The sequence below is a fragment of the Cryptotermes secundus genome, unplaced genomic scaffold (genome assembly GCF_002891405.2).
Source record: "Cryptotermes secundus unplaced genomic scaffold, Csec_1.0 scaffold162, whole genome shotgun sequence".
In the NCBI taxonomy this organism is placed as follows: domain Eukaryota; kingdom Metazoa; phylum Arthropoda; class Insecta; order Blattodea; family Kalotermitidae; genus Cryptotermes; species Cryptotermes secundus.
The window spans coordinates 1,477,454-1,541,545 of record NW_019739943.1 but is presented as its reverse complement, the minus strand read 5'-3'; the positions used below and the strand labels follow the sequence as shown (position 1 = coordinate 1,541,545).

The 64,092-nt window shown below is 37.6% G+C and overlaps 4 protein-coding genes across 12 annotated transcripts in view; 2 read left to right on the top strand and 2 right to left on the bottom strand.

Annotated features, from left to right (window-relative positions):
- The window catches only part of LOC111872070 (zinc finger protein 11), a 9,419-nt gene extending 6,031 nt beyond the window's left edge, over positions 1–3,388 (top strand). For both annotated transcript variants that reach the window (XM_023865601.2, XM_023865600.2), the window contains exon 5: positions 585–3,388. In XM_023865601.2, coding sequence (XP_023721369.1) covers positions 585–2,915 — 2,331 coding nt within the window. In that variant the 3' untranslated portion in view covers positions 2,916–3,388. The remainder of the gene's footprint in view (positions 1–584) is intronic.
- A 7,089-nt stretch (positions 3,389–10,477) lies between these two features.
- Positions 10,478–23,303, bottom strand: LOC111872075 (zinc finger protein 2 homolog). 4 transcript variants are annotated; one of them, XM_023865611.2, is made up of 5 exons: positions 23,136–23,303; positions 17,412–17,542; positions 17,039–17,300; positions 13,885–14,204; positions 10,478–12,575 (listed from the first exon to the last, which is right to left on the bottom strand). In XM_023865611.2, exons 3-5 carry the CDS (start codon positions 17,264–17,266, stop codon positions 10,880–10,882), a joined length of 2,244 nt encoding a protein of 747 aa, XP_023721379.1. In that variant the 5' UTR covers positions 17,267–17,300; positions 17,412–17,542; positions 23,136–23,303; the 3' UTR covers positions 10,478–10,879. The 4 variants fall into 4 exon arrangements, with proteins under 4 accessions (XP_023721379.1, XP_023721380.1, XP_023721381.1 ...); XM_023865612.2 differs by lacking the exon at positions 23,136–23,303 and adding an exon at positions 22,808–22,981; XM_023865613.2 differs by lacking the exon at positions 17,412–17,542.
- Positions 23,304–25,864: 2,561 nt separating this feature from the next.
- On the top strand, positions 25,865–30,720 carry LOC111872059 (histone chaperone asf1). Of its 4 annotated transcripts, none has more exons than XM_023865569.2 (5): positions 25,865–25,889; positions 26,125–26,244; positions 27,037–27,152; positions 28,607–28,783; positions 29,830–30,720. In XM_023865569.2, the coding sequence occupies exons 2-5, from the start codon at positions 26,136–26,138 to the stop codon at positions 30,013–30,015; spliced, it is 588 nt and encodes a 195-aa protein (XP_023721337.1). In that variant the 5' UTR covers positions 25,865–25,889; positions 26,125–26,135; the 3' UTR covers positions 30,016–30,720. The 4 variants fall into 4 exon arrangements, with proteins under 4 accessions (XP_023721337.1, XP_023721336.1, XP_023721339.1 ...); XM_023865568.2 differs by having other exon boundaries at positions 25,883–25,955; XM_023865571.2 differs by lacking the exon at positions 25,865–25,889 and adding an exon at positions 25,907–26,036.
- A 15,873-nt stretch (positions 30,721–46,593) lies between these two features.
- LOC111872047 (mucin-5AC) lies at positions 46,594–63,697 on the bottom strand. Of its 2 annotated transcripts, none has more exons than XM_023865545.2 (3): positions 63,421–63,697; positions 57,060–57,134; positions 46,594–49,390 (listed from the first exon to the last, which is right to left on the bottom strand). In XM_023865545.2, the coding sequence occupies exons 1-3, from the start codon at positions 63,481–63,483 to the stop codon at positions 47,453–47,455; spliced, it is 2,076 nt and encodes a 691-aa protein (XP_023721313.1). In that variant the 5' UTR covers positions 63,484–63,697; the 3' UTR covers positions 46,594–47,452. The 2 variants fall into 2 exon arrangements, with proteins under 2 accessions (XP_023721313.1, XP_033610387.1); XM_033754496.1 differs by lacking the exon at positions 63,421–63,697 and adding an exon at positions 60,243–60,336.
- Positions 63,698–64,092: the final 395 nt, after the last annotated feature.

Genomic DNA, 64,092 nt, shown 5'->3' with positions numbered 1-64,092 from the left:
TCCATATGATAGCAGGGATTGAAAATACGCATAGTATAAAGCAAGAACAGTCTCTAATCCTGATACTTTTTTGACTATTCGCAAGCCAAAACATATTTTACATAACTTACTTGCTAGTGTTTGAGTATGTGTGGACCAGCTTAATTTTTTGTCTAACGACATTCCCAAAAATTTGGTATGTTCTGTATAATTGATGACTTTATCATATAGTTTTATTGGTGGGCATTCTGGCTGTATTTTTTGTGGTTGGTGAAAGGATATTGCTATCGTTTTTTCTTTATTAATAATTAATCTGTTACTTTCAAACCATTCTGTGAGTTTATTTATTAATGCGTTTATTTTCCTTTGGACAACATTAACACTATTTCCTGATATAAAAATACTTATATCATCGGCAAAAAACGTTAGTTTTCCTTGTTCAATACCTGCTTCTAGATCATTAATATATAGCAAAAATAAAATTGGTCCAAGAACAGAACCTTGTGGGACTCCATGTCTTACGGGTCTACTCTGAGATAGATAGTTAATGCACTTACACTTAGACCCTGGTAAGCACATGACACAACATTACATTTTGTTTTCAGCCTCTTGGCAGTGATACAGAGGGTGCGGCTGCTCTTGAAGATGATGATTCAGACTCAAGGGGTGCAAGCTTCAACGATGGTTCTGTGAGCCCTGATGAAGATGTGATAGAGCCAGACAGTGAAGTCAATACTTGTTCTTGGCGCAAAACTAAAACAAGTGATGAATCATTATGTAAGAAGTCATCACGGGACTTGAAGAATGCAGGCATCAGTGTGCCGTGTCCAGACAGGAGAAATACACCACCACCCAGAACTTCTGTACACAGCTTGGAACATAAAGACATCGGTGCTCCAGATCACTGCAATAACAAGTCAACGAACTGCACACCATCACCAGGCACTTCCCTACAGGACATGAAGCATGAAGACATTGTTGGCACAGCACATCCATGTATTAACAAAGGCAGAAGCACTGCATCTCTGAACTCTTTCCTTGGAGTGGATGGTGGTGAGGAAATTGAACAGTACATATGTCATGTATGCAACAAGGAATTTAGCAACAAGCAAGAGTTGGAAAAGCATTTTGTGGTGCACCCAAAGTACAATTGCTCTGACTGTGGGAGTTCTTTTAAGCACAAATCAAGCTTAACAAGTCATACGGCATTACATTCCCAGGTTTCGTTCTCATGTACAGAATGTGAGAAAATATTCCATTCCAAATCAAACCTCACCCAGCACCTTGCATCCCATTCTGAGGCTAGGCCACACCTCTGTTCTCTCTGTGGTAAATCTTTCAAATATAAATCAAATCTTATCCAACATACAACTCTACATGTTAGAGAGATGCCAGTACAGTGTAATGTTTGTGACAAGAAGTTTGACTCTAAGACTGACCTCATGATTCACATAATTTCTCACTTAGAGGAAATGCCACACCAATGTCCAGAATGTGGCAAATGCTTCAGTTGTCAATCTCAACTCTCTGAACATCAGGCTATTCATGAAGAAACAAAACAACACTGTTGCTCCATGTGTGGTAAATCATTCAAAACAAAGTACAATCTCACTACCCACCAAGCACTGCATACTAAGGATAGGTCACACCTTTGTACTGTGTGTGGTAAGGGTTTTAAATATAAATCTAACCTGTTAGAGCACAGTGCTTTACATGCAGACGACAAACCTTTCCTTTGTACTCAGTGTGGTAAAGCCTTTGGTGGCAAATCCAAGTATACTAGCCACCTTGCCACACACTCAGAAGACAGGCCCTATCAGTGCTCTACATGCGGCAAGTGTTTCAAACATAAATCAAATCTCTGTAATCATAAAGCATTACATGTGGAGAATGGACCCCATCTGTGTAATGTATGTGGTAAGTCTTTCAGTTGTAAGTCAAAATTCACTAGCCACGTTGCTTCGCATTCCGAAGAAAGGCCACATCAGTGCCCTGTGTGTGGGAAAAGTTTCAAATACAAATCCAATCTTTGTAACCACAAAGCATTACATGTAGAAAATGGCCCACATGCGTGTACCTTATGCAGTAAATCCTTTGGTACTAAGTCAAATCTGATCAAACACACTGCAATACATTCTGAAGAGAGACCATTTCAGTGCTCTGTATGTGGCAAAGGATTTAAATACATGTCCAATCTTTGTAATCACAAAGCTTTACATATAGAGAATGGTCCCCATCTCTGCACAGTATGTGGTAAGTCTTTTAGTTGTAAATCAAATCTAATGAAGCATGTGGCAGTGCATTCAGAAGAAAGACCATACCAATGTCCAATGTGTGGCAAGGGATTTAAGTACATGTCTAATCTATGTAATCACAAAACATTACACACACAGAAAAGTCCATATCTGTGTGCAGTATGTGGGAAATCATTTAGCAGTAAGTCCAATCTGATGACTCACTCTGCCTCTCATTCCGATGATAGGCGTCATCAGTGTTCCATATGTGGGAAGTCATTCAAGTTTAAATCCAGTCTTACATCTCACCAAGCTCTCCATTCACAAGACAAGCCCCACCACTGTAGTGTGTGTGGTAAAGCTTTCAAATGCAGAAGCACGTTCATAAACCATATGAGAATGCATACTGGAGATCGGCCACACCAGTGCCCTGTCTGCGGCAAGCAGTTCACCACACTGGGCAATCTTATTGTGCATAGGAGAACACACAGTGGAGAAAAACCATACAGATGTGAGACATGCTTGAAAGCATTTAGTGACAAAGGTAATCTCACAGCACATCAAGCTGTTCACTCAGGAGAGAAACCACACATCTGCCCCACATGTGCTCAACCTTTTAAGTATCCTAGCAGTTTGAAACGACATATTAGAAAACGTCATGGAGGTGAAGGGCTACCTCTCCCTAAAGTAAATGTGTACTAAAATGTGAGCACTCCATCACACCTATTTAAAATCTGTATTAGTTGTACTATCTGTAACAAATCAAATGACTGGATCAAGAAGTGAATTAAGAATACTGCCCTAACAGAACATTTATTTATCATATTGATAAAGTACAGAAACAGTGTAGGAAACATGAATTGAATGAATATACCTCATTATTTATTGTCAGTGTATGATAGATATCCATTATGTCAGAACTCATTTGGAACGAGAAAATGGCCATATGCAGTCTGGCAGTGATAGTTTCTGCTGGCAATAATCAGAAGTTACATTCTAAACCTTTTTTCAGAACATACAAAATCAGATGATCTTCGCATAAACTTATTTCTTAGCCCTAAATAGGTTTAAATGATGGTAAATGAAAAATGTGATCGTCTGTTTTAACGTTAGTTGAAGAAATGTTTGTGTTAGTTTTAACCTTTCTGTAAATAAAATCAGATATCTTAAGCATAGCTCTTACCTTGTGTAAAAATGTGACAGCCTCTCATTCTTTTCATTCACAGCCGAATATGTCATGAAATGGTATTGATGCCCTCACAATTACAGACTGTCAGTTCACAACACACCTTGCATATTACTACAACAGTCACTGAGCATACACCTGACATTCCATAAATGAGCATCTAGAATACTCTACATACCAACATTGGAAAAGGAAACATCAATTCCACATTACACAACTAGAATTTTAAACCATTTAAATGATATTAATATATTAATTTATAAACACACTTGAGCCCACTATATAATATCTAAATCTAATCTTAATTATTTATGGTAAAAATCCCTACACAGACACACATTTCACTATAGTGTTGGGGAACTTTCTGATGATAACCAGTGCTGGCCAAAACATGGAGTGTGTGTCCATATATATATATGATGGCCAATGATGACCAAAACATGTAAATTGTATTTATATATTTTTATATTAAAGCTGATTACACTTGATGGAATTGCTGTTCACTTAAGTATCAAGTAATGTCATGGATCAAGTTATTTTTATTATGGTAAGTACTGACAGGAATCTTCCTGGGGGTAAAGGGCAGCTGGCATGTAAGTATGACAACCTCAGTGCCATCTATGAGCTGACTGTCTTAGAAAATGTGGAGCCTCAAAGTTTTACAACCCTATGGGCCTCCAGAGTCTGTTACAGGGATAGTTTTACCTTTTTACTGATACATATTCAGCACGTGGCAAACACAGCATCTGTTATTCCATGACTGTTGCCCCATACACTTAATATTAAAATACATAAATTGCAGAAATCACTGTCATGGAAGCCCTGATAGATAATGTATACTGGAAATGCTTAATGCCAGGAATCCAGAGGGATAAGGGTTAATATGTATGATCCCTATATTATTGCCTTCAAGTTACTGAAAAATAATCTCTTTAATGATGAAAGTCTACTGTGTTGTTGGTCTGTAGGCATTAAAGACACCAAACTGTATGCAATAAAAATTAAACCTGATGCACATTCCTGACTATCAAACTTTGCATGTTTCCAGAAGTGCTTCATACTGAACATAATTAAAACTATTTGAGTATAAGCTGTTGTACAGAATAAATGGTAACAATTTCATTAATAATTACTGAAAATTGCAGGGAATGAAAAAGGACCCAAAAACAAGTGAGAAAGGAATGTTAACACAGTGTGACCTTAAGCATTAATTTTCCCTACAGCCTGAGGAGATGGAATGAGAAAATTTATTTCAAGCTTAATCAAATAACAAATCAGCATACCTTGATTATTTTAATCATGATGTGTATAGGGTCAGTAATGTTTTATGAGTTGCACCTAAAAAAACTCCTCAGTGAACTGACACTTCACACATACTTTATTTTATTCATCTTAAAACATTTCATGTTGTCTTATTGAGAACTGCATCGAAAGTAGTGAAATTACACTCTTAGTTCATGTGTCCTTTTGTCTTGTTTATAATAAATCTGGGGACCTGAAGGTGTAGGGCTGTGATGATGAACTTCTCTGCTGAAAGTCTGTGGTTTGAGATCAGTTGGATTCCAGTGTGGATTACTCCCTTCTTCCCCCTACTGATACCGAAAATTTTCAGAATCACTATCATGATTAAAAATAAGATGAAAATATTATGTGATAAAATGGCACCCAAAGCTTCCAAAATTCAGCAATGTGGGAGTGACACGCCATTGAAACTTGACACTGAAAATTTGCATTTATGAGCAATATTCCTAGCAGTGTTCACATACACTACTTTCTTTTGTAAAGACTCATGTTCAGTCCCATTGAGTACCGCTTTATTTTCATTTTGTAGTTTTAATAAAGGTTTTAGCGTTTGATTTTAAATACTGTAAACCTGTAGGTAATTCATTATGCAAAGATAAAATTCAGTAACAAAATGCTTGTTCATCCATCACTGTGAATGCTGTTCTTTGGTGGCAGGATGACTTGTTATTAGGTCCTTTCAAATAAACCTTCAGATTAGCCCACACATTAAATAAGTGTGTGACATTTATAAAGCCATGACTATGCAGGGTGTATAGTGAAAGAATCACAGAGCTGTGGATGAGTTTTTATTGCATTAAGTATTTGGCAAATATATGCCACAGTTTATTCCACCTCTCATATTGTGGGAATACAATCACTTCTGTAAATAGTGTAGCTTGGCAAACTATGATAATTTTGTCTCATTAAAAACCCACACTGAAAGTCAGAGCTGATTTTGCTTGATGTAATATACTGTTCTCCAGGGACAAGCTCCATTTTGCTTTATGTGTAACACACGTTTCCAGGAAGATGTTTTAAAATGTTTTGATGCCACGATTATGACTAATGTTGAACGTTCCAATTGCAATTGTTAATTAAAATGACAAATCCTTAATTTTCCATTTGCCACCAGAAACTGTGCAGTCTTGTGGGGTTTCATGCAACTCAGGTTACAATAATTCTGAACCTCTGTAAAGCAGCTGTCATGAATGTGACTATTTATTAACTATAAAGAATTTAGAATTATCCTGTTTATCAGAGTAACCAGTGCCTGTGGTTGGGTGATAGTGCCGCAGGATAACATAACGAAATTCTTAAATTGTAAAATGTATCTCTGGACTAAAACTATGTGACAACAGCGTCTGGTGTTCAAGAAAGTCAGGAAAGGTGAGTTCATAAAGAAGGTAACACAGAAACAGTACTGACATGGGAGGAGGACAGCCTCTAGTCACCCCACACAGAGATTACTTCTGCATCCATTGTGTGCCCTTCAAAAGAATCCTGTCCTCAGTGTTACAGCCATCACCTTTTTGATTAAGTCCCTGATTATATAAACTGGCTCCAACCTTACAAAGCCAGAGATCTTCATTCTATGCCCACACTTCCTGCATATACAATTATCTGAGAGATCCATAACATGTACGTGCCATCTCAGTATACAGTGGCCATTCAATAGTACTGTCAACCCACGCAGGTAGCTTCTGAAACAAATGGCAATTTTTTAAAAAGATTTAGTGTTAAATGACATCACACTTTATCCTTAAGGAACTCAGTTTTCTGCAGTTTTGTAACACATTCCCGATGAATTGGTTTTGAAGTGATTCATAAGAATACAACTGAGAATGCAAAGGCCAGGATGTGCCACCATGTAGTTTCATAGAACTTCACAATCATTTCAGACAAATGCATTGCTTTCATCTTCAGGGTTGAAGAATATGTCAGATATTCAGAAATCAGAGACTGCTTACTCTCCAATCCTGAATGATGGAGGCAATACATTCCTGCTGAATATGAGTAAACTTCTATGTCATCCCAAAAGGTAGTCTATTCATAGTCCCTGCCATGAGAACCTCATATCTCACAAATGAGAAACAGTTGTCATGTTCTGGTCATTCAACACCTTAGGTAAGGAGAAAGAGCCACTTCTTTGAAAAATGGGCAAAGCAATGACATAAAAGAAGCCAATGATACAGCAAGAGATTCAAAAGATAATACTACATAATTCCTATAAAGGAGTGGTATCAACATGAAGCAAAGTGCTAGAAAACATTAATGAAGTGATGACATGGTTAGGACATCAGACCGCTACAGAACACATTTGTTTATTTCATCTGACAATTACTGAGCCCTGTGCATCAAAAAAATGCTGTGATTAATACAAACTAAATTATTTGATTATTTCAATGAGGAAGAATAAATTGTAGTGTAATATGCATCTCAGGAGCAGGGACAACTCAGTCATTATAGCAGCTAGGATATAGGCTCAAAGACCAAGAAATCAAGATCAGATTTCTACTAGGGGAGGGTGATTGATATCTTCTCCATAGCATCCAGAGTGTCTCTGGGGCCCACCCAGCCTCCTATCCAACAGGAACCAAAGGCTGTTTTCCTGAGGGTCAAGTGGCATGGGCATGAAGCTGACTGCTCACCTCCATCAAGTGCCAAGGTTATGAATGGAGCTACACTCCTGGTCTTTCATGTCTTCATGGCAGGGTGCTTACTTAATTAAGCACAAGCATTATATGCATCTTTTGGTTAATGTGTACAAAAGAAAAAAGAAATAGGGATTTGAAAAGTAGAAAAGTATCAGGTTCTCTTGTAATATGGATAACCTACAAGTGCTTAAGCTGTTCCTCATCACCACATAGGGTTGCAGATTAGGTAATAAAATAAATAAATAAAAAAGTAAAGCTATCCCTGTTAACAGGCCGTGAAGCCCCATTGTGTTTTGATATGTCAAGAATCCCACATTTTCTAAACAATCGGCTCACACATGGTGGTGAGGCTGTCAGCCTTATGTGCCAGCCATCCTTTACACCCAGGAAGATCCCTGGTACTCATTTCTGTTAGAGGCTGGGTCAACCTCAGGTCCTATGGCTCCTGTGGCTGGAAGGATTAGGTCAAATGAAAAATCCTATGACCTCATCAGGAATCTAACTCACTACCTTCCAGTTTGTAGCACAGTAACCCCCAGCCCCTGCCCCACTGCAGAGTATGCATACAAAATAAAGCAGAGGTTGCTTAAAAAAGGGTTCATCGTTTATCCATCAGATGTAAGAAACTTACATTTTTAATATTACAGTTTATCAGCTGTTTTCAAGCTGCCTTAAAAAGAGCAGTTTATGTTACAACCAATTTAACCCTTTTCTCATTGCATTTAAGTAAATCACAGATGCCCAGTGTCAGAAAGACCTATTTATGGATACCTTAATGTTAAATGCTAAACACACAGAGTTAACAATATTTCCTAACTTCCCATTTATATTATTCTCAAAGTCCTTTGGCACATTGCTAAGATATTATTATCCTACTTTCCTTATTTTTAAAAAATAAAAGCAAGCTTATGAGATCACCTTGTATCACCTTGTTGTCTGTGTTTGTGTGTCCCCCCCCCCCACAATTTTTTAATGCCTGAACCAATCTTTATGAACTTCATATGTATATGTTGGTGTAGGAGCCAGGATAGCATAGTCTGTATAGTGACTGGCTGTAGGCTGGATGACCAAGAGGTTGAAGTTAAAGTCCCGGTAAGGTCAAGAATTTTCTCTTCTCGTCATCCAGACTGGCTCTGGGGTCCACCCAGCCTCCTATCCAATGGGTACCAGGGGTACTGTGGCAGGAGTATGAAGCTGACCACACTTCCAACTAGTGCTAAGGTGAAGAAAATGTGAATCTATACATCCACTTCCCCATATTCCTTCATAGCATAATGCTTAATTAATTAAGCACAGGGATGTCAATTATCAGTTTAATTAATTTTTAATGTATATCTTGGTACCTGAGCCCATCTGAACTGCTTCATTCACAAATCTCTCCCATCAGTAATACCAACATTGAAGCCTCTCAAATTTCTGAGACAACCTTACATTGCTTGAATGCCTGTTCCACCTTCATGAAAATTGGTATACATACGATGCCAAATGTGGCCATCTCAATGGGGCACTTCAAAATTCCCTTTGATTAGTAATACCAACTTTACAACCTCTCAAATTGTTGTTATAATAACAATAATGTTACTTAAATGCCTGAATTGATCATCATGGAACTTTGTATATATATCATGCCACCTGAGTCCATCTCAACAGCATACATCACAAATCCCTCCCATCAGTAACACAAACATTACAGCTTTTCAAATTGCTGAGGCAAAACCTTAACATTGCTTCAATACCTGTACCAATCTTCATGAAACTTTCTTTGTGTGCATATCATGACATCTGACCCTATCTCAACAGCACATTTCATAGGCTGTGTTTGCTGTTTGTTTCATGCCGAGAAGAATCTTGAAGACAACTGGCATTAGAGTTGAGTTGAGGGTTCAGCTGTGGAGTGCTAATCAGCTGGCTACAGAAGCTGAAGAATCTCCATTGCTAAGATTCGTTACCAGGAAACATCTAGTGAAAACATTGCAGAGGAATAGCCACTGTTGAGAGATGTTATCAAGTAAAGACTAGTTAAACGAGACTGAGAAGACTTAGCATGGAGTGATCTGTAATGTGGACATAAGCAACAGTGTTACAGTTGTTGTAGTTATGACCTGTAAGTGGTCAGTAAATCTATTCACTAATCCTAACCCCATCTATAGTCACTCTGAAATGTGACAGTATGAATAAGAATACAAACCTGATACCTTATGTAAACAGATATACTTGTAAATATTATATGCATTTTAAAACATTTTTAATTCAATTAGTAAGCATAATAAGCATACAGGCGAATATGTGTGTGTGTGTGTGTGTGTGCATGCGCGCGGGTGTGCACACATACATATATGTAAAGTAAAAAAGTAAAGGTATCCCTGTAACCGGCCGTGGAGGCCCATAGGGATGTTAGATGTCGAGGTTCCCACATTTTCTTGACAAATGGCTCATAGATGGCGGTAAGGTTCTCAGCGTTACGTGCCAGCAGCCCTTTACCACCAAGAACATTCCAAGAATATTCCTGGTACTCATTTCTGTTAGAGGCTGAGTCAACCCCAGGGCCACACTGCAGCTGGAAGGATTAGGTATATTGAAAAAATCCAATGACCTCATTGGGATTCGATCCCGCAACCATCTGGCTTGTAGCCTAGTGCCTCAACCAACAACACTACAGCATGCCCCCACATACATATATGGTAAGTGTAAAAAAGAATCTGGTTGAAAACATAAACAAATATATTATATTGCCAGGAGATGACCTTCTAAAGGTCAACATATGTGGCCGAGTAAATGACTTGTGAAGTTATATATATATGTATTCATTCTACGAAAACGGTTAAAGTATATAAAATAATATCTCTTCCTTACTGAGGATTTTTGTTACGGGATTATGACAAGCTCATTTCTCTTACACATACACTACCACATCTACACAACAATTCCTACAAGCAGGATTATTATAAGGCAAATTCTACAAATTTTTCCAAATTTAAATTAATTCATAAAAGCCTATCTTACAAAATGGGGCACAGGATCATAAACATTGTGTCATAAACAAAAATAATGACAATGTGACTCATACTAACAAAGTAACACAACAGGTATACACAATTTCTTCAAACTTCTGTTGAACAGGAAGATGATAAACATGGACATAACCTTCAACATTAATTGTTTAATAAAACCAATTTATAATACAGATATGGCATACATTTTCTCTGCACACGTGTGTAAGCCACAAATTCAATGCGACTGGTGTCAGTTGTGTATTCACACATTCTAACTTACTCTGAAGTAAATTATAATATGAAAGTAAGAAAAATGCATGATAATTATTAATCATACACACATCTTCAGATATTGATACATTCTACTTCGCTGTTAAACAACATAAACACATTAGTACTTCTCCGAGATTACAACCTTTAGAAGAAATCGTTTGCTATTCAGTTCTTAACACAGAGGAACGTCAACATCTTGCCTACAGAACAAACTGTATCAGTCGCTAATCATGTTTTCTACTAAGCGATGCACCCTAACACACAAATTTAAATAATTCACACCATGTACACATATGTAGGTGTGCCAGGTATGTGACTCTGTTTATGCCTCGCCAATGACGTATCAAATGGGAAGCCCTTACCACAGATATCACAAGTATGTCTATTCTCACCTGTATGGAGACGCTCATGACGGCGGAAACTTGATCCATCTGCAAATGCTCTGTTACACACCTGGCAGCTGAACGGTTTTTCACCCGTGTGTGTTCGTCGGTGAGTCAAGAGATGAGACTTGGTGATGAACATTTTGTCACAGTTTTCACACTTGTATGGTCTTTCTCCACTATGAATCCTCTTGTGGGCAACAAAGGTTGAACTTGTTGAAAAAGTTTTCTGACATACAGAACAACAATATGGTCTCTCTCCAGTATGAATCCGAACATGTTTTTTCAATCCACAAGAATCTACAAATGAATTACCACACTCATCACATTTGTATCTCTTGATTATCGTTCCATTAGGACCATGAGTACGTTCATGCTTGACATATGCCGAGCGGTCTGCAAAGCTGCGTCTGCACAGCCTGCACTGAAAAGGCCGTTCACCCGTATGAACTCTGCGGTGAGTAACGAGATGAGAATTTGTTGCAAAAGCCTTGTTACACACTTCACACTGATACGGCCGCTGTCCACGATGGTACCTCATATGGTTCATTAATGCAGTGCTTGTAGGATAGTTCTTGAAGCATATCTCACAAGTAAATGGCCTATCAATATCAACATAATGCAATCTACGATTGTCCTTAATGCACATATTACCACAATCATTCATACACTTGCAATCTGAAACAATTTCACGGCCTAATTGCATGTTGCCAAATTTGCCAATATTGTCGGCGTCTGTAAAGCTATGAGCTGACAAACCTTCAGTTTTTATAGTATGACCTACAACATTAGTATTTTCCACTGAACAAGAACAAGGTCCATGGCTGCACTGCTGCTCCTGATGAGGGTTTAAGTCACCATTTCCATCTGTACTGACAATGACGAAGTTGGTGTGTAACTTCCCATTTTCAGCTTTAGCGTCTGGAACATGATTAGTACAGCCAGCAGTAGAGCAATTCCTCATGTTCATAACTTTGTGACATGCAGCACCTACAGTAAAGCTAGCAGTTAAGTTCTGGCCTGTGCTTTCATCCTGTGCTTGCAATGATTTCTCTTCATGACACATGTAAGTAATTTTTGACATAATACATTTAGTACAATGATGTAAGTGGCATGCTTTGGACTGCGTCCGAGTTACAAGTATATCCCTATCGTCTGAGTGGTCACCAGTATTGGTCTTCGCATCAGCATGGATGGGCAGCAAAGGTATTGTTTGTAAGTATTTTGAGACAGTATTGGTAGCAGCATCACGACGTGCAGGATTACCCTCAACTGGAGGAATAACAGATGGTGGGGAATTATGTTTGACTGAGGAATCGATGGCATGTTTCTGGCTGAGATTCTGATGCCTACTAGAATCTGTATTTGTACTACTTTCATGTGCAGATGCTGTTGATGTTGTTTCTGTGTTTGAGTCATTAGGATGAAGGGAACGGATGGGGTCAAATAAGAAAATTCCACTTGACCTCTGCTGGTTCAAAACATAATTGAGGAAAGTGTTAGAATCACACACATCACCATTTGAAAGGCCACCAATCCCAGCAGGAGTACCATCTAGACGACAAACACCCCCTCCAGGTTTCAAAGATCTGTAATAAGAACACTGCATCAGCTTCATGCTATTCATAACATAACACAGTTATGTAGTTACTATAGGATTCTGACGATGGTGTATAACACATATAGATATTGGGTTTTGGGACTTTATCCATCATCCTGGTTTTAAGATAACTAAGAAAAAAACGACATTTCAGAAACTGGATCTGTTTCCGTCCTCAGGTGAGGGAAAACACCTATTCTGTTGGGTCCCTTAGAAAGAGCTAGCCTCAATCACTGAACCTTTTTTTTTTATTTTTTTTAGAACCTAATAGAAATTAATAAAAACATATATCACGTCATACAGTATGTGAATTGGTGACTTCATTGCTGATAATGGGGATCCAAATGGGAGAAACACAGTTATCACTGTGCATAACCATATAATATACATATCACTTTTGAGTCTAACTCAATAAATCCATACAGCAAAGTTCTTGAGAAGCTAATTGTCACTCATGTAGTCAACAAAATTTCCACCTTTCATAGAATTAAAAGATTCATTAATTATCTCTATTGTGTGCCAGATAAATCCAGTCCGCCATCCTGGTTGATCAAGATCCATTCAAAATTATCTTTAGATCTAAACCTAGGTCTTCCAAACAGTCTCCTTCCCTCCTTGTTTTCTGATCAAAATATAATAATTGACTTTCTGGACATTATTTATTGTCCTATTTTTATTTAGAGCAACAAAACGTTGCAGATTCAGTCCCCATCATTAGGTAAAAAGCCTACTCAGTTGGGCTCAATTAACAGAGCTAGTCCCTATCTCCAGACATTATCTTTCATTTTAATTTTAATTAAAGCAACATTTGAGAGACTGGACCCCGTCTCTGTCCTCAGATAAAAGGCTTACTCATTGTACATACATGATGTTAAACAGTTAATTTTAATTACAGTCGATACTCTTAACAAGAAGAAAGTTCATTAATCCATTCACTGGTTCATAACAAGATCCAAAAGCATGCTTGTGTTAGCAGTACTAAGCCTTCAGTTTTGAACATAGAAGTGACGAAGAAAATCAAGGAATAATCAGAAAAGAGAACCTGACATGTAATATGGCATGAGCCAAGCCCATAAATGTAAAGATAAAAAAAAAGAAGCTAAAGCTGTCCTTGTAACGGGCTGTGCAGGACCATAGAGTTGTGAGATGTCGAGGTTTCCATATTTTCCAAATAACTGGCTCCCAGATGGCGGTGAGGCTGTAAGCCTATGTGCCAGCCACCCTTTAACCCCCCTCCCGCCCAAGAACAATTCCTGGTACTCATTTCTGTTAGACCAAACAACACAAGCATGTTATACCTGTCTCCTTGAATGATGGGGCCTTCATGACCCAGATATGTTGCAGATTGGTGGAAGTGCTGAGATCCTTGTTGAACACTCTCACCACTTGATATCTGTCCTGCGGTGTAACAATGCTGAAGCCAGGGAGGTAATTCTGGTATCGCAGAGCACCCAGTCATCCCCCTGTGGTGAAAACAGGGAGCAATGCGACTTCCAGTTGCGGATGTGTGCTGAGAGTTCTGCATGTTCACTGCTAACCTTGATGGTGCTGGCTCACTTGAAACTTCAGAACACCCTGATGGAGTTTCTTGTGGTATAGTGTCTTGTGTAAGTGAAACCTAAACAATACAAAATAACCACATATTTTTGCTTATGTTCACACTGTTTTATTTAAAATTACATTGCTATGTCAGCGACCGCCTCTGTGATCTAATGGTCTGAGTTCCTGACTACTGATACAGAGGTCCAAATTCGATTCCTGGCGCTACCAGATTTTCTGAGATATAGTGGGTCTGGAGCGGGATCCACGCAGCCTTGTGAGGATAACACAGGAGCTATTTCAAAGAAACAGCGGCTCTAGTATAGAAAACCGAAATTAATGGCTGTGGGGATTCGTTGCACTGACCACGCAACACCCTCTATCCACTAAAGTTGGCACTAACTTCTCTCACAAGCAGCGGTCACTCAGTCAGTATAGTTTGCTTGCAGACTGAAACCACAGAGTTTTTTGTTTTGTTGCTATGTCAGCTGCAAATGCTGTGTAATAGCAGTGAAAAAAAAACACTATCAATGCTTCTGAAGAGTCAGATGAAAGGCGAATAACAAGCCCAAGTTTCATTGAAATCCATCAATTATTAGAGATGTTATCCCTTGCTAAGTATAACCAAACACAATAAACATGAAATTTAAATGCCCACATAATAAATTCTCCCGCAGCATATTTCTGACATGGTAATTAAATGCTTCCTCTCTCAGAGTTAAAGTACTGCATTTCATTCAACAACTAAATAACAGGAGAGAGAAACAGAAGATCAAACACAGCCACAGTGTAAGGACAAGAGCACACCAAGGAAACTGGTAACTGCAATGCAACCGCAATTTCCGAGAAATGTCGTCAATGTCAAGCAGACAACTGGTTTCCAGATTAGTAAGCACACACTGAGGAAATTTATGTCCGAGTGGTGCTCACATCAGCTTCAGTGAGTATGTTCGTCTGACATAATGAATGATGGTATTTTTTAAATGCATGAACATACCTTCTGCAATGAAAGATAATAATAATATCGGTTCTGTCAAACTACGGTGGTAGCTGAGACTGGCTGAGATGGCGTGAGAAGACAGGAGGACAACCATAAGGAAAATATTTGGAAGTTAATTAATTTATTTTAATTAAGGTCAATTTACATACCGTATTTACGCATGTATAGGCTGCACATTTTTTGCCAAAAATTCAAGAGGAAAACTGGGGTGCGGCTTATATTCGAAATCACACTTCATTTAAAAAAAATTATATTCATAATTAGTAATACAGGGTGTTCTACTCCTGAAATAATATTCCAACAAAATTATTTTTTCTATAATTTCTGTCTGAAAATTGTGCTGCGGCCTATACACGCATGCGGCCTATACATGCGTAAATACGGTATTTTAATCAGGAAATATCGCGTTCATATGTGATGCAAAATTCTGACATATAGTGCAACTATTTTAGTAAGACAGAAGACACCTGATGATGGCTGTATGCAGATGAATTCTGTAATGTGGAAGAAGGGTGACTGTATAATAAGCTGCATTTAAGATGGAAATATATGTGAACTAAATCATATATTGATGCAACAAGATGCTGAAACACAGTGTTAGGGAAAGAAAACATTGCATGCATGTGTTCTTCTGTGACAATTTAAACTGAAGTGATAATAATGTTTCGAAAGAAATTAACCAGGATCCAGACTCCTTCATCTCATTAGAAATTTTTTCCCAAGCCAAATCTATTTTGTCCTGCCTAGCACAGTCTGGGTGGCATTTTTCAGATATATAAGGCTTTTGCTCAATTAACTGCACAAAAACAAAATTAGCAGCTTCGTCAACATTTCGTGCTATCTTAAGAAACAAATGAATCACTGAAGCGAGTTGTAGAACGGCTGACACTAGGAAACCATGCAGCAACGCAAGACTGGCATGCTCCATTGCTTCAAAGTTGAGTTTCTCAGTCTTTCTGTGAGTTGCATTGCCGTTTCCTCAATTTGCACTGCTCCATTAAGTAACATGTATTCCATTCATGCTGATAACAATTCTCGGAAATTGAGATTGCATTGCAGTTGCCAGTTTCCTTGGTGTGCCCTCACCCTAAGGATTGGTACGGCACACTCCCTTAATCCAATCTAATCAACTCTCACTCACTCACTCATGGAGCTGAATCCTTCTTGAGAAGCTGCCAATTGTGCAGCTACTCAAGGATTTCCCCGCATTTTATGGAACCCGAAGGTTTATTACCATCTTCACAAGAGCCCTCCAGCATCCCTACCCTGAACTAGATCAATCCAATCCACACCATCCCATCCTATCTCTCTGAGATCCATTATAATATTGTCCACCCACCTATGCCTTGGTCTTCCCAGTGGTCTCTTTTCTTCTGGCTTTCCCTCCAATATCCTATATGCATTCGTTTTCTCTCCCATTCGTGCTACATGCCCTGCCCACCTCAGCCTCCTTGACTTGATCACTGTAATTATACTCAGTGAGGAGTACAAGTTACGAAGCTTCTCATTATGCAGTATTCTCCAACCTCCTGTCACTTCGTCTCTCTTTGGTCCAAATATTCTCCTCAACACCCTGTTCTCAAACACCCCCAGTCTATGTTCCTCCCTTAATGTCAGAGACCAAGTTTCACACCCATACAGAACCACAGGCAAAACTATAGTTTTGTATATTCTAATTTTTGTTTTTAGACAGCAGACGAGAAGACAAAAGGATCTGGACTGGAAGCTACAACACGGTCCACAGCCTATTGTCTTCTGTCTGTCATCTAAAAACATAAAAATTAGACTATATAGAACTATAATTTTGCCTCTTGTCCTGTATGGGTGTGAAACTTGGTGTCCGACATTAAGGGAGGAACACAGACTGATGGAATCTAATCTACTTAAACTGCAAATTACAGTACAATACTTACTGTGTTAGCAGATGTCTCTGTGGCACAGGTGTCCTCGTTATTTTCAAGCTTGACACTGACAAAACATTCTGGCAATATCTGAGTCAGACGATCAAAGTTGGAGTCTTCATCTTCCCCCACATGGGCACCTCCACTGCTCACTGAGATGGTGGCGGTGGTTGTGGTGGTGGCTGTGATGGTGGTAGCAGCACCACTTTCTGATGTCAGTGTGCCATTGCAAGATTCCATGTTCTTGCATCATTGCATTGTCTCTGATCCCACCCTGCAGAAGTACAGATGTTCATAAGTATTAAATACAAATTATGCATCAACACATGTTAGCTATTAACATGTGATTTACAAGGGGCGTTCAAAATGTAATGAGACTACTCACATTACTCATTATCTGAGGATTCCTGAGGTCTGGGCACTTTCCTTCTGGAAGTAACACCCTTCCTGTGCTATACATTTTTGCAGCTCCCCACCCACTTCTTAACCACATGCAGTAGGCCATTTCCAGACATCCTGCATAGAACAATGAAAGTGGTTTCTTTCACATCAGTATTAGTGCTTCATTGGGGCACGCGGTAGTATAGTTGGTTGAGGCACTATGCTACAAGCTGGAAGGTCGCAAGATTGAATCCCAATGAGGTCATTGGATTTTTTCAATTTACCCGATCCTTGTAGCTGCACTATGGCCCTAGGGTCGACTCAGCCTCTAACAGAAATGAGTACCAGGAATATTCTTGGAATATTCTTGGGGGTAAAGGGTGGCCGGCACGTAGGGCTGATAACCTTGCCACCACGTATGAGCCGACTGTCTTGAAAATGTGGGAACCTCAACATCTCACAACCCAATGGGCCTCCACGGCCTGTTACAGGGATACCTTTACTTTCATTTTATTAGTGCTTAATTTGTCCTTGCAGCTCATGCTTAAGCACTGCAAACGCCAAAAATCACATGGGGCAAGGTCTACAGTACAGGGAGGGTGTTCTGCAGGTGATTCACCAATGTCTGCAAGCATCTTCATTGTCACAAGAGCAATATCTGGCCACACACTGTCTTGAAGCAGAGACCACCATTCCATCTAGAACTCCATCTTCTTTTTCCTACCAGTGTTCCTTAAATGAGTTTTAAATGCATTTGCAGAGGAAACACCATTCACAGGTTGCTTCCAATGTAGGCAGTATTGAAGAATAATGACTTTTGAGTAAAAAAAAAACAATATCAGCATACCTGTCTTGACAGTGATCATCATCACTAATCTGTCAGACAACAGACAGGGCCACAGTCTCTTCCAAAACAGTTCCTCCACTTAATGCGATCTCGAGCTTTCTCCTTCAAATAAAAATATCCTCTTCTGTCCCCAAAGTCATCCAGCATCTTCTTACGTCTTCTTTGTCTTCTGGTCATTTCTATCTGCCCCTCTGGTTTGTTTTGTCTCCAAAGAAAACATCTCCCATACATGGTATCTCTGTTTTTGGAAAGAGACTATCCAGGAAGTGATAATGTGGTAGTTTTTCCATTTGCTTTCCACATTGCAGTACAACAGCCATTCAAACCACTCTGGTCACGCCTGTTGCTATACGAACTTGAACCATCTCTAGCATCATTTACTCTGTGCTTCAAGTTGCCGCCGATGACACTGCTTCCAGCATTAGTTTCTGGTTTTTGGTGTCTCTCTTTGTCTGATGCCTACCCTTTAACCTGTCCAGCAAGGGAGGCCCTGCCAGTAGCTACTCTACCACTGGTATAGTTCTCAGGGTCCCTGGCATACTCAAACCCCCTCACCATGATATTGACAGTGATACTGTGCAAAATTTCTTTCATGATAGAGAATTTCTGTGTTTCCATACATATGACCACTGTTTCAATTCCAAGTCAAAATGTCTTATGCATGACACACCACAGTCCATTAATGATGACAAAAAGTCAGAGTTCTGTTCAATAAAAGTAATATTTTGTTGGGAGACTTCCACACAACTTCTATTCTGCTCTTCACCAAGGTCACAAAGAACCCACCTTCCACACAATTGAATTACGCCTAATTCCACTGTACTAAGATGAACCCTCTACAATTACATGTTTAAATTGCCAAACAATTCCCTTAATGATAATCTCCTGTCCTTCAGCAGTTGTTCAGCTTTAGCTATACACAGATCTGTGATAACAGTGCTTCATCTCCCACTTAGAACACCATCAATCACCCTTTTGCTTCCAACTTTAGCATGCTTACCCCATCAAAATCACTGTAGCTGGGTTCAATTAATCTGTTCCACACACACTGTAACATATTTAACGTCTCTTCACTGCTTTTCCCAAGCTTCACACAAAACTGTATCACACATCTCTGCCTTATATCACTGTTTCACAACTGAAAAGCAGATTTCATACAAGAAACTGCATGTGCCTATGTGAGCATGCACATGAGCACACACACACATAAAACAGAAGGCAATCTTTGAACCAGTAGTCAAACATACTTGATGAAGCAACACAGTGCATCCATCATCTCAATCAAGGCCACCACAAATAAACAGTGGTGCCAATATCATTACTTTCCAAACTCCCTCACAGTTAAATAAATAAGTGACATACATACTACACAACTAGGGGAACGCAGTAGTGTAGCTCGTTGAGCCACTGTGCTACAAGTCAAAAGGTCGTGGGTTCGAATCCTGATAAGGTCAGTGGATTTTTCAATTGACCTTATCCTGTTATATTTTAGCATCCTGTTGCACTGATTTATGTCCATGATCTATTCTGATCGTCTTACAGTGCATACATTTACATTTAAATGTATGCACTGTAAGATGGTCAGAATAAATCATGGACCTTATCCTTCCAGCCGCACTACGGCCCTCAAGTCAACTCAGCCTCCAACAGGAATGTGTACCAGGAATCTTCCTGGGAGTAGAGTGCGCCCAGCGCATAAGGCTCACAACCTCACCACCATATGTGAGGCAGATGTCTAGAAAATGTGGGAGCCTAGACGTCTCATAACCCTATTCACCTCTGTGACCTGTTACAGGGATAGCTTTATTTTTATACCACACAAGTACAGGGAACCCACCTTTTCATCAATATTTCATTCATATGACTTGGCTATACATATATAACAAACATTAATGTTACAATACTCTAATATTTACGAATTCTGAGGTTCTCTCAGCAGTGGCTAGATCATATTCTGGTATGTGATATGATGTAGTTTAGTAGATGGGCACAAATGTTCCAGTGGAATCTGCAGGACAGAATATTCCACATTCTAGTTGGAAGATGGAGGGAGCAGGCTCCTCTAAAACTATGGTACCCCATATACAATCTACATTTATAATGAGCTTCTACCCTGCCAAATGACCAATCAAGGCACATTTCTTATTGCATATCATTCACACATACATTAAGACAAAGCAAAACCATGTAAAATACGTTATCAGCAATCTCTGTCTATGTTGTTCATGGAGCTCCCTATTGTATTTATTATTCAGTGTTTACAAAATACTCAGTCAGCAGCTAACAACAATTCACTAGCCATGGAACTCCACATCTCTTATGGAATGTAAAAGTTCATATTTGGCTTCATAAAAGCAAGCCACTGGCCCTTATCCTGTGCCAGGCAAATCTTGTTTACACCCTTGCACCCTAATCCTTAAATATCCATTTTAATATGATGGAGAGTCAGTAAATATGTCACAAATGGATATAAAATGTAAAATATGTGATATTCAAGCACGGCAAAAACATTTATTTCACAACATATCTCTTGTCCCATCGCTTTATCAATGTATTGAAATCCACAGTACAGAAGTATTTTGACTGTCTGCACTTCCTAATCTCCATTTCAACTTCTTCGTCATCACTGAAACATTTGCCTCCAAGATGTCTTTTTAGCAGACCAAACAGACAGAAGTCACTAGAGGCCAAGTCGGGCCGTAAAGCAGATGTTCAAGAGGTTCCCACCATAGTTTTTTAATTCTCTCCTGGGTTGCTTGTGTTGTATGGGGTCTGGCACTGTCATGATGAAGCAGCACCCCTCTTGGTACTTGGCCTGGATGTTTATTGAATCCTGAAGCTTCAACAGAACTTCACAGTACAATGCAGAATTCACATTTTCACCACACTTCTGAAAACTGGCTAACAGTACTCCCTCAGAAACACAAAACACAGAAAGCAGAACCTTCCCAGCTGATGGCATAACCTTAAACTTTCTGGTTGAACAAGAGGGTGAAGTGGGATCTTTCCACTGCAACAATCATGCACGATGCTGTATGCTAAACCATGGAAACACCCTAGTGCAGTAGTTACACTGTCTATCATTATCCTCCTGTCAGCTAGAATCAACTCTTCCACCTGCTGCACAGTTGATCCACTCATAATCTCAAGAGGGTGACCTGGCCAGGCATCACCTGTGACTTTCGAACATCCCTCACAGAATTTTTTTAACCCAGTTTTCAACCACTTTATGCAACAAACACTTCTGACCATAAACAAAAAACATTTATCAATATTGTTTGCATTGTGTCCACAATAAATGCATACCAGAATTCTGCTCTTCGGTAGGATGCTCCTCAAGCAGTCACCATTTTGACTACTGAAACCAGCCTTTGAACATGTACATGTGCGTCTGCTACCTACAACATGAAGCTGGACAGTGCTGCTACCTAGTGATGCACATAGAAAACCTATTACATCCATTACAGCTGTTTTACTTCCACCTGGACCCATCTACTGACTCCACCCTGTATCATCCTACCATTTGTGCCTATGTGTTTTCAGGCTAAGTCTAGAATGAATAAGATGGAAATTCTAAACACCATATTACATTTCAATCCAAAGGTATGCCATGGAGGTAATGATATGAACAGAAGAGTAACAAAAAATTTAACAATGCTATATGCAAATAACACAGTTTTTAAAGTTATTCCACTGCATTCAATTACAATTATCAATATCACAAAATATTTATTCTGAAAACAGCATACCAAATAACGGATTTCCATTACGAGGAATAAGATTCGGCTCTATGCTACAAGTCGGAAGGTCGCGGGTTCAAATACCGATGAGGTCATTGGATTTTTTCAGTTGACCTAATCCTTCTGACCGCACTATGGCCCTGAGGTTCACTCAGCCTCTAACAGAAACAAGTACCAGGAATTAAATAAATAATTTTCCTGGGGAGTAAAGCGCGGCCGGCGTGTAAGGCTGACAACCTTATCGCCATCTTTGAGCCGATTGTCTAGATAATGTGGGACCCTTAACGTCTCACAACCCTATGGGCCTTCATGGCCTGTTACAGGGATAGCTTTACTTTACTTTTTACTTCATGCAAAATAAATGTCACATTTTGAAATAAAACTCTCATTACATTTCATAACAATGACATGTTCCATTAATACTAAATGAATGTAAATGGCACAATTCCATTAAACTTTTCATAGTTGAAAAGATTACACTGCGTTTCTATATTATATTTGCCTCCACATGTGAACGGCGTGTATCTGTCTTACCCAACCTAACCTCATTTCTATTAAATACTTCAAATTTTACATTAATCCTTTCATGACATAGATGACACTGCTAGTATTCACAATAGCACATACAAGTACATACAGCAATTGTTATATTTTATTTATTTTTCTTAATATAAAACATAATATACAGCGAATGTGAGGTACTAAGGGCAAATGTGATCGATAAAGTTTTTCGCTAGGCATACCATTATTACCGTAAGCAATATACAATCACAGCTGAACTACAACATTCTGCCTACAGTCATTTATACCCACCGTGAATCTTTTGGCACGCCCCCAAACCATACAACATGCAATCTTTAACGAACACTTTCAATTCCACCAATATCCACATTACATCACAACGTCTATTGATCCAAGCTAAACATAGCAAGTCAATTGCGTGACCGATGTAGTCGTACTTATATTGAAGTTCACGCACTATATTCGTATGAACATATTACATAGAATATGAACACATTCAATACTAAATACTGATCAAGAAGTGCTTATAATGTTACTTTCCATGAAAAATTAATTTCTTCGTCAAATAGTCTTAAGCTGTCAATCAGCAAGAATGACGGATACATATGATCATACTTACACAACTGGGATATTATATTCATATATGTAAAATATACAATTAGCAGCAATAGCCGACACCTCGTCCTTTATGCGTAATAAAAACTATCAGTGCAATAATAACAATTTAATTACACAAGAAACGTTCATACATTCCCCGATCACCAACATTTCTTTCCCACCTCCTTGGTCATAGATAACACATTGCTTTCAGTGGCACCAACAACTTTACTGCCATCTCTATGCCTTACTCCGTGTCAACCGCCAATTGCAAACGCGATCGGTAACATTGATAACCTTGAAGAAAGCAGTCTTCTGGGATTTGGCACCGTGTATAACCACATATACACGGTGCCAAATCCCAGAAGACTGCTTTCTTCATAGTCACCGCCGTGAAAGCCTCAAATCTTACATTGATAACCTTTCTTTTCAGCCTCCATTTGCAACTAGATTGTCTCGATCGGTTTTGATATAATCAGTTTTGGAATCAGTCTCGGTCGGTCTCGATGATTGTCCACAGATTGACAAAGGGCAAAAATAGTCAGTATAGAAAGGAAATGTGATGGGAAGTTAGAAAAAGATGGTTATGTTGTTCCACATTCATTCATTCATTCATTCATTCATGTTTATTCATCCTGTAGATCAGATTACATTGATATAGGACATGTCACATAATATAAATTATAAAATTAACAAAATACAGTAGATTCTAAACCAGTAAACACTCAAGATATGTAATGACTACTTACATCTAGCATGTATCACAATCTAATATATCACAGTCCATCCATACATTCATACATTCAACATTCACTATCCATAGATCGGACCACACAGGTGTAGAACATGACACAAGTAATAAATTATAAAATTAGCAAGGTGCGAGAATTCATAACAAATAAAATCACAAAATATGTAATGACTATCATATCTAGCATATATCAATATGCAGCATAACAAAATTTATCCAAACATTCATTCACTCAAATAAATTATAAAATCAGCAAGATACAATAAGATCAAAACCAATAAACTCGCAAATATGCAATGAGTATTCACATCAAACACGCAACAATTCCAACAATTCAGAATTATCTATACATTAATCAATTCATATTTACCCATATCACAGATCAGACTACATTAAAATAGGACATATCTCATGAAACGAGTTGTAAAACCAACAAAATTACAACAAATTATAAACCAACAAATTCACAAAATATGTAATGCAATATCACATGCAACATATATAACTATCCAGCATTACAGAATTTATCATTCATATAGTCATCAATTGAGTAGTAGCATCTATTTATGAGCAAATTCTTAAGTTCCCTTATAAACTGGTTTTTATTGTCAAGCTGTTTAATACTATTGGGTAATTTATTATAAAAGATACAGCCAGCAACAGAAGGTTTGCTGTTATAAAGTTCTAAGTTATGCACCCATTTATGGTAGTCATTTTTGTTTCTAGTATTGTGAGTGTGTACTTGTTTATTTACCGTACAGTTACACTTATTAGTTGCATATAAAATGGTTTGAAATATGTACATTGAATATAATGTTAAAATCTTTAGTTGTACAAAACTGTCTCTACAAGATTCTAAGGGTTTTAGCCCAGCAGTGTACCGTACGGCTCTTTTTTGAAGAATAAAAATTCTTTTAGTAAGTGCCTTAGCACTGTTTCCCCATACTACAATTCCATATGATAAAAAGGGGAAGATCAAGCCATAATACAACATTCTTCTGCCCTTTAGGTCTAATAATTTAGCAAGTCTATTTAATAAAAACAAGTTACGACTAATTCGACTACAGGTTCTATCAATATAAACATCCCAACTCAAGGTGCTGTCTATTTCCACACCCAGAAAGTTTATACTATTCATATTTTCTATTTCCATATTCTTAACTAAAATTTTATATTTATAGTCCTGCCTACATTGCTTTGTTTGAAAAAAAATGCAGTGCGTTTTGGTTGGTTTCCTACTTCCTGCAGAACCGTGTTTATTTCTTATAGGTTATTAACATTCCGCAAGGTTTACAGTTTTCTGTCGTGATCCCTTATAATATGACAATGTAAACATTTCTGATGAACGTGCTGTCTTCTTCCCCAAGAATGGAGCCAGCAGGTCCCCCCCCCCCAAAAAAAAACTTTAATACGTATAAATAAATAAATAAATATTTAACTGCTTATGACGCTTATGACGGATCTACTTCCTTACCCTAGTCCTATAAACAAACTGAAATATAAAACTATTTGAAAGGGAAGAAGGGGGGTGAATTACGAGAAACACAAAATTCTAGAGAATGAAGAATATACAAAATATTAACAATAGAAATTATTAGTCTTTCTTTTGTAATTGTGTAAGTAATCTTAGACGGCTTAGACGTACGTTTGTAAGTTTACCGAACTGCAATGACCATAGTGTGACAAGGTAACTTTCATCATTCCGGTCCCACAGTCAGGGCTATTGAACAGCACAGTCGAACCAAACACCTGCCTCCTGGGTCGGCACATTGTTCAGAAAATTGAAATTATGAGATGAGTACAACTGTTATAAAAAGATTTATTTAACTGTGGGGGGAAGGATTTGCGTCTGCTGGGGCGGAATTTAGAAAGACTTGTCATATATCATTGTATCATGATCTACAGGATTAATAAAAGAATGAATGACTTCCTCCCATGCTGTCCACAATAGGTATATTAGTTTCCACATGGTATTTGGTTGGCTACTCTGATGAGTAAGATCTCGGGGATCTCGGGTGCGATCGGGTGGGTAGTTTTGCCGCCAAGATTATATATGCTTGTCTTGGCTGTGCATACTTTTAGGTTGTAGAAGTACGTCAGTTAGCGTTAAGCAGTTAATTTGCTATTGGTTTTTGGTGTTATTATTTAGAAGCAGATTAATTCCCAGCAATTGTAATTCATCTGGTAACTAAAAGTAGAGACATGTAATGAGTATTAATCATTTTTATGTTGGTTTTAATGACCATTGTGTTTATTTCAGAATTAAGAAGAATGGCCAAAGTTCAGTTGTGTAACGTTGTCGTGTTGGATAATCCGTCACCTTTTCTTAATCCTTTCCAGTTTGAATTAACTTTCGAATGTATAGAGGAACTGAAAGAAGGTACCTAGATGCACTATATATTTATCCCCAGTGTATGTTCTAAGTTAATCCAGTTTATACAAATTAGTATTTTTATTGAGTTATAGTATTTTTTCCAGTATGCAAAAGTAGTAGGATGTATTCAGAGACCATCAGCACCAAAAATTACCTTGGAATTATTAACATAACCTACAATAACACAAGTTTTTCTTACTCAATCATCAGTGGAAGGCAGACATTTTTTTAATGCACCGTTTATTTAATGATTTACTTGCTCAAATCATATTGTGTTGAATAGTAAAATATAATGACTAGGAGCGGCCACGGCTTAATTTTAGGTGCTAACTCAACATTTATTTGAGGGCCTAAGAGAAACCATTATAAAACTCACAATAGCCATGATCCTTCCGAAATATGAATGAGTCATCTCCAAGATTTAAGTCTGAAGGACACAGCATGACCTGACTATCTTCATAGAAAGGATAGTATTTCGTGGTATAATAAGTTATGTTCACAACTTTGCCTCTCCCTTTAATTGATCTAATATAAACCATTTCTCTACTGCTCAAGTTTGGTTTTATTAAGGATACTGGCCCTAAAAGAGGCTATTCAGACTCCACTAATGCATCTGGTCACCATATATCAGTTCTGTTTATGGTATTGGAGAATTTGTAATATAACTTAGCACATATCTTATGTAGGGTATTATTGAATTTATGTCAGTACAGACTGTTTTTTTCATGACAGTAAAGTATTGTTGAATGTTCATATTTATGATTTAAATAACATAAAATGGATGTGCTCTTCTTCTAGACTTAGAGTGGAAGATGATCTATGTAGGTTCTGCAGAAAGTGAGGAACATGACCAGATCCTGGACACAATATATGTTGGACCAATTCCTGAAGGGAAGCATATGTTTGTCTTCCAGGTATAATAAATATAGTATTAACCTGTTTTCTTCTGTGTTGAATTCTCATGGCTCCTAGGGCTAATGCAGTGTTAACCCTTTGTGTCTCCTGACACACTGCCCATATGTAACACAGTAAGACATAGTAGAATCTCATTTACATTTTAAGACAATATATTNACCACATATACACAGCGCCAAATCCCAGAAGACTGCTTTCTTCTTATTAAAGTCTGTCACAACACAACAATATAAAGGTGAAGGCTAGAATTAGCTTGACTACATGTTTTGGCACATAAAGCCATCATCAGGCAAACACATGATTACCATATTCACACACTACTGAACTGCAATTGCGATGGTAAAGTTGGATACTTGATAATACAGTATAAAATACGCCTGTAGGGTAGGCCAGACACTAGCATATGTCAAGACATGTAACAGTCAGGACACGATGTCTGCGACATGATGCAAAGAAAGGAGCACAGTTGAAACAAATGAGATTATGAAAACCACTGCACATCGGTCTGAGTTGTCATGCTAACGAATCATGAATGAAGCAATACTGCGTCTTTTGTCTCATATCTTGAGGCTTGTCTTGATGCAGTTGGTGTGCGGTTGCCCTAACAGACCACGGAGGCCATAAGGTTGTGAGACGTTGAGGCTCCCGCATTTTCCAGACAATCGGCTCACATATGTTGGTGCGATCAGCCTTACACGCTGGCTACCCTTTACCCCAAGGAAGATTCCTGGTACTAATTTCTGTTAGAGACTGTGCTAGATCATTTTATACTTTTACAAGTTTAAGTATTAATAATTACCCACATTTGCATTCAGTATCACAACAATCTGTTTTCATGGTCAGCGCAGGTACATGCATATACTTGTAAGCAATTATTACAACCAACTGAAGTAGTAATATAATTTTTTATAATGTTCAGCAGCAACCTATTGAACATATTATCATGGGTTATTGACTATATGTGAGGTTAGAATTGGTAATCGGATGTAACTACAACCATTTTATGGATCTACACACACTACAGATCAGTGTACTGCAGCATACAGAAAGGCTTTATGTGTTTTCAATGCAGTCCATGCCAAGGCTATATAATGAGGACACCAGCCAGAGTTAGTTGCAAGCCAGCTGCCATCCAGTGAGAATGTGCATAACAGACTGAGACCTAGCATATGCTGTAATGAGATGTAAAATTTGTAGGTTCACGATAGTGTTATAACTGTTTGTAATTGTGCATTATAAGAGTCCTGTGAATCCAAGCCCCATGTCTAAGTCACTGACATGTGACAGTATATATCAAAGTCATGGATTAAGTTATTTGGGGCAGAGCCACGTTGAATAATGTACCCAAGCTCTGGGTAGGGTAGAATAATCAAAGGGTTTAACGGTTAAGCTTATGGAGGATAGTTTATCCTACTAAAGGGAAATACATGCTGAATGTAAGCACTGCTTGCAGGCAAACCCTCCAGATGTGCTGAAGATCCCTGTTGTTGATGCACTTGGTGTGACAGTGGTGCTGCTTACATGCTCTTACAGACAGCAAGAGTTTGTGCGGGTTGGATACTTCATAAACAATGAATACACAGACCCCGAGCTTAAGGAAAATCCTCCAACGCAACCACAGTTTGATAAGGTTAGTATTGCACTGCAAGATGAAAGTAATAACTCAGAGACAAATTGTGAGTATTTGGAAGATGTGTTTCTCATTGAGCCTAGAAATGCAGCAAATAATATCAAATTGCTGTTCAGTTTGTGTGGTTAAAGCAGCGAAGATGAAAACTTAGCATTCAGAAGTTTTGGGAGCTATGTATCATTAATTTCTTACTGTCAGTCTGCAGGCTAATACAAACACACCCTAATATGAGTCATGACCATATTTCCTTGAAGCAACATGATTATGCAAGCAGTTTTTTTTCCATCTCGCTCCTATTTTGGAGCATATAGGACTGATTTCTCAGTTTCTTGATCATTCTTACAGATGTTAGGACTCCTTGGATGCGTTATCAGCTCATCACAAGGCCTCTACCTAAACACAGAATAAACAGATACACATATCAAACATCCATGCCTTGAGTGTGATTCGAACCCACGGTCCCGGCTTCCGAGTGAGCGAAGACAGTACATGCCTTAGACTGCTCTGCTACCGTGACCGGCTGTGGTGCAAGTAGTGCTGATATGAAATGTGGCATAGAAAAGTTTATACAGTATAATTTACTATGTGTCCTACCTGTATTGCCTTTGGTGTATGAACTTTTCAGACCAATATTATGAAAATGTGTCAAATTTTTTATCGTTAATGAAAATATAAATATTTTATAATAAATAGTCGGGGGAATTAAAGTCAGAAACATTGCACCAGTCAGGTTTTCTGTTCACACAATAAAACTTTTCACATTCCTTTATGTTACATAATTGTTACCGTCTACAAACACTGCAAAAACAACATTGATGGACAATATGAAACTTCTGCTATCTCTTCCTGTATGCAAAATACTAGTAGAGATGTAAAAGAACGTAAAAAGCAAAGATATAACACTCAGCATGTGATGGTAACATGTCAATCAATTTGTGAAGTTGCTATGAAAGGCTTTCTCCAGAGCAATCCTGAATGGGAAAATTACAATGTGAGAAGCCTTCAGAGTATTGGAGATTGTTAAATTGAATGATGTTTTGTTACAGGTTTTTCGCAATATTTTGGCTTCACAGCCCAGAGTAACCAGGTTTAAAATTAACTGGGATGATACAGACACATTGCATCAAACAACAGAAAACACTGCACATACATTGGAAGAAGAATTAGTTAACTCAAATAGTGCTGTGGGCTTCAGTGAAAGTAGCAGTCAGAGTGCAATGGAGGTGATGTGAATCTGTTAGCAAGAGTTGGTATTGATTGTGCGCATGTTTGTTCTTTCTGCTGACTTGTATGATGTTAAAATAGGCCAAAATTCACAAAATGCTATAGTTTTTTATAAGATTAGAACTACCAGGTACAAACTATTGTAGTTACTAATCCAAATCACCCAGTCACCAGGATACAGTTATAAAATATATGAAGTTGAAAATACAGTTTGAAGAAGTTGCAAGGTATTCCATATATGTTCTCATGCAGACTAGTCAAGAGTATTGTGGACTTCTAAAATATCTACCAGTTGAAACTTCCCTTTACATATTGGTATTAATGAATTTAGAAAGACTAACCTGTTTTCTGACAATGCTTGATGCTGATACTAAAAATATTATGATAACTGGGGCCTGAAAAGTAGTTAAAGCTCCCATTGGATCAATGTGCAGGAGCATGAAGAGAATAACAAAAGTGCAGCAATTGAACATGTAAGTGAAGCACACGGTATGACCTAGCTTTCCACATGGCAAAGGATGAGAACATAATTTTGTTTAAAAGAAGTATTTTTGTAAGTTTGGAATGTTCAAAGTTCTCCATCTCTTCGATGCTGTAAAGAAATAGGGTTATATTTTAAATCATGCTTCATAAAAATAGGTCCTTTAATAATGTTCATTAGCTGTCCTTTGTTACAGTATTTTTTGGTGGCTCATTTGCATTAAACAGTACTTAAAAAACCAAACTCAGAAACTGTGTGAAGCATCTTCCATTATCATATGAAACTAGGTACTGTGTAATCCTGAACAACTGTTCATTAGTTTTTTGAGTTTTACCTCGTAATAGTGTTTGAGTATTGTCTCCAAATTGAGGTTTTAAAATGACAAAATTCTCAGCTTTCTGGATTCACAGTTATAAGTATGAAATCTTAAGATTGTTAAATTACAGTATAATTGATTTGGTATTTTGCATATCAGCTGGGTAAGCCTGCTTTGTTAAAACTGTAATTCTTTTTTCTTTAAGTTATAATAAGAATGTAGTGTACAACTGCCTTCTGTGAAGGTGTAATGTAAAACCAAAATATATATAAAAAGTATGAAGTTTTTCTATAAAGATTTATGATCTTCCCCATTGATTTTCATTTATCAGATCAGACATAAAAACAGAATGAACTGAATTCAGAATATTTGTATTATAATCAAAAATGAAGCTGTATATCTTACTGTGTGAAAATTAAAGTGAACAATATTTCTACATTTTACCAGAATTACATTCTACAGTTTAATTGATAAAGTCTTTGGTAATGGTTTTTAGTACTTTCCATTCAAGGATATGTAAATCCTTGAGTCCCTTGGGCTAGAGGGTTTGAATTCAAAACAAATTAATAACTTAGTTTTTCATATAAAAATATGAACTTTCCTGAGGAATTTTTCAAAAGATAGACCACTTCCACAGTTGCATGGTTTGAGATTCTCACAGTGGTGGTTATGAAGAGCCATCATCTGGGATATAATGTCATGCAATCCACTGAAAGATAACGGAAGTTTTGGAGGAACATGCCACTTCCATCTTCAGGGTCAAAGAATAAGCCAAGCAAGAAACAAGCATAAAGCTCTGCTCGCTTCCTGCTGGTTTCTTGCTTGGCTTATTCTGCCTTGAAGATGGACATGCCATGTTCTTCTGAAATGTCGGTTGACTTTCAAAGGACTACATGGTGTTACAGGGAGCCGGGATGGCACCGTCAGTATAGCGACTGGCTACAGGCTGGACAACCAAGTGGTTGGAGTTCAAGTCCTGATAGGCTCAAGAATTTTCTCTTCCCTTACCTCGTCCAGACTGGCTCTGCGGCCCACCCAGCCTCCTATACAATGAGTACTGGGAGCTCTTTCCCTGGGAGTAAAGCGATGGGTGTGATGCTCACCATTCACCTATTATTGCCAAGGTCAAGAAAATTTGGATCTATATATCCACTCCCCCATACTTCATGGCATAGTGCTTAATTAATTAAGCACAGGAACAACTTTACCTTTACCTTAGGCCACTACAGCAGAATAACTGTCCACAAATAATGATAAAATAATTTACACATTGTAAACAGAGTGAACTTTTCATCATATTAACTAAATTCATTTGACAGGCTCAGTCGCAGTAATTTAATTTTAAGTAGTAATTTTCTAAACACACTTCTAGAGCCCCACATCACACTTTGAGCAGTAGTGTCATAAGCTTCTCTTTGGTGCTGCTCATTGAGATTGCCCTTTCAATTTTGCTATGTCCCCTACAGGAAATCAGCCCTTCTGGTACGTCTGTAGGCCCCAAGACCTGTTGTGGCTCCTCAAGTTTGGTCTTGCCACAATCCTTTTTCTGTTCCTTTTATTGTGATTTATGTGGTTTCTTTACCTTACATCACATAGATACGAAGGAAAATTGTAAAGTCTTTGCCCATATTTTCTTTCAGCCACAATAATACACATACAGGGAAATCAAAATACTTGCAGTGTCCTAAGTACCTTTGACTATTTTTCCACATAGTCACCACCCTGGTTCAGGCATTTATCCCATCATACCACTAGTTTTGAGGTGCCGCTGTTGTAGAATTCAGCCAGTTGAGCATGGAACCACCGCCGGACAGTGGCGTTTGCATTGTCGTCGGAAATTAACCTCTGGCCTGCCAGGAACGTCTTCAGTGGACAAGTACATGACAGGATAATTGTAAGTAAAAACATCTGGAGATGGCACATACCTTGAACCCTATATCCTAGACAGTAAACTCCACCTGCTGGAAACAGTGTTGTGTTGACAGGAATATAATAAATATTACCTACAGTGCACAAAGAACACTCACCCATGTGAGATTTGAGGTTTTCATGGCAGTTACTATGAAGAAAGCAGTTTTCTGGGATATGGCGCCACATCCCAGAAGACTGCTTTCTTCAGCATTCACCTAGGCAAGATACAAATCTCAACTCATTGTTACTATCTTAAAGAGGGTATACCTTGGGTGACATCTGATCAAAATAGTAGTCTGTCCTCAAAATGTTCACTTGTATTATCTTTCTCTGTGGAATTATATACAGACATAACGGGCTTTAAAGTACCAAACATAGCTTTTTTAACTTTGCTTAATTACAAATAATTAACAAAGCTTTGGCAATTCTGAGAAACATAACACATCAGGACCCCTCCAATATTTTTCTTTATCCAGCATACTATGTAAAACAGCTATGAATGACTACATTTCAAAATTCTTTTCATTTGAATGTAAAAATGAAATTATACAGTAGTTAGTTACTACCTGCCTAAGTACATTTCATACCCCTCCTTTTTCTTGTAAAAGTATTAATCATGAAGATTTCTTTTTGCATTTTAAGCTGCAAGTGAACATAAAGAAAATTATCAAGTATGAATGTCCTTTTTTGTGTCTAGTATACTTACACTGATGAGTGAATTCTCCTGATTGCCTTTTCATGCTCATTGATCCCTTGCTACGAATTAAAATTCACAAGATGATAATTAAAAATGGACACTGTCTCATGTATAGTACAAGTCTGTGCAGTACATACTTTCAAAAGAATTCTACCTTGTTGTTTACTATAACAGAAGCAAGGCCACCACTTTCATCTTATTAATGAACCCACAATAATATCCAGTTATGTAATTATTAATTCTTAGATGAATAGGAATTACATTACCCTGCCTATGTACAGAGAATACATTCTCTGTGCCTTGTGGTTCTTGGTTTAAATCATATTTTTGTCATACTAATATTTGTTAAGTCAGTGCCTCTCAAAGCTAAAGAACATGTCTACCACAGATATTGAAATCCTTAATTTAAAATACTGCCAGTTATTCAGATCAGTATTTTAAATCTTGAAACTGAAAATAATTCTGTTATTTCCTGAATTTCAATATTTTTTACATGAACAATATCACCTAGATCTACCTTATGTTTGTTTCATTACAGGTACAGTTTAACACATGAAAACATGATTCATCTTCATGTAAACAGAAAAGTCCAGATCAAGTTACATACATACAGATATCACAAAATTCAATATCTGGAATTATTGAGGTATGGATGAATAATGCTGAGCTGAAAATGACCAAGTATGTATTCTTTTATCTGTGGGTATCAAATTTTCTCACTCCAGGTAAATATGCATATGTTAACTGGGTTTTGACAATCCATGAGGGTATCTGCCCAGGTGCTGATATTTCAGAAAAGGGTGACATGAAAGAAAAGAATAAACTGACTGGCACAAGTAGTGGTTAAACCTGTTCTTTCTTCAAAACATAATGGTACATCATATTCTAAGACAATAAACTTGGACTTATACTGTGACTGTGTATTAAGTGATGATATGCTTACAGTTACTCTGATCAAAAGAATAATATAGAAACAATGGAGGGATATAGCAGTGGTGACTCACTGCTATATTCCACCTTCTCTGTACCTGACAAGCTGTAATTCATAAAGAAAAATTTGTTAATGATCAGACTGCAAGCAAAGAGAAAAAGATGGAACAATGCATTTGCCACTGAAGTATACTTATTAATTTCCAAATGACAAATTTGCCTTCTCTCATGCTATTTGTCTACTGTATTTTTATGTTGACTTTTCTAATAATGTGGTAAATTGCCTTCACACAAGTCATCACTATTATATTACAAACATCCTAATCTTCCTTTCATGTGTCATGAGACTATAAGCTTAATCTGTATAAGCAATGCTCTGTCCTGTACACTACACATCTAAAACAATTAGAGCTCAGGATTAGTATCAAATTTATGACCTACAAATTAAATTGTTGTGGATTCAATTAATCCAGTCCCTAATAAGACACAATCAGTTACACAAAGCTGAATTCAGAGTTTAAAGTAACTTATGGCCAGGTTTCGATAACTTCCAATCCTATGACGAAAGTTGCCATAAACACAAATTTTATTCAATGCATTTAAAATTCCCTTTCTTCAGGTATATGTATAAAGTTCATGTACGTATCTTCCACTATCATACAATATCCATTAAGATATATCACAGGTAATTTATTTTTATTTCTATATATCCATTTTGACCCTACATCAGTGTTCACCTACACACGTCATGATCACTCATCAGCCTCGCCGCTTTATGTCCAGCCACTCCCACAAGTTACATGAACTCATTTCAGGCTACTTGAAATGTTACCATTCTTTGACATTCATATTCTCTAACTTTGTAACTAACATTCAAACTTGTTCATCATCTGTGATTTAATACATTTTAATTTCTGCTCTTATTAATTCCTGTTTTAAAAATCAACATATAAGTTACATGCCATGGAAATAAATCAGTTAAGGTGATTCACTTATGTAGTTTATGTTAGGTTACACAGACCTGAGCCTCAAAAGTACTGTACTCTGAAGGGCCAACATTTTAAAATTTAATCATAAACTCCAGATCTCTCTCTTCACTTACAAACATTACTACATAAAAATACTGAATTAAAAATAATATTACCTCAAGAACTGCTGGGACAAACTGCATAGCAAGAATGTCTGTGCACCACCTATTACAATATTAAGAATCAGTACAGAATTCTCAAGCTTCAGTTGTTTTCTTGTACAAATTAAATGTTTAAAGTTTCATTTTGTAAGAACAGTAGTACTAAAAATAATACTTAGCAGCACATTATCAAGCCACACCCATTAGTAGTGGTGGTGTCTACACCAGTCACAGTGCAGGTCAGAATTCACTACACATGCATGTGCATGTATATATATATATAAATGGAATAAGGCCAGAAAGCAGTTGCACTTGATCCTAATTTACCAGTCACAAAGAACAATATACATGTCACCTGGCTGTATAAAATGTCAGTAGCCAAGTAAATTTAAAAAAAGACAGTTTGCATGTACAAGCATGATGTACAGTCTAAAAATTACTTGGGAATCTCTTTTTGTATAATGGCCACAAATTTTAACATTACATGATTCTTTTTTTTTTCAGTACACTTCAAACATAAGAAAGGATCACAATTTTACAACTCTGAGATTCTTTCATTTTAAGAAAGACATAATACTGGAAATTAAGTTCATGAAATGGCTATCTCAATGTGTGGCTGAACATGACTTTGACAATTAGTACTGGTCCAGTCCAACATTACATTCTCATTTTGTTAGATTTTCTAGTCCTCACAGATGAACCATTTGTCCCACATATTTCTTTCCTACAAAATGAAAATCCTATTGTTGAATACTATTGCTTTTAATTTTTACTAAGAATGTGTAAATCTCAAATTATTTCTCTAAACCAGACACTAACAGGTAACATCCTATAGGTACATCACAACAGCTTACCATCTTATCTTACCCTCTCACCCACTGAACACACTGCCAAATTCTTTCTTTGGTCATATGAAGTCATACTCAACAGAGCATTGTGTAAAACTCTGTCTGTAGTATGCATCACAAAAGTTTAGTAATACAGCGAAATCTTCAAGGGTAAGGGCATTTAAAGGAAGATTAGCAAGATAAAACTACCCCCATAACCAAAATTAATGGAACCTGTAAACATACTTTCTTTTGAAAGAAAGGTCCCCTGTGAAGTGACCAACAAAGATTTCTGAACCTGCATAATAAAATATAGTTCTTGATCAATTCCTGACTAACCCCCTCCCCCATCCAGAATGAAAATCCTACAAATAAACATGATTAAAATTTTATAAATTGGAAAGAGAATGTAAAATGCTCAGTTGGAAGAGGAAGAGCCTGGTAACTCAGCATCAATGACAATTTGAACCAAGTAACTGATGTCTCTGTAACTCATAAAACATTACAACAAAGATCTGCAGAAAGTGTATGACACACAACCGACAAGTAGTATATGAAAGTCACAGGCCAAAAATAAAATAAATCCACAGCATTATTTGGTCTGAAATGGAGCAGAACCCTGATTCATGAAACTGGAAATGTGTATTGAGGCCCCTAGACTACTTCACACAAGTCTTCAGTTGTTAGCACCCACATACAAGAGCCTTTTATATATGTGGAGCCAGAAATGCAACTCTACTTCTGACTTCTATCTAAAAGAAGCCTGTTCCCAATGGCTCTATCAGAGAACCTAGGCAGACCAACAGGAGACAGCAGAAGAGAGAGAACAGTTGTCCCAGGAATAGGGTAGTTTTACTAGATGGTAGCATGGGGGGGGGGGGCAGAAAATTAAGGACAGTACAAGAGGAGCCATAAGCATCGGCTGTAGCCATGCAGCTGGGATAAGAACAGTAAAGACAATGGAGGAAGCCCAGGGAAAGAAGGAAAGGCTTAGGGCACTTGGAGAGGACAAGCCTGGGACCCAGATAAGGGCAGTGTGCCAGGACCTACATGGACTAGTGGAGAGTCCAAATACACAACCCTGCAAGGGAGGCTTCCTATGACCTTTCAGGGAGATGAGAGTTTTCCATATCTCGCTGAGGCAGAAAAACGTCAGCTGACTTTCAACAAAAGTGTATTAAAACTCATGAAGCAAATGGCTGCTAAATTTCATAGGTGGTAAATATAACTGCATTGGTGAGGAACAAAAGCAATTGCAAACCACAGACCAGACCTCCAATCAGAGAGGGTGTCCAATATGAAGAAACCCACAACTGTCTGAATCTGGTCTTGGACCCCAGATGTGGTCTGACACCAAGACAGACTGGCCAACTGACCATCGGTCGTAACATAACTTTGACTTGAGTTGCAGTTAGTTAAGAGAATGGCTGGGGTTGTCGTTGTGAGCTGTTAGAAACTGGTAACTGAGGCCAGGGAGACTTCAGGAACCCATAGAGGAAAGGTAACATCCGCTACCAAACAATGGCAGTGAAAATGTGACTGTGGACACTAGCGTGTATAACAGTGAACTGTAAAGTGTAGCAACGAGTTGTTTGGAGTCCAATAAATCCATTCACCAATCCAAATCCCATCTATGGTCACATCATGTGACTATATACACGTAATTTGGACTGAATATTTTGTAAGTGTAGAATGTGAATTGGGAAAAATATTATGCATTAACATTATCAGTTTTGTTGATATTACCCTACCTGCTTGCACATGTCTTCTAAATGCAGAGCTTCATGCTTAAAGAATACAGAAGGTTCTTTAACAAGGAAAGATGAATACAATCTGCTGCCAACACCTAATCTGGCATGACACTGTATAGTTGCCCAGAGAATAATTCCTGGCAGAAAGCACTCATACTTCCTCATGAAAGGGCATCTGTTGAACTATAAGCTATGCATATGGGTGCAAGTCTGAATAAAAGCAACTTCTCAACTATATTTTAAAAATTTTCAGTCCACGAATTTGTGTCAATTTCACATGCAAAGCAATGTAGTAACACATGGCTACTTTCAAAAGTGATGCAAAAATCATTACAGTCTATAAGTTTAACATTTTAATTTATCATTCATAGCATTCTATATACCTGCACTTATCTTTATGAGTCTATTCTTTTGTTCTGTGACTAGGCATGCTAGCAACATGTTTAGAGTACATAATTCAAAGCCACAAATATAATAAAGTAAGAAAACAACTGACTCAATGATATAGTAACTAAACTTATTAGTATTTATATTTCAAAACAGATATATCATTACTCAACAAAATTTTAAACTTCACATCATTTTTGCTTTACAATCACAAACTGTTTTGCACATAACAATTATGCAGCTCCTGGAAGAAGACCTGAAATTTTGATATGAAACTGTAAACTCTGCCTGAAGGAAATGGGCTACCCAGAATGGGTGTGTGTGTATATATATATATATTACAAATGCATTAAGACTTTATAAATACAGTATGATGCATGCCTCTTTATGCTTGAGATGTTGCAGCTGATATCACACTAGCCAGTAAGAGATGCACTGTGTTGCCCAGAATCCAAGTCCACTGCTGCGGGCTTCAAAATTAAGTATCATGTGCAGACAAAATTTTCATGAACTCTGAAACACATATTTAGGTGAAGGACCACGTTTTCCTGAATGTGTAGGAGTAAAACCTATATTTCTAGTCCAAGCAGTTAGCATCTCAGGGCTTTTTAATTTTTCTTGTAATCACTGATTATATTTAACAAAGACAATCACAATATTGCTATCACTTCTTGTTAAGATACAGGTTAAGACTGATTTTGTAACTGTTAAAGCATAATTTCAAGAAGGCTCAATTGCTCGTTTCTAGCTTTCTAAGCACTGGGCCATTTTAGAACGAGCCTACACTCCTTTTTTTTTTATCATCAGGCAATAGGGGCATTGCCTTGGTCTTTCTTTTCATCGTCCAGACTTTGTGGAACTGGATATTACTTCAAACCATACCAGCTGGCCATCTCAGTCTCAACAACAATGTGACATGATGGCTGAGAGCCAGAATACGGAAATGAATAGATGTGGCCATTACTAGGCAACAGTGCATTAACATATTTCTGCAGCAGTGAATCAACATGCAACAACAGAGTAACTGTCAAAAGCAGTGTTTTCTATGCTGTTGGTGCCAAGTCTATATAGCAAGTACCAATGGGAAATTTAGTCAGTCAAAGGTTGCGGTTGGCAGTTAGCAGTCAGTCTTAAGTTGCTTTGTTAGCAGCCACTACCTAGCAACAACTAGTGAATAAACAGAATACTTCACGTTTGCTGTACTTATTGTGATCTACAGTGTGTGTAAATCAGTAAGACTGTTATAACCATTTATAGTTATGAGTTACAGACATTCTATAAATCCAATTATCAATCGAAAGTCCATGTCTACTCATTAACTCATGACAAGAAGGTCCAAACCATGAAGGGATATAACTGATTATTTTTTGTTTCACCCTGGATACGAATGGCAGTTCAAACCTTGTCATTTTATTTTAAGGTGGGGACAAGTACTGTTAAATTTTGTCTCATAACTTTCAGCATTTTAGTGAGTTTAAATGTATAACAATATTTGATTTGTTTCATTTTGGTCTGTCACACTAATATTATGAAAAAGTTAAATAGTTCCATTCAGTGTGACTGATTACGATTTGAATAATTGAAATAAGAAAATCATAACCAGTCACACTGAACGGAACTATTTAACCTGTACTAAGTAATAACAATATATACATAAATGATTTTATACACAGTTTCTTATTCAAACTGTTCAAATACAACATATCACTTAGTAAGCTGTGTACAAGTGGTAGTGATCATTCCACTCGTTTGGGTAGCAATGTTAACAAAATGACTGTTAACGTGTAGTTTCTTTAAATGATATATGTGATGAAGAACTAAGCACACTGGATTTCTTAAATGCCAGGATCTGACAGCCGAAGTCTGTTGTGGAAGCAAAGAAGTTAAATGAAGAGGGTACCAAAAAGAAGTTTCTTCCACCTAGAAAGCACATAAACATTCCAAAAAGAGCGACAAATATGGAAGACTTTAAAAAGATGTTTTATGCAGAATCGTTTTCGAATATTATAACAAAGATGAATTTCTAATGCCAAAGAAGTTAACACCTATTCTTTGGGGAAAAATAGTGTGCAAAGGTACAGGTCATATTTTATTCAATTTACTCTTATGAAATATTTCAGTTCCAGTCTGTTATCAGTTTCTTAATGTTGCTGCTATACATGTGTGTATGTGGAACAGATGGGCAATGCTGCTGCAACTCCTTATTTGTTCTTGCCAAATATCTAGAGAAAAGAATCCTATTATACATCCATGTATTCATAGTCTCTAGAAAATTTTAATATTGTTGTGTCATTTTAACATTTAGTGATGTAATAAATTAATTATTTTCATGCTATCTCATTTTATAACTATTAAGCATACAAACTGAAACTTCAATGCACTATTCTTCAATCACTGACCTGAAAATTTCCAATATGATTATGTAAATTTATAACTGTCCACAATGTCCAGTTACCAGAGTACTTTAATGACCATCAAGTGTTAATGAAAGCCATAAATATCTTATAGTCAAAAAGACAGAATGAGCCATGAATTTAACCCTGTATTAACATTCACCAGGATGTACAGTGTGCCAAAAAGCATGATCAATATAAATATCAAAATCCAGTTACATCTCAGTGACATTAATCAAAATTCATCAACAAAAAATTTATTTGCCAAATATATGCACTTATGAGATGCATCAACATAACCATAATGGAGAATACATATGGGCAAAAGAAATGAATACTACATTCAACTCAATATATAACAGTGTGTAAATCAGCCTTTTAATGCAGTTCAACATATGACTATATTTAAGAAACATTTCAGAACAAGAGACCACATTTCTGGCATACAATTCAGACAATATTGATATTTTTAAAACTTCCTATTTCACTGTTCTTTCCATGGCCAGACTTCTTCATAGGCAGCTCCCCTTCCAAGCCAAGCTTTAACAGCAAATAAAAGAATCAGTCTGTCTTACACATTCGCACTAATGTCACAACTATGTGGACCTAGACATGGCGTTTCCTGTGGGCTGCAATCAAAATTCATATATCCTTGATATATACTATGATAATTATTAAAAGAGGTGCAAACATTTTTTTTACTTACTGACAAAAAAGTGCTGTGAAAAATGAGACAACATATACAGAGATCTGCATAATGACCATGAAGGGGTTACGATATATACAAAAATAAATAAAATACTTGAGCATTCAGTATCTTAACTACTTCACATTCATATTCTTCTCCAAGGACTTGCATTTTAGACTGAGTAGTCAACACAAAATCTAATAGAAAATGTTTTCTAATACTTCTTACAAAGGTTGGAACAGAGTTCTTTCTTAGTACAATACAGTGATATTCTTGCAACATGTAACTCTGATGAATACGTCACAGGACTCCATTCTGCTGCTAAAATTTTCTTAAGATGTTTGTTTATTACAATGCCTCACATATCTGTTCAAACATTGCATACAATGGATTCTGATTGCTGATATGATCATCAGAATATGCTGGTTCTCGAGAGCCAATGGAATGCTGCCCACTGCTTACTAGGACAGCTGTCACATGGTAATTGTTATGGTTTAGTTGTTTGCCAGGCATTCAACTCTAATGACAATACATTTGCAGCCCCATCACATATCTCAACACAGAAACTTTCTCTTCCTGTCTACACAATTGGCAAGCCTCAACACAGCAATTTTCCTTTCTCACTTCTTATGTCAGAAAGCCTCTCTGGGCAAGTCTATTTTTCCCACTTGCTATGCCAGAAAAGTCTCAACACGACAATTTTTCTTTCCCATTTACATGACAGGGAGTCAAACTCCGAGGTCTGTAGTCCGCAAGCAAACTATACCGAACAAGTGACCGCCACTTGTCAGCCAAGTTACATACAATTTAAATAAAAATGTGGGTGATCTGTAGAGTAACGGGTAAGAATTCATATAAGTCATACAAGAACCTCATTATTGAAATATATTGTAACGTGTCTGCGATCCAGAAGAGTCACTGCTATGGAAACGCTACAATAGACCGTTACAGAGGAGACAACAATTGCTCCATTGTAGTTCTAACAGGAGTCTCCATGGTTATAACAGAGGGTTCGTTGACTAGCAGCGGTCAAGGTTATAAAAGCCCAGCTTCGACGAAAAGTCTTCATCGAGCCATCGAAGAAAAAAGTCTCGGAATAGCCTCCAAAGAAGAAAGCCCTGGAATATCCGCTGCAGAAAGGAGTCTGCTATACACCGCCAGCGAAGCCAGTCCAGTGTCGCCGAGAAATTGTGTAGGCTAACAATTGTAAAGCGTGTGATTGTGTAAGCGTGAAGAACGATAAATGTTCTACGGAATTTGAGGCCTACGTGAACTTATTTGTAGCGTGACAGACACAAAACACGCCACAATATTTTTAAATGCATTGTCACACTTTAAGAACACTATATTGTGCTTTTTATTACTTCTAAAGTCTGAAAGGCTGTTTTGGAACATTTGTTGGAATATGGCTGGTCATCAGTTCCCAGCACCATCTTTCTCCCCTTGGCCTAGTTATTAAAGCTCCCTATTTCAAGTTATTCACATAACTTAATTTCTCTATCACGCCTGTTACCTGAATGGCCAATTGTTTACAAGTATTCCAAGTTTTATAATTTGGCACATTTAAACACACCTTTTTCTTCATAAAGTTTGCACAATAATTTATAACTTACTAAGTTTAAAACGCATCTCATATGTGCATATATACAGAGTGTCAGGATGAAAGGTATCCAAAATAAAAAAATGTATATCTTGGAAAGTAACTGTCATACACGTATCCAGATTATATCATTGGAAAGGAAAACGCTCGGAAGTTTTCATCACGCCCTACATACGTGCATGCGCCAGCTGACCTTCGGCAAGCTCAGCAACGATGTTGACACCACATATACAGGTTCAATGCATGTTGTGGCTAACAGAGTTGCAATTTCTTACGGATGTCCAGCATAGTTTTAGAATGTATATATGGATGTCAACCTCCTACATGGAAAAGCATTTGGTTTTTGGACAACAAACTGAGGACTATAGGTAGTCTTGTTTTTCGTAAAATCTCCTGGAAGGACATGGATCTCTGAAGAAAATGTCCATTGCATTATAGAAGCATTCCAGCTAAGTCTGTGCAAATCAATTCGTGCTGCTAGTTTGCAGTTTAACAGTGCACAATGTGCTATACAAAAGGCTCTGCCTAATAGCATGACAGCTTCAACTGATTCATGCAACAAAACCAAATGATTGAGTAACTGTGGACATGCTAGGAAGAATTGACGCTTCACCTGATTTCCTCCACCAAGTGTGCTTCTCGGACGTGGCGACGTTCCATGTCATTGGAGTTGTAAACAGGTACAGCTGCAGGATTTGGGGCAGTCAAAATCCATATGAAACATGTAAGTTGGAGAGAGAGATCCCATAGTGAACGTACAAGCTGGCTTAATGCACGACAAGTTGATTGGACCATTTTTATTTTCAGAAAAGACTGTGAACGCATGCTCGTACTTGGATATGCTGGAGCTGTATGTGCCACCCAATTAGCACGTCAAACTATCCTCCAACAAGATGGGACACCGCCAAATTTCTGCCACCATGTTAGGAAATCACCTGGACAGAAAAATGGCTGGGAGATGGACCAGCAGAGGTGGACCAATCACTTGGCCTCCTATGTCATCAGCTTTAACCCCACTGGATTTTTCTTGTTGGGTTATGTGAAGAGCACTCTCTACCAAGTTACGATCAACGACCTTCAACATGTGAAAGCCCACATAAGGGATGCTGTGTCTATGGTACCACTAAACATGCTTCAAACAGTAATGGAACAAGGTCGAATATCGTCTGGATATTTGTCGTGTCACCAAGGGATCCCATACTGAAATTTACTAAGTTATATATTCAGAAAAAAAAACTTTGATAGTTTCCCTTCATAGTGGTGTAACCCATAAATGTGTACAATAAATGCTTTCTGAGATATAATTATTTACTTTTGGATACTTTTCATATGGACACCCTTTACATAAATGAATATGTTATGGGTACTTTCAGTGAGACTGATTAAATAATTCACCACCTTATTTTTTCACGTTCATAAATCAGAAGTCCATATTGGATCTTCTACAGCATCACAAGTATCAAGTAAAATGAAAATTATAATACTAACTTCATCTTTAAAATGAAAGTATTTTCTAACAGTGTATGGTTCACATGAAAGAGATATATTCACTTGGATCTATGTGATTTTATAGATTAGCAAATTCTATAGAATTGCAGTAACTCAGTGCTCCCTGCAATACAATCTGTTCTTCAAACAATTAAAAAAAAACAGCAACATACGTTAGAACAGCATAGTTTTACACAAGCCTTTAACTTTCATCAAACTGCAGTCATTCCATAAACTTGAACATTTTTGTCTATATCGGCTTAATGATAATAAGAGTAGGGTGCAACAAAACAACACAAGATCAGGAAGCAGGCCACAAAACCTGAATGTATTCAAGATTGCAATTTTCAGCTGAAATGGGCTAATGTGTACTGTCACAAATATGGTTTCCTTGTTATTCTGAATGTACAAAGACCACATAAATTATAAAGATGATAAATTTTTATTCAGAATTTAAACAAAGGCTGTTATATTTTTAGCTTGATCCTTAAATTTTAGCAGCCTAAGAACTCAAAAGAATATTCTTCAAGTTTACCTTAATTATACTGAATTCACCTTCTTTAGAATTTCAAATTTCAAAGCTCATCTAGTGAAAGTCTTTCTTCTGCTGAAAATTAAAGAATTTAAATAATCACATAATATTAGTTATGAGTAATCCATCTAAAACAATGGACATAATGACAGAAAACTTTGTATTCTTCCATGAAACAAACATGATGATCATGACTGAGTGGAGTAACGCTTGATAAAAGTTCATGTCATAACACTACAGAGGCGAACATAAAATATTTATTTCTGAAAATATCAAAATTTCTGTGAAATCTTGCAGAGACACAAACCAGGTGGAACTGCACTGCAGCAGACTCTCCATATCTGCATGCAGAATATCCATAAAAATTATTTGCTTTGTAGATTATCCACAGATCTTTAAGATGCCCTTATTTATTGAATATAGCTTACCATAATGAATTAACTATTGCCATTTACAGATGTTTCAATAACATATTTCAGTCATGCTTTATGATTTGACTAAACAGGTTAGTCTACATGCAACATCCTAGAATTGTATTCCGAAGGTGCTCAGTTAAAATCTCAGCCAGGATAGTGTCTATCTCTATTGAAGTTTTTTGTGGTTTTCCTCAGTCCAGCAGAACAAACAGTACCTCAATCAGGCCACAATCACTTCCTTACAAACCCCTGCCAATTCATCTATCATCATACAATCTGATGCTATGTATTCTTGACATGGAGATGCATGTTAAATAATCCATAGAAGGAAAGTTTTATGATTTGCGACAGGCTGTATATCTTCTCACACAGCTGCAACTTTCTGTTTATTATTTTATTTTAAAGTTTTTGTGCCGACACACTATCACTGAACAAGGGTTACTCTCTTCTATTGGAAAAATATCTTGTCTGGTGAACAGATAAACAACCAGCAAGTAATAATTAAGGGATTTTCAGGTTTAATGCAGAATGTATAGTTGACATTTCCAGATTTCTTAATCATCCATTGTTTTTAATTATATGTGCTATTTCTCCCCTCCACTATTGCAGATAACCAAGAATTCAATGTTCAAGTAAATTATTTCAGTGGTCAGTAAGAAATTATGTTCAGTCATACTAAGTTTTCTTCTCAGAAAATTCACCAGATTTGTAATAATATCAAGGATTATGAACTATAATAGCTTTACACAAATATTTAGTGAAACTTTCACTCCTACGTTTGTAAGGAGAAAATTGGGAAATGTCTGGGTAGCTTTGATGTGTCATAACCAAAGGCACATTTAGCAAATGCCCTCCACACCTTCTAACTGCCTCTTTTATACTCTTCACACAGAAACTTACAGTTCAAACAATAAGCTGGCTGGTCTCCATTTAACTACACATAAACCAGTAATATTTTGCATCATTTGGAATTGAAGATATCCATAAAAATACACATTCATGGCTTACCCTGATCACAGCAGAAATAACAATAACACATATCTGAGTTCTCTCTGTATTCCATGACTTGCAAATAAACTGAAACAATACAAGTGACCTTTCAAGTACAACTGATTACCTCATCATATGGAGTTAACATAGTTTAATCATCATTTTCTAGTAACAAAATTACTTAATATTTATACATATTACAAACCTTGGGAATGAAACTTCATAAAATATAACACAGTATAATATTAACAGACTTATTTTGTTCAGTTTACAGTCCTGTGCCTGTACAAAACTATATAAGACCACAGCTGCAGTTTCAAACAATTAAGAGATATGTATAAATATTAAAAAAAGAAGTTACATAAAATAAATAACCAAAAAAATATATATATTTGAAACTAGGAATACATTTGAAACAAACTGTTCACTGAACTGAGACATTACACACATAATCTGCTGAAGTGCGCTGAGAAAGGAATTATTTCCCAGAAATTACTGTAGAAAAAACAGACCAATATATTCAGTATGTAATTAACATGAATGTCAAATTAAAACAGAGAAAGTAATTAATTGCAGTAACGTGGAGAAGAGAAAATGTTGGAGTCAATTTAGCTATACAATAAAAAGTAAACATATCATACAGGATGCAGTAAAATATACATATAATTTAACAATAGGCTGAAGGGTCACAATTTTCAAATGGTGACTTAACTAAAGGAAGGTAAATCACGTAACAGTACTTAAATACTCAAAAGATGGTGCATCATTACATTAGCTGTCTGAGTTAGTGTTGCATCCACTCAAACTTCACAACCACTCTTTATCCCAAAATCACATAAATATGCCTCAGATTTGTATCCTTACACGGTTGGCACAATCCTCAGAATTACGTTATACCCCCATACACTGTCAATCTATTACAACATAAGGCAATATATGTAAAAATTCTCCCTGATAAGACTTCTTTGACACCATTTCATGCCATTCACAGAAATTATCACTGTCTTCATAACTTGCAGCTTCATTCACATTGCCATTCAGACTTTCTATATGCTCAGTGCGCAACTTTCCGATAATTTCTTCTGTAACTTCTTTCACAACAGGACCTTCAAGATCTGAACCTCCAGTCATAGACTCATCCCAACATATTGCATCTACATCAATGGGAGGAAGCTTGGCAAGAATATCTTCAACAGTTCGATCCTGAATGTTCATCACTACAGCACTGGCACTCTGCGAGTCTTTAGAAGATGAGGATTGCCGGAGAATGTCCTTTGACAGTTTTGATAATGAAGACACTTCGGCTGGAGATGAATTGTAATTGTCCCCACCACTACTGCCAGGAAGAGACCCCAAATGTTTCTGTAACCTCAATTCTTCAAGTTCTTCAAGAGATAAAATAGAAGGATCTTCCTGCATGGGATGAAAGTCTGACTGTGACTGAAGGAACTTTGCAATATGTTCAGTTTTGTTCCTTGATATTTCTAAGGCATCCGTGGGCGTTCCCCGACTCATAAGAATGCACTTTGCAAGACTAGGTTTATTTTCAAATGAAGGTACATTTACATTATATAATTTATCTTCAGGAAGGTTTCCACTAGCACCACCAGTCTTGGCTTGTACACTAGCAACTAATTCCTGTGTTGTTTTCACTTTAGGTGTCCGTGCTTTGGATGCTATTTTCTCCTTCAGAATATCACCCACAGATGTGGCCTGCGTTACAGAAGCACTAGCAGACAAACGCCTCAACTTTGTGGGTTTTTTCCGACGTGTTTTGGGAGGAATAGGAGTGGCATTGGAGCCAATCACAGTACCAGTAATAGTAGTTGAACAAACAGTTGTAGTAACTGTAGTAGTACCAATCAAAGCTGTAGAAGGAGCTGCGGTGTTAGTTGTAGTATTGTGTGCAGAAGTTGTAGTGTCAGTAACAATAAAAGTAGAACAAATACTAGGCCGAGTGAAGGGATCTGGAGCAGATGTTGTTGAAGATGTAACCATAGTAGCCACAGTTGTGGTAGTAGCTGTTGTTACGGTTGTCGTCACAGCAGCAGGGGTCATCTCAAACATCAAATCCACTATAGGCACTTTGTTGTGTGGTGGTGGAATTACCTCACAGCTACTGGAGCCCTGGCTCAAACCACTTATGCTGTCTCGACTACCATCACCATGGATATCAGGCTGTGCTGGCATACATGCCTTCATAAAATCATACCCCTTTACCACTTGACCATTTGGGCGAGTGACTTTTTTAGTTGAGATGTCCTCTGGAGATGGAGAATCTTTCCTGAGTCTCTTATTTGATGCATGTGTCTTGGGTACAGAGTCCATATTTACTAAGATGCTAGGATGAAACTGGTGTCCCAGATCAGCATTTGATGAACCACTACGAAGTTTCACTTGAGGGGCTAGTGGATGTGATTTTGGACTGGTACTTGAATTTGATATGGAGGAAGACTCATTGAAATGGAGACTGGAACTCAAACATGAATCACCTGTATGAAAAGACTTCACTGGAGAGTGGGAATAACCTGGTATAAAATTATTTGCTGCATCCCCACCTGAAGCAAACGTAGGTGAGTAACACCGACCTGTAGCACTGCCAAACTGGGGGAGAATAGGACTCGCATTTGAACGGAGCCCTGGACTTACTTGATGCAACAAGAGATTTGTCCCATTTGTATGATGCATTGCTGTGGGAATGTGAGGACACATGGTGGAACTCCCAGCCGTGTTGTTCTCCTGAATCATGACACGCCATCTTCGTACCAGATCCTTTGCTCGTCTTGCAAGAAGTTCATTTGATGTCTTGCGACGGAGCTCATTGACATATTTTCCCAGACGAGTAGTCTAACAACAATAACATTATTTTAGCTATATTTATTAAAATAGTAGAAATATTCTATAACCTAAACACAAAATAACATGATAATATATTACGCTTTGCTGTGCCTAATGCTTGCAGGATGAAGGAAAGTAAAATGGCAACTGCCATGCTATAAAGTAATAATACATCATACATCAGACATTTGTAACCTGCAGCTTAAAGACCAATTTTTTAGCCCATGAAACCATAAACACCTTCTTTTAAAAATGAGCTCAGGTTACATATTTCCTAAAAATTCTCTTTTTTATTTCTTTTATTTTGCATGTCTTCTGCAGTGCTGGGTTTTTCTTATGAGAATGCTGCTTTAGTTATGTGTTGTCTAGTAGAGATGCAGGACCTCAGATGCCAAAGATGGTAATGGATGGACCTTCCCAAGCAAGCCTGATGATTATAAAACAACCAAACCATTCTAAACCCTCCCTTTTCAAGTGTCAGAATGAAGTGAGCCCAGTCACAGCAAATTCACAGTTACAAGGAATCGTGAATTCCTGTCATCCCACATTTCTTACCCTTAAGCTAATGATGAAACATTCTTCCAATGCACATTTCTCACAGATACCTGTGATAGCACGTGCAGAACTGCAGTGACCTTTCTTCAGGGAAAATGGAATGAAAACCACCTTTCACTGGCTCTACATAAAACTTTATGTGCTTAATTTGAGCACAATTTCCACATTTGAACAGTGTGACTAATAGATTCAACATAATAAAAAACATACTGAAGAGTAATATCAATTGCAGAGACAATGAAGGATAGCTAAAGTGTGTGAGTTGAGGAAAACCTGTCCTTCCGGCAAACTCAGTGACAAAAANAAAAAAAAAACACAATTGTGTTTAGAAATGACAAGTGAAATTATTTGCTCTGAAAAGGGGAATATTAGTCTGTCATGACTTACAATGTGAGGCAGAACAAATGACATTTCTCTCATGAATGAATATACAACGGATAATCTTATGCAAAAGTCTAATGGTTAATGGTTAAAGGGTAGAGTCCAGACTAAGAGAGATACCCTGGTCCTCCAGGTTGGGGGTTGGGAATGAGGCTAAGAACCTCATCCCGTTAAAATAATTTTGTTCAGAAACCTAAAAACCAGCCTTGGGTCATCATGCATCAATCCATTCCTATGGCAGCACGCACTGGTTGTGGAGACTGGCTGGATAGGAGGTCAAGGCCCACCCAGGGCTGTAGCGCCGAGTGGTAGGTAGGTAGGTAAGTAAGTACACTCCTTCCTAAGTCAAGGATTTTTTGAGACAATTGAATGAAAGGATTATGTTGCATCATCTCATAACTAAGAACAGCCTGTCTCATTTTCATCAAATTTTACACTGGAGGTCCCTGCACAAATCTATTAGACCATCTCAAATTTTATATAGATATGCATAAGTAATACAGGGCGACACACAACAGTTGTTACCCTTTAAGCACATTTCTCCAACTTGTTAAAATACTGGCCAAGAAGAGATAATACAAGAAAATATAAGAAGTCACTATAATAAAGTAAAACAGGAAAAGTTGTTAAAACCAGGACAAAATCTCTAGGAATTATGTTAATTCACATATGAAGACAATGACTTCACCAATTCTGACTTCAGAAAACATAACCATTTTAATGAATACAGACAATTTGATGATGGTGCATCAACTATTGAAATTATTTCATACTGGAGATTGTGAAATAAGAACACTGGAAAATGTGACAGAATGAATGGCAGTGAGTGAAACAGGAGATGCATCCTAAACCGGAGATCAACTTCTGAATCCCAAATTTCTACATTTACACATTTGATAAGCCACATATTTCCTTGAGTGACAGCATTCATAATCTGCATCACATATGTATCAAGTTTCATTTCAAAATCTCTGAAACTGATGTTTTTATTTGTGATTCAATATGATATTCCACTGTTCTGACTAAAATGCTAACAGTGTGACTTTTTTCATAAACAAACCATACAGCATACTGGACACAGTGTTAATATTGTGACATGATGCCTGAAAACCAGAATAGTGCAGTCAGAGAAGATGTTCATGGTTAGGCAATGACCCAAATGTTCAAACGATGCCATTATTATTTCACTTATGACAAAATATTAAACCTATACAAATTATAAATCACTCCGTCCAATGTGACCGTAAGTTTCTTACTACATAAAAACTTTTTAGTTTTTATGTAGTAAAAAACTTATGGTCACATTGGACGGAGTGATTTATAATTTGTAACTGTTATTGTGACGGACCAGAATGAAACAAACCAAACTCATTAAACCTATATCTCGCTATGGTACAAAATGCTAAAATTGTATCTCACATCGGTGGGCAATCTTCTGGATACCTCTTCAGAAATATGTGAATAGGTACACTGTACCTACCCACATTAAACGAACTAATAGATAAATAAAGAATGTCATCTTCTGGGGATACAGGGATTGCATCATTAAGGAGGCCACTAAGATTGAGCTCCATCCCAACAAAATGAACAGAGAGGTTGGTTTTCCTCTCTGCAAGTCATGGAAGCCTCTCATCTGCTCCCTCAAGAAAACACCAGAACATGGCGCCAGATCTACAAGGCTACACAGGTTAACATATGCTTGGCAGCTCTAGCCTCAAGACTACTGGGTCAATGCTCACTTGGTAGCCCTGGCTTTTTCCTCACCCCTGACAACTTTCCTCTATCTGCTCTGACCAATTCTCTGCTACCTGCTGGTCTGGCCTTGCTACTGGTCTCTGACCCTACCCCCTCCACTATTGATTTCCCATGTGCCCCACTCTCCTTCCCTCCCTCTGGTCTTATATAGCCAGGTGTTTTCAAATGGTGACTCAGTCCGCTAGCCACCGTCTCATGGATATTTCCTCCCTGAAGATGGACGAGATATGTTCCTCTGAAACATCAGTTCACACAAGATTTACACAGTGTCATATTCCAGAAGACAGCATTCTTCATAGTCACGGCTGTGAAAAGCTCAAATCTTACATAATAAATAAATGTCTAGATAATACAAAATTCAAATCCTCTATCGCACAATGGGGCACGAGGTAGCGTAGTTGGTTGAGGCACTATGCTACAAGCCGGAAGGTTGCGGGATCGAATCCCAATGAGGTGCATTTTCTTCAATTTACCTAATCCTTCCAGCCGCACTATGGCCCTGGGGTCAACTCAGTCTCTAACAGAAATGAGTACCTGAAATATTCTTGGGGGTAAAGGGCAGCCGGCGAGTAAGGCTGACAACCTTGCCACCATCTATGAGCCAAGTGTCTAGAAAATGTGGGAACCTCAACATCTCACAACCATATGGGCCTCCACGGCCTGGATATCTGCTATCCATTGGCATTGCCATGGCACAAGGGTTGAGAGAATGGGGGAAAGCTACAATGGTGTCTTGCTGCCCTAAACAGGAGAAGTGGGGGGCTTTGAGCATAATAACTTAAACTTCTGTGACTGGAAGGAAGATCCACACTAGAAATGTCTGACAATAATTTCTGTTCTTGTACCTCTCTTTAATTCATTTCTTGCTAACCCACTGCTCCGTTGCAAGTGACACAGTGGACTATGTTCACAATCAGACAGTATAACATAAATATCACGTGAGATGACAATTTTATTGGTCTTAAATTTAACGTTTATAGCCCATACGCTGCATTACAGTTATGGCATACCCATGCTCCAGCTGGCCATGCATCACAATACTGTGCTGCTAAAATACACCTTACTTTTGACCTAGCCTACAGCAGTCATAATACACCTTAATTTTCTGTCTATATAAATTCTTTAATGTTTTCCTGCAGTTAGCTATTTATAAATATTGACAAAAGCAGGGTCTTTCTTAGTCACACAGGACCAAGTTCCAATCATGTGAGAGTTCTGTCACATGTATTAAAGATCGTGACATCTTGAAGAAAGTCTAAGTCAAAAGGATTACAAGTTTTCTTGCAAGAGCTGAAACTTACCTCTCAGCCATGTAAATTGGTTAAAAATGATAATCTAACACAACCAACAGCCTGAGAAGATTATATTACAAATTCTCTTACATGTTTATAGTTAAGGAAGGATGAATGTGTGTGTGAGAGAGAGAGAGAGTGAGAGAGACCACTGTTACACCTATCAAACATAAACACAATCACAAACACTGATGTGACAGTTCTATTAAGCTAGTAACAAAAACATCTAAAGAAATTATCAGATATATTATCTGCTTAGTCTTGTTATGTTTGTGGCACTAGCAGAATATACAGAACCATTCTTTTCCTTGTGATAATGGCAGACATTTTGTCACAGAAAGAGATACTGAACACAACATTGTTTCCAACAGTGACCCCAAAGAAACACATTTAAGAGAGTAAGTCTGATGAAACAATCTCATCTGACAGTAAGAGTCAGCTTGCTGAAGTCAGAGTTGCTGTGGATAATTAGTGTGAGTGAAAGCCAAGATTGACTGCCTCTGTGGTCTTGTGGTCAGAGTTCCTGGCTACAGATCCAGAGGTCCCTGGTTCGATTCATGGCACTACCAGATTTTCTGAGAAGTAGTGGGTCTCGAACAGGCTCCACTCAGCTTCGTGAGGATAACTGAGGAGCTATTTCAAGTAAATAGCGGGTATGGTCTAGAAAACCAAGATTAACAGCAGCGGGGATTCGTTGCACTGACCACGCGACACCCTCTATCCACAAAAGTTGGCACTAACTTCGTTGACAAGCGGCAGTTGTTCAGTCAGTATAGTTTATGGACTACAGGCCATGGGGCTTTTTCTGTTTGAAAGTCAAGATTAAATTTGGTCTTGAAATCCAGAAAATGACATCGTTTCATTAGTGACTGCAACAAACTGAAGAAATGAAGTATCCAGTGAGAACAAAGATCCTACACAAATTGTAATTTCATAGCAGAGATCCATCTGTTGGTGGCAGAGACTAACAAATACGAGGGTGGGAACTTTAATAGTGGCAACACTGCTGTAGAGACGCCATGCAACGGAACCAAATAATGTCACTTATACCACATGTTGGTTACATACCTACCTTACCTAAGAGCAAATTGACTCTCTCTTCCCACATCACACTCATGCGCAGTGACAAGAACAACACAGCCTTGTGTTAGCTGGCGGTCTAATGTAGTGTTGTCACAATGTTTCTGAAGGAGGAACAACGGAGTTGGATAAAGATTGAATGTGCCAGAGGCCGTAGAGCACGACAGTGTCATAAAGGTCCTCAAGAGGCTTGCGGGGAATCGGCATTTTCTTACAGAACAGTGGCAAGGTGGGTAAAAGCCTTCAACGAGGGACACCAAAATGTGGCAGACATGCATCGGCCAGGTTGTCCTAGTGTCAGGGAAGAAGAAGTGTATGCTCATTCCGTGTTACTGGAGAGTGATCGACGACATACGTTTTGTGAGCTGGTCCGAGAGACGGAATTAGCATACACAACTATGCTTTACATTCTGAAGGAATGCCTGGGCACGAAAAAAACTGCATCACAATAGGTTCCACATGATTTAACGGACAATCAGAAATGGCTATGATATGACGCTGCTCATAACCACTTGGGACACTATGAGCGCAAAGGAGAGGCTTTCTTATGCTGTATCATTACATTGGATGAGACATGGGTCAAATCGTAGGAGCCAGAAATGAAACACCAATCGAACAAATGACGTCATTATGGGTCACCACAAAAAACAAAAGTTCGTCAGAACCCCAGTAACGTGAAAGTTACGGTAATTCTCGTGTACAGCTGTGATGGTGTTATCCAAGCATACCGTTTCCTGACAGCAGACAGTAAATGCGCAGTATCACTGTTCATTTTTCGAACACAACCTGTGACCAGCTTTGAGAAAGAAGCGGTGACACTTTCTGCAGAACCCACCCATCATTTTGCAGGACAATGCTTGGCCACATGCAGCGCAAGCTGTGGCTAATTTGTTCGATCAATGAGGCTGGGAAGTGCTGTACCATCCAACATACTCCCGGACTTAAGCCATTGTGACTTTGACTTGATTCCTAACATGAAGGAACCACTTCGTGTCATTCGCTTCAGAACTGTTCCAGAGATTCTTCAGGTAGTAGACTGCTCCATTCCAACTATCAACACAACAAGCACTGCTAAAGGTATCCTACGACTTCCACATTGCTGGCAACAGGTTTTACACAATGCTGGTGACTATACTGAAGAACAGTAAAACTTTGAAACATGCATCCATTTTGTATCAGTTGTAAATAAATAGTTGGCACTATTAAAGTTCCAACCCTCGAACAACCAATTTCTAGACACGTGACAATGGATTCCAACTTCCTTGCATAATTATACAGGAAACACAATTTCCAGTAACATAAAAAATGCAACCAGGTTTTTCACTTAATTAGATTCTTATATTTTGGTGACAACATGAATCAGGTAGGCAGCACTGACAAGAATTAGAACAGACTTTGAAAATTTTCCTCTCTCTTTAAAAGGAGATATATTTTCAAGCAATACACATACAGGAGACATAAATCCTTTGGTATAAAGATTTACAAACTATGATAAGATGGACTACTATGACATAAGCATATACTTGTGTAAAAACATGAAAAACTTAACAGAAAATGACAGATACATGTACAATAGTGAGAAGCCTCACTAAGAAAGTAAATCGTGTGTCACAAACTTTACATATAACAAATTTTCGTGACCAGACATATTTGCTGGCCTATGCAGGAGCTATCAACTCCTGCAGAACTGTCAAAAAGATCACATGTGAGACACTAAAATTGGAAAAAGTGCTAAAGTGAGAAGTCACTTGACAGCAATGATCCAAACAGACAACTTAGATCACATACTGATGAAAAACTTTTAAATGTTGAAAGCTACATTCACAATGAGGACAGAATGGCTAATAGTTGTTCAATTAGTATTGAAACATCAAAATGGACAAAAAATATATGTTTTCAAATGTTGAATACATCCTGAATAGATATGTTATCATCATCCTGTGGTAGCAGAACAAAACAACAAAAATTTAATTTTCACCCGCTCGACCTGACTATATGGAATTCGATGGTAGCTAAACAGACCACCAAAAGTGATGGAAATGAGTGCAAGAGACCGTTGTCCTCAAGCAAAATGACCCACAATGAAGGTGGACTTTTTGACGCCCAGACAGCTACAGGATCACACAGGCTTCTGGTGTCTCAGCCAAGAATAAATAAGTGATCACCAAATTTATGTGATCAAAGTGCAAGGTCAGTCTGTGAACAGACTTCTAAATCAGACTTCCATCACAGCATAGTTATAATAACACTTCCAGAACATAGATGCCATATATCTGAATCTATAATCTTCTGAAAATGATTTCAATGACATAAAACAATGAAACTATAGAATTGAGCAATGTATTTTTTGTCAAATAATTTTACTATAACACTATACCAGTAGTAGTTCGAAAGACAAACATTTTTCCAATGGCATCAACATTCCAATCCCACCTTAATTTGGCTACCAGCAACATATGAAATGGAATTTAAATCCCCTACTGTCAAGCAATAAACATTAAGTATTGTACAATAAATTAATGGACAGCATGAAAAAACTTTGTAATGCAAAATATAATCCAGCTGTATCATAAGAAGTGTAATTATTTCTCACTGCCTTTAAAATTAAAGCATACCTCAAGTGCTTCCTTTGTGATGACACTTCTTTCCAAGATGGCAATGATCTCAACCACTGCAGCCATGTCCACAACCTGTCAACATAATGAAACAACTACAAATACTCTGGCAATTGTAATAACAAATCAATGTCATCTACTAATCACAAAATAAAAATGTTAGGGCAGTATCCCTGCAAACTGAAGTTCCAGTAACTGCTATACTAGAGAGAGAGCTTTGTGTTTAAGAGACATGAATGTCAAGTGCACAAATATTAGTTTCCTCATTATACTCACTTCCACATCGCAGAGGAACTTAGAAACTGTTACATCAGTTAGTTAGTTATTGGAGAGGGTGGGTTTCCCCATGCACTTAGACCTGTAGTGGTCCATTGTGTTTCCCTCTATGATTTCTACCAGTCTCCATATCCTACCGGTATTGGTGCTTACCATCAGTCCCGCCCAGCCAGCGAGACCGGCTCTACTAGCTGAGAGGTATCTATAATGCTTCCCCCATCTGCCAGAGGTATTAGTGACTGCTGTTGGGTGGGAAACGTCCACAATTTTGGCTGTGACCTCCTTTGGAGGTATGAGGTTCTTTTACGTGCCGTAAAACTACGACACGGGACCCACGGCTTAAAGTCCCTCCAGGAGGACTTGTTCCCTGAATTTTTCCGCCCTTAAAAATTCGACGACCTCCGCCGGGTATTTGAACTAGTCATGAGGTGGGAACGTTATCTCTAGACTACGGAGGCCGCTGTTACATTAACTCTGCCTTCAAACTAAACAATGCTGAACACAACTATTCATTAAGTTGACACCATTAGGTTTAATGCCCTTACAATTTCTGCTGCATTAACTGAGAAAGTACAAAGTATATGATGTCATACAACCATTATCACAGCTTAAAAAGTATGTTTTGCAGGATATTCTTGAAATATATAAACACAGAAGAGTAGTCTCCATTTACAAGGATTGTTTTGTAACTTATTGTGAAATATAGTATACTCCCTATTATCAACGCAGAGATTATTCTGCTTGCAGCTTATTTGTGGATCACTGTAGGAGCATTTGCACCCCTGCAGAGTGCCTGTTATGCCTGCTCGTCTGTATACATGAAGCAGCTCAAGAATCGCTGGTCAGACTTTCATGAAACCTGACATTCAAGAATTTTATGAAGAACTGTCATACCATTTCAATGTTAATTCAGATTTGCAAATTCTGACAACCACTTTACATAAGACCTATATGTGTTTCTGTGTGTAACTGAAGCAAAACTCACTGCACATTTATCGGAGACAAAATGCTTTGAACAAATATTGTAGAAGAATATGAACCACATGCTTTATATTCAACACACCTTTTTCTTAGTCATACAGTGTCTGAGATAATTAACAAATGGAATACTATGGATATATTTATGTATTCCTGTATTCAACAATCATCATAGTCTCCTAATTATACTGAAAACCTGGATTATCACTTTTTTTTATTAATCATTCATATTTTCCCCTTTCATATCATGTATAATTGAGGGTGTAATGTAGAGGAAAAATGTGAATAGCTGCTTCAGTTTTATGAATCTTAGAATTTTGAGATTTTATCACAAGTTTGTCTGTGAGATGTCAAACAAGAAATGACTTCAAGAAAGCCTATGATTCAGTTAGAAGGGAAGTACTGTACTATATTCTCAAAGAGTTTGGGGTACCCAAGAAACTAGTTAGGCTGACTAAAATGTTACAATTAGTATGTTGTTGGACATTATCCATCATCTTGTCTGTTCTTAAAAAAACACGTTTCAGGGGCTGCATTCTGTCCCCGTCTTCAGGTAAAACCTACTCAATTGGGTCCAATAGACAGAGCTAGCCCCTATCTCCCTAAGAACAGACAAAATGATGGATAACGTCCAACAACTTATTAATTGTAACAATTTACGATCATCACAATCTTTTAGATCTTATTTGGCTAAAATGTGTTTAAATGAAACGTATAGTAAAGTCCGTATAGATAAACATTTGTCCGATTTCATTTCTCATTTATTTCTCATAATTTTCCTATCCAGAATGGTCTAAAAAAAGGAGTTGCTTTATTGCCACTAGTTTCCAACTTTGCTTTAGAATATGCCATTAGCAAGGTCCAGGAAAACCAGGTGAGACTGAAATTAAATGGGACACATCAGCTGTTGGTCTATGCCGATGATGTGAATCTACTGGGTGATAATACAGATACCACAAAGAAAATCGCACAAACTTTAACTGACACAAGTAAGGAGGTTCGTCTAGAAGTAAACACAGAAAAAAACTATGTATATGTTGTCTCATCACCAGAATGCAGGGCAAATTATTACATGACATAAATACAGGTAACAGATGCTTTGAAACTCTGGCACAGTTCAAGGATTTGTTAATGCCAGTATCAAAGGAAGTTAAGAGGAGACTGAATTCCTGTAATGCTTGCTACCATTCAGTCCAGAAATGTTTGTCTTCTCGCCTGCCATCTAAAAATGTAAAAATTAGAATGTTAAAAACTATAAATTTGCCTATGGTTCTGTATTGGTATGAAACTTGGTCTCTGACATTAAGGAAGGAACACAGACTGAGTGTGTTTGAGAACAGGGTGCTGAACTGATTATTTGGACTTAAGAGAGATGAAGTGAGAGGAGAGTGTAGCAAATTACATAATGAGAAGCTCTGTAACTTATACATGTCACCAAATACAATAAGAATGATCAAGTCAAGGTGGATGACATGGACTGCACATGTAGCACACATGCGGGGGAGAAGAGATGCATTTAGAATTTTGGTGGGAAAGCCAGAAGGAAAGAGATGACTAGGAAAACCAAGATGTAGGTGGGTGTGTAAGATGGTTGAGTTTCTGTATATAATCAGGATTCTGTTAAACAAGGGGGGAAGGAGGGAAGGGAGGGAGAAAGGGAATTGGTGCCTTGTCTAAACCAACAGGGACAGTGGACCTAGAAGTCTGCTCAGCCAGCCCTTTTAAGGGTAAGAGTGTGCAACAAAGAAAACCCAGCAACTGATGTTCCCAAGAGCGCACCCATCCAAATATTAATTTGGCATAATGCTGTTTGGCTATCAATACTGGGGCCAAGCAGGAGAGTGGTAGGGAGATCACCATGGGTCAAGGAGAGGCTTTGTCAAGATATAGGAAGGAAGATAAGTTATCTTAGAGGAAAGATGATCTTACACAGAACAGCTGACTGGTTGGGTTTTATTCTTGTGGGGAGGGGGTGGGCCTTCATGGAGCTGCTGTAGCAATTTTCAAAACAGGATCCTATAAATACACAAAAATTTGCTCACTTCACAAACTTCAAACTGGATGGTAGAGGTAGCATACTTCCCTGAAACAAGCAATATCTCACACATCCACACAATGTAAAAGCCAAAGAACAGAATTAATATCAATAATTAACCACCATGAAAGCTTAAAATCGGTAAGCATACAATATAAGTTAAAACAAATATACTTGCAGACAGGAAATGTTACTGACTGCATTATGATTGGAATCCCATTTTCTCAGCTTCATATGCAAACACAGACCAACTGAACACACAGGATAAACCATATTATAACCACAGCCATTTACTTTCATATGGTGGCCTTCCTAGTGTCATAACATGATCAAAATGTAACATAATATTGTTGAACATCTGGTCCAAGGTTACATGGACATACCATAAAAATAAATAATGAGACTCCTACCTATATGTTAATTATGCAATCAGATTAGGTTACTTACAGCACAAAATCAGAGAGATAAACTTTATCATCAAATGCACTCAACTTGGGGCACATCATGTTAGTTAATAATTTCTGTCCATGGATTATGAACCATAGGAATATGAACATTTGATACGGATGGTAACAAATATAGCAAAACCAATATCAATCAGATACATGTACTTACTGAGTTTTATTTCAATACAACCCAACATGCTTTTGTTTTCATGACTTCCCATTAATGAGGACATTACACAAAAAAAACTTTTATTAATCAAGCACAGCTACAATGTTTAGTCCTGTACATTCAAAGGTATTCTGATTAATTTTAACTACCAAATTTACACTTATATGACCACAAAAACAATGCAATGTCTGATTTCTGTCTCTAGCTTAAAAGGTTCACTTCAGTACATATCTTGGTATAGAAGTGCAAATTTGTAAAATATATATTTCAATAGCTTCAAAATGTAACCAATTTTTCTTTTAGAATAATTTGCACTGCCAATGGGAACATGAATTAAATAGCCTGCAGCAAATGTTATCACAGAACTGTGGCAAAACTGAAGTAATCCATGAACACAACAAAGCTATAAATGTGTGACGCTGCTAAAATAATGAAAGAATGAAAATGTGTATGTGTGCAATATGATAAAACTGTTACAAACTGTTAAACCGAAAGGTTAACAGAGGTAACCGCCTGGGTTTCACAGTTTAGATTATTCACACTGTAGTCTTCTGGGCTATGACACTGTGTAGTCTGGCAGATGGGTATGAATATTTTAGAAACTTCACCTTGGTACCAACCTACCAGACTAAACACTGTCATAATACTAGATGAAACAATATAATTATTCTTCACCATGAAAACCTCAGAAAATCTTGTATTTAGACCACTCACTTCAATCTTACCACCATTTATCACGTGGACGTGCACACATGTATTTCCTTTTCAAAAACATAAAAATTCCATTTCAACAATATGGCATGTTTTGCTGGTTTTCTGTTCAACATTATGGCTTATTTCACTGAATCTTTGACATTAGTGATAAAAAAACTTGTCATATGCTACAAATATTAATGTAGTACAAGTGGTGATTTCTAATAACAATGCTACCTGTGCTAACGCAACATTTTATTCCTGCCCATTACTAAATAATATATTTAAAATAAAGAAATAAAAATCTTCTTTTGGTGGCAATTTTAAGATTCTCAACTATTAGGACAATATTCACAGAAAAGATCAATACTGTAAAGCTGCCTTTCATAATAAAATTAATTCCTTTGTACTTTCTAGTCAGGTTCTTAATTATGTATATATAAGAACACCTACAGGTAATTATTATCACTATTATAATAGTTATTGTTTTTAGTTGAATCTGTCCCATTAATATTGCAAACATGAATTTTCTACATTCCTGGAGAGACATCATGGCTATTCCACAATGTCATGTGTACTGGAAATATTACTACAAAGTATATAGAAATGCCCAGCTGTTCATTATATTTCAAATCTGAAATTCTTACCAGGAATTCTCTTATGAACTATACATAAACAGTCAATTAAAACTAATAAGAAAAATGCAGGGAACAATGCATGTATCTCTATCGAAACGGTTACTCTCACCTTCGAAATCCCTAAATGTTACTGTTATTTTACTTCATTTCTTACATATTGGGTTCCCTTTCATGTGAGAAGTGAAATCTGCTCCTACGGCTTGTAATTTAAACATTATAGGCCACATCTGTGGCACCTTCTAACATACTCAAAAATAATGTACAGTGCTTGTTGATTTCGCTAGTCATAACAAAACACCTGCATCATGCTACTGAAATAACGTTTCCAGTCTTTTACGAGGCTCTATTAACAAATCTTCAAAAAAATCAAAATGTTGACAAGTTTTCTGCCCTAACCTCAAATTTGCCGTATTGGCTAACAACACACAGCTAAACTGCCATATATCTACTACAGTGTTTGGTTATGGAAATTCAAATGGCCCAAATTTGGTTCATAGTAACAGGCAAAATGTCATAAATAAATAATTCGCAAAATGCATACAATGTGCATAAGGGCATATAGGTCATCGCAACTAAAAACACATTTTCGTGCATTAATTTAATCGATTATATAATTCTATTCCATTGCATACAATATTGACAGAAAAATAACATTTAAATTTAAAACCCGATTTCTAATGTATTCTATTATTGTATAACATCAAACCGGAGCAGAAAAAAAATTACAAAATAATAATCGAATAAAAGACAGCTTAGTCGCCCAACAACCGGAACATACTCAACGCGACATTGCGCGTGCGCTGTGCCGCGTAAGTGAGGTGGACCAGGGGTAAGACGTCTTCTTGGAGCTCCTCGAGCACAATTTTCACACACAAAATTGCAGGTTTAATCACTATTTCGGTGCTAATCCTTGGTTTTAGCGGAATCTGTGCACATTTTTTGTCTCGAAAGTCTGGACCTTTAGACGGAAAAGGGTATACTTGTACTTTTATCGAGTGAAAAACTTGCACCTGAAGTTGGGATATACACGCCACTTTCACAGCGCATTTCGACGGTTCGTAACTTGCGTCCGGATTTTTGCCTATTTCGGTGTCAGATTTGTTGCAAATCTTACTTAGAGCCTTACATTGTATTCCTTGTCGAGTGCCTTTAGTAACTTTTCCTTGATCTCCGAAGGAGAGTGCTGCATGAGGCCGTACTGGGTCTCGGACTAAACAGCTCCGCAACCAACGTACAGCCACCAGCACTTATGGCGGACATGTACTATTGAGGAATTCTGGGAGCGTAATATAACTTCGCGACAACTTCCGAGCCTTTCCGAATATGACGTCACTACAACCGAAGCCCGATCGTCTTGAGGATCTTGAGTAGCCTACTGTGTATTCCTGCTTCGCAAAATCTATCCGGTACAGCTTTTAACAACACATTTCTCTCCACGATTTTCAGATTAGTAAACTGTTTTACTTACGCATAAAATGTTTGTGATGAACATTGTAATGAAAATTTTGTCTAAGGTAAACGTTATGTACGGTGTTGCCAACTGTGACGTATGTCTGCAACGTGTTGTACAAACATTAACTGCAGTGAAATTCGTTCAATACCCTCTGTCGAGAGACAACTCAGGCTCAGCTACGAATAAAGTTCCTTTCTTTTTTCATCGCAGTTATGTCCACACTGCCTTAATCTCCACGGCTTGTATAGGTATTAAATTGGCCCATATGTGTGTTCGTATCATAAATGTTGACATACGTACAAGTGGCGACACTATGCAATGTAGTACGTTTCAGGAAACTTGTTG

Bases quoted from the DNA above. Each gene is read 5' to 3' on its own strand.
- LOC111872075 (XM_023865611.2), bottom strand. From the start codon at position 17,266: ATGGAATCTTGCAATGGCACACTGACATCAGAAAGTGGTGCTGCTACC. The intron at 14,205-17,038 runs GTAAGTATTGTA...TGTATTGTTTAG, and splicing joins CAGAGACATCTGCTAACACA to GTTTCACTTACACAAGACAC. The intron at 12,576-13,884 runs GTATAACATGCT...TTCTTATTACAG, and splicing joins CCCATCATTCAAGGAGACAG to ATCTTTGAAACCTGGAGGGG.
- LOC111872059 (XM_023865569.2), top strand. From the start codon at position 26,136: ATGGCCAAAGTTCAGTTGTGTAACGTTGTCGTGTTGGATAATCCGTCA. The intron at 27,153-28,606 runs GTATAATAAATA...CACTGCTTGCAG, and splicing joins AGCATATGTTTGTCTTCCAG to GCAAACCCTCCAGATGTGCT. The intron at 28,784-29,829 runs GTTAGTATTGCA...GTTTTGTTACAG, and splicing joins CGCAACCACAGTTTGATAAG to GTTTTTCGCAATATTTTGGC.
- LOC111872047 (XM_023865545.2), bottom strand. From the start codon at position 63,483: ATGCAGCACTCTCCTTCGGAGATCAAGGAAAAGTTACTAAAGGCACTC. The intron at 57,135-63,420 runs GTAAGGCTCTAA...TTATGTTGACAG, and splicing joins CACTCGACAAGGAATACAAT to GTTGTGGACATGGCTGCAGT. The intron at 49,391-57,059 runs GTATGCTTTAAT...TATTGTTGTTAG, and splicing joins TCACAAAGGAAGCACTTGAG to ACTACTCGTCTGGGAAAATA.